The sequence below is a fragment of the Zingiber officinale genome, chromosome 4B (genome assembly GCF_018446385.1).
Source record: "Zingiber officinale cultivar Zhangliang chromosome 4B, Zo_v1.1, whole genome shotgun sequence".
In the NCBI taxonomy this organism is placed as follows: domain Eukaryota; kingdom Viridiplantae; phylum Streptophyta; class Magnoliopsida; order Zingiberales; family Zingiberaceae; genus Zingiber; species Zingiber officinale.
Window position 1 is genome coordinate 124,533,773 of NC_055993.1, and position 72,089 is coordinate 124,605,861.

A 72,089-nucleotide genomic window follows, 5' to 3' on the forward strand; every position below is an offset into this window, starting at 1 on the left:
CCAGCTACAACGTATTTGCAGTAATTTTCCTCCAAATGGGGAGTGCAATCAAAGGATGTTGGGCATCTGGGTTGACTGTCGCGCGCGCTTCCCGATTTACCCCTGGTGGCCAGTGGGAACCTTCCGTGGGGCCGGGCCGGTCACCCCCAGGGATAGTCAATGAGGCTAACTGGGATTATCATTTTTTTTGTGAAAGAGCTCTTAGTCGTGGACAGGAACACAGCTTACTTCCATGCTTTAGTCAAACAAACAAATAGGAGGAGAGAAATAGTGGTGCTTGAGAAAAGAGATGGGGTACCACAACTAACTTGGATGAGATTGTAACTGAATTCTTGGAAACATATAACGGACTACTTGGCACTAGCATCCCAAGAATACATCTCCAAGACGAATGCCTTACATTTGAGAAAACTTTAAATTTTGAACAGCAAGCAGCCTTGATCTTCATGCCTACGGAAGAGGACATCAAGAAAGCCCTATTTAGCATTGGAGACCAAAAAACCCCAGGGTCGGATGGGTACAGATCCAAATTCTTCAAGCACTCATGGGACACTATCAAAGGAGATTTGGTGGCTACAATACAGGAGTTCTTTAGACATGGGAAACTCCTCAAGCAATGGAATCACACACTCATTTCATTAGTGCCGAAAGTATCCCCGGCCAGTAGACCTACGGATTTTCGACCCATATCATGCTACATGGTGTTCTACAAAATAATTTCGAAGCTATTAGCCTCTCGACTTGCCGACGTTGCTGGGCACATTCTTCATCCGACGCAGGCTGCATTTGTCAAAGGGAGAACCATCACGAATAATATACATTTGGCACAGGAACTTATGCAAAACTACACAATGAAGCGGATCTCTCCTCGAACCATCATGAAGGTAGACCTCCAGAAGGCTTTCGACACAGTATATTGGGATTTCTTATTGGAGGCACTAGCAAGACTACAGTTCCCATCCACTTATGTTGCTTGGATACGGGAGTGCATCACTACTACCAATTTCTCCTTGTCAATCAGTGGTGGCATATATGGCCACTTTCGAGGTGCCAGAGGGCTACGGCAGGGTGATCCTCTCTCCCCGTACATTTTTGAATATGCATGGAATACTTGGCCTGGATGCTCAATCAGCAGACACAGCGTGCAGACTTTCATTTTCACCATAAGTGTCATGGACTCCGCGTAGCCCACCTTGCATATGATGATGACCTTCTACTATTTTCTAGGGGTGACCGATCCTCCGCTAGTATTCTCATGGGCTGCTTGGAAAATTTTGGGATGATGGTGGCTTGCAGCCGAACCTCAGCAAATCATGTATCTACATGGCTGGACTGGCGGAGGACGTGAGGCAGGACTTACTCACTACCACGGGGTTCCAGGAGGGGCACATGCCTTACAGATACCTAGGAATTCCCTTGACCTCAGAGAAGCTGAAGATTGCATACTACAACCCCTTGATTGATGTTTTGCGTAGGAGGATCACTGTATGCCCGAAGCTCACACTTTCCTATGCAGGTAGAGCGTAGTTGATACAGTCTATTCTGTAGGGGATGGAATGCTATTATATGTTGATATTGCCCTTGCCGATTGGAGTTGTTGAGCTCATATATAGCTTATGTCGGAATTTTCTTTGAACATCCAAGCCCCCCCCCCCCCCCCTCAAAAAAAAAAAAAGTTTGGCTTGACATGTGCAAACCCAAAGAAAAAGGAGGGTTGGGGTTTAGAGAGTTAAAGGCATGAAACACTGCTTTATTATCGAAGGTGCTATGGCGCATACATGATAAGCAGGATGTCCTCTAGATTCAATGGGTTCACCACATACTTACAAGACACATATATATGGAGATGGAGGGTCAAGCACACTGATTCCCCACTTCTCAAGTGGATAGCCCAGATACGAGATGAGATGATCAGTTCAGTTGGTTCCATAGCGACGGCACAGCAGACCTTGGCAAGCTGGTTTAGCCAACATAGTCTGAGCCGATGTGGTATCAAGCAGGCATATGATTTCTTCCGAAATACTGGAGCCCGTGCACCGTGGGCAGGGACAATATGGAAGAAGCATATTCAGCCCAGTCACAGATTCACTCTATGGTTACTCGCGCACCGTAGGTTGCCCACTCGGGGTCGATTGGAGTACCTTGGAGATACTGAGCAAGTCTGCGTCTTTTGCGGCATCATGGAGGAGACATAGGAACATCTCTTCTTTGGATGTCTACACACCCTCTAGCTTTGAGACCGCATCAGAGATTGGTTGTGCATGACTACGGAGGATGGTACCGTAAGTCTACATGACATTGATTGTGTGGGAGAATGGTGCGATGAGCGCATATGGCATTAGTTGTATTTTGGTTATACCCTACGGATGGTACAGTGAGAGTTCACTACATGTATATGGGCTTGCTTAGGGTTCATACCTTTGATATCTAGCTGGATCTGATACTTCATCAGAAACAGTTGGTTATCCTTGGATATGTATAATTGTACACCTTTTCTTGATGATATATAATTTACCTTTCATCAAAAAAAAAGTGAAAGAGTTCTTAGTACTATTTTCGTGAAAGAGCTCTTAGTAAAAGAGTTCTCAGGAGTGTGAGGGTCAGGAGGTTAGTGAGAGAAGCTCCAACTGTTAGGACCAAAAGTAGCTAGAGGGGGGGGGGGGTGAATAGCTCATCGCGTGCGCTCGGTGCGCTTCGTTGCTTGGCGTTGCTTGTTTCTTCTTGGATGTGCAGCGGAAAATACAGAAACAAATACAACCACGCTAACACTAGGATTTTACTTGGTATCCACCTCCAAAGGAGGTGACTAATCCAAGGATCCACACCACGCACACACCCTCCACTAAATAAACTCTCCTTTATGGTAACTACCAAAGGCGGAGAAGCCCTACAAGACTCAATACAAGAAGAGAGGGAAAGAGTACAAGAAATAGAAGCTTACAAGCTTACAATGAGTGCAAACCCTAACCCTAGTTTCTTCCTCTTGCAATGGATCCGCCTCTTGACTTGGACAACCTCCAAGATCCTTCAAGAACTGGCGATCACGTGCTTGTAGAGAGCTGTGGAGAAGCTGGCGAAGAGCTGAAGTGAATCGGAGAAGTGATCCCGAAGGAATCGAGCGCCTGCGGCCTTTATCGACGCCAACGGTCGGATCCCGATCGATTCAAATGTTCTGAATCGATCGGGGAGGCTTTGGATCGATCCACGGATCGATCCAGCGCCTGTCGCGGAATAGTCGGATCGATCCACGGATCGATCCGGCGCCGGGGACTCGCCCGATCGATCGGCCGATCGATCGGGACCGGATCGATCCACGGATCGATCCGCAGGCTTCTGTTGAAAGAATCGGATCGATCCACCGATCGATCCACCTGGATCGATCCACGGATCGATCCGACTTGGTTTTGCCCAAAACCAAGTCCTAAACCTCTAACCAACATCCGGTCAACCTTGACTGTTGGTACATCATGCCTCGCATCTGGTCACTCCCTTGACCTGCCAGGACTCCCCACCAAGTGTCCGGTCAATCCCTTTGACCCACTTGGACTTTTACTCGTCGTGCCAAGTATCCGGTCACTCCATTGACCTACTTGGACTTCCCCCAGATGTCTGGTCAACCTTGACCCATCTGGACTTCCTTCCTTGCCAAGTATCCAGTCAATCCCTTTGACCTACTTGGACTTCCCAACACCAGATGTCCGATCATCCTTGATCCATCTGGATTTCCTTCCTTGCCTGGCTTCACTCACCAGGACTTTCACCTAGCTTCACTCACTAGGGTTTTCCATCTGCCTAGCTTCACTCACTAGGACTTTCACCTGGCTTCACTCACCAGGATTTTCTTCTGCCTAGCTTCACTCACTAGGACTTTCACCTAGCTTCACTCACTAGGGTTTTCTTCTGCCTAGCTTCACTCACTAGGACTTCCTTCTGCCTAATTTGCCAGTTAGGACTTCCCAGTCAAGTATCCGGTCAACCTTGACCTACATGACTCTTCTTCGATCAATATCTTATTGTCAAACATCTAAACCCTAACCAAGACTCAGCTTGGTTAACCAGGTCACCCTTGACCTGAGGGATATTGCACCAACAATCTCCCCCTTTTTGATGTTTGACAATACCACAATAACACTTACAATCCCACATGTAAGTTAGGCTAATCCTATAGCCTCCTTCTTCATGCCACTAGGTAATGAACCCATAAATTAAGCTTTCCATTCTCCCCCTAAGAGGTAATGAAAACCTAACTTACTTCCTTTCATTCTCCCCCTATTGGCACACATCAACCCCCTACAAAAACATCAACCCGTCTTTGGACACACATCAACCTATGCTCCAATTTTGGGCACACTTCAACAACTCCATTTGTTGAAGACTCTCCCCCTGAAGAGTTGCTCATCGTGATCACAATTTTACTCATTGTGATCAACTCAATATTGAAGGTCTCATACCCTTCATTATCCTTAACTTCTCCCTCAATGTTGACAAATACCCAACCTTGAGCATTTTCAACCACTTGAGTTGTCACTTGAAATGATGAGGATATCCACTCCCCATTTATCCCCATTTCAAGTTTAAATGCTCAACCTTGAGCAAGTTCACAACAGAAGGTTAACCACCTTCCAAGGTTCATGAAAAATAATTTTCATGCCTTTAAAGAGTCCCTCCCCCTAAAGACATGGTGGTAACTTCTGTCATTGCACCAACAATGACTTGGAATCCCTAAACTTTTAGGAAACCCAGATTTAGAAGTTTTGAGGTTCAAATGTTCAAAATTTGAAACAAACCTCAACCTAAACTTCAACTTAGCCTTCCTTTACCATTCCATCCTTGTTTTCAACACGAAAACACCCTTTTTATGTGTACAAATGTATTTTAAGAGTTTGGAATAGTTACCTAGACTAAAATAGGTTCAAAGTGCTGAAATCAGGCTTTCCCAGCCAAAATCAGCAACTTGAATCGATTGGAGTTGGGTTCCAATCGATTGAACCTTTCTGAATCGATCCACTGATCGATTCAGACTACCTGGATCGATCGGCTGATCGATCCAGCGAGCTTCTGCTCGCGGGAGATTTTCCTTCTGAATCGATCCATGGATCGATTCAGGCACTCCAATCGATCCATGAATCGATCGGAGCTCTGATAGTTGCTGAAATTCCATTTCAGTCAACTTCAGAAACCCCTAGAAAATTCTACAAAAATCCAAAAATTATGAAATTTCGTGTAGACATTGTTTAGGGCATATATTATCAAGGAAAAATAGTTTTCTATGAAAATACATCATATTTTCAAAGATTGACACAAACTTGAAAACTTACAAAAACTTTAGTGTTTTCTTCAAGTTTGTGTCTAACTATTCAATGGTGATTACTATCAAAAGATAGCCTTCACTAAGGTTTTCCAAAAACATTTTAAAAACATTTTCAAAACCAATATCCCATCATGTTCCTTGGGCATAATGCACATGACTTGTACATTAGCTTTCCCAATGATGGGAATACACATAACTATGTGTTTTGATGAGCCTAAAACTCAAAAGAATGCACTAAATCAACATTTTGAGTTTTGTTCATCTTCCTAACATCTCACTTGTATCTAATGTGCACTAAAACACATACAAGTCATCTTATAGTCCTTGTGAGATGTAAGATTTTGGTTTTGCCCTATTCTAGGGATCATACATATCTATCTAGGCATTTCAAAGATATTAAACATCCACCTAGGATGTCACTTGTTAATAAGTGTTGTTAAATGCCATTTATCCTTAATTACAAGAAATTAAACTAATGCATGATAATGTTATGGCATACATCAAAAGGAAATAATTTTCAAAAAAAATATCCTATAACTACATGATGTATGAATGTCATGACATGGTATTTTTGTATTTTTCATAATAAGTCATGAATGCAAAAGTAGACATGATGTCATGGCATATGATGGGCAAACAATCATGGCAAGATTTAGCATAAATAAAATATACCTAGATTAGCTATCTAAGTATCCTTAAAACCTTAGCTAAACTTACAACTTAAATCTAGATTGCCCTTAAGTGCGTCAAGAAAACGCCAAAACCTAAATTGGCATTTCTAATTCCCTTGATTAATTTATGCCAATTGAAATTAAGCATATTCCTCAAGTGTTGGCATATTTCATTTTTCCACAAGAGTAACACTTTAAAGTTAAGGCCCGGATTGCCTTAAATTTCCTAAGAACATACCAAAATCCCAACTTGGTAGCTCTTATGAATTTCCCAATATGTGCCTTTTAAGATTAAAATCAAATTTTCACCACTAGGCACATTTTACTCTTTCAAGGAGTAAATAATAGTTCCATTTCATTTTCAAAGGTTAACAAAAACCTTGAAAATGCTCCTTGAGTGTCAATTTCCTCAAAGTTGGGTTAACTACCCTTCTAATTGGAGTTGACACTCTCTAACCCATTTATGGGGTAGAGAAGATGCTCCTAGGAACCCAACACCTATTGGTGCTCCTTGGATGCTCTAGGTACTCACTAGGGATAACTTCCTAGATACCTTCCTAGTGACCTTGTTGGGCTTCTTAGAAGCCTTGGTCACATTTTCTAGGTCAACCCTAGGGATAGCCTCCCTTGTGACCTTGTTAGTGACTTTCTTAGACTTCTTAGAAGTCTTAGTCACTTTGGTTGCAAAAATACTCTTAGGGATGACTTCCCTAGTATTCTTGACTTGACCACTAAACCTAGGGTTTGTTCCATAACTATATGGAACCCTATGATAACTAGGCACATCCCTCTTAGCCTTTGGTTTGTATCCCAAACCTCTATGGCTATTTGATGGCTTTGACTTTCCTAGCCCTAGGTTTTGCTCATTTTGTCCTTTTAGGATAATTTCCATCCTTTTTAGGGTCTTTTCCATTTTATCAAGTCTTGATCTCAAGACTTGATTTTCTATCATTAAATCCTTAGAATTTGGTTTTTCATTAAGTCCATGAGCATTTTGGTTTCTAGGCTTGTATCTAAAATCCTTAGAGTTATTGCCTAGACTTTTACCTACATTCCTAACCCTAGGAGTGATAGTCTTAGCATGTAAGGCCACATGCTTTTCCTTAAGGCCCTCATGCTTTCTATTCTTATGGTAAATTGCATTAAAATGATAAAAGTTAGACCTATCATGCTTTTTACCATAATGTAAAGGAGTAGGCTCAATAAATGTTACCTTCTTCTTTACCTTGGAGGCTCCCCCTTGACTAGTGCCTCCTTGAGCCTTGACCTTCTTCTTCCCCTTGGGGCATTGACTACGATAATGCCCCTTTTGATTGCAAGAGAAGCATATAATGTGCTCCTTGCTCTTCTTTGTGTTGGGGATGGCCTCCTTGGGCTTCACCTTGCCCTTTTGTGCCACTTGGCCCTTCTTCTTGGCTAATTTAGGGCACTTGCTCTTGTAGTGCCCATGTTCCCTACATTCAAAGCATATAATATGATTTTTATTATTAATTGAAATATTTATACCTTTACTTGTAGGGGTGGCATCTTTTTCTTTGGATCCGGAGGTAGAAGCTTCCTCTTGATCGGACCTTGATTCACCTCCATTTGATTTTTCTTGACTTGTGGAGGTAGAAGCTTCTTCCTCCTCTCCTTCTCTTGACCCGGATGTAGAAGCTTCTTCTTCTTCTTGATCCGGTGTCATCAAGGATTGCTCCCCCTCAATCCTAGAGGTGGAGGCTTCATCATCTTGAATATGAAACAAGGAGTATGCTCCCTCCTTGTTCCCTTCGTTGCATTCCCTTGAGGATGAAGCTTCTTGGATTTCCTCTTCTTCGGAGGTTGAGCATCTCTCAACCTCGGAATCCTCCTCTTGGTCTTGCTCCAAAGAGTCTCCCTCTCTGGATTCTTCTTGATCTCGTACAGTGGAGGGGATCTCTTCATGAAGCTTGGCCAATTTGCTCCAAAGCTCCTTGGCATCTTCGAATTCTCCAACTTGAGCCAAGATGTGGCTAGGCAATAAGTTGACCAAAAGCTTGGTCACTTTGTCATTTGCCTCGCCCCTTTGAATTTGCTCCGAGCTCCATCTGCTTTTCTTTAGAAGCTTGCCCTTGGAGTTCGTTGGAGCTTTGAAGCCTTCCATTAGAGCAAACCATTGCTCTATCTCCATCATAAGGAAGTTTTCGATTCTTGATCTCCAAGAATCAAAACTTGTGGAAGTGTATGGTGGAGCCACCCTTGTGTCAAATCCAAGTCCATCTTGGAATTGCATCTTGAAGTTGAGCTTGATGAGGTCTTGAACTTGAAGAATTTGCTCCAACTTCTTCACCCTCTAGCTTTTCTTGATATGCTTGACCCTTCCGGCGATGATTCCGGTGAAGAGCGGCCTCGCTCTAATACCACTTGTTAGGACCAAAAGTAGCTAGAGGGGGGGTGAATAGCTCGTCGCGTGCGCTTCGTTGCTTGGCGTTGCTTGTTTCTTCTTGGATGTGCAGCGGAAAATACAGAAACAAATACAACCACGCTAACACTAGGATTTTACTTGGTATCCACCTCCAAAGGAGGTGACTAATCCAAGGATCCACACCACGCACACACCCTCCACTAAATAAACTCTCCTTTATGGTAACTACCAAAGGCGGAGAAGCCCTACAAGACTCAATACAAGAAGAGAGGGAAAGAGTACAAGAAATAGAAGCTTACAAGCTTACAATGAGTGCAAACCCTAACCCTAGTTTCTTCCTCTTGCAATGGATCCGCCTCTTGACTTGGAAAGCCTCCAAGATCCTTCAAGAACTGGCGATCACGTGCTTGTAGAGAGCTGTGGAGAAGCTGGCGAAGAGCTGAAGTGAATCGGAGAAGTGATGCCGAAGGAATCGAGCGCCTGCGGCCTTTATCGACGCCAACGGTCGGATCCCGATCGATTCAAATGTTCTGAATCGATCGGGGAGGCTTTGGATCGATCCACGGATCGATCCAGAGCGCCTGTCGCTCGAAATAGCATGTCCGGATCGATCCACGGATCGATCCGGCGCCTATCGTGCGAAGATGGATCGATCGGGGACCTCGATCGATCCACGGATCGATCCGGAGGCTCTCTCATTGGAAGAATGGATCGATCCACCGATCGATCCACGGCTGATCGATCCACGGATCGATCCAGACTTGGTTTTGCCCAAAACCAAGTCCTAAACCTCCTAACCAACATCCGGTCAACCTTGACCTGTTGGTACATCATGCCTCGCATCCGGTCACCCTTGACCTGCCAGACTCCCACCAAGTGTCCGGTCAATCCCTTTGACCCACTTGGACTTTTCTCGTCGTGCCAAGTATCCGGTCACTCCATTGACCTACTTGGACTTCCCCCGATGTCTGGTCAACCTTGACCCATCTGGACTTCCTTCCTTGCCAAGTATCCAGTCAATCCCTTTGACCTACTTGGACTTCCCAACACCAGATGTCCGATCATCCTTGATCCATCTGGATTTCCTTCCTTGCCTGGCTTCACTCACCAGGACTTTCACCTAGCTTCACTCACTAGGGTTTTCCATCTGCCTAGCTTCACTCACTAGGACTTTCACCTGGCTTCACTCACCAGGATTTTCTTCTGCCTAGCTTCACTCACTAGGACTTTCACCTAGCTTCACTCACTAGGGTTTTCTTCTGCCTAGCTTCACTCACTAGGACTTCCTTCTGCCTAACTTGCCAGTTAGGACTTCCCAGTCAAGTATCCGGTCAACCTTGACCTACATGACTCTTCTTCGATCAATATCTTATTGTCAAACATCTAAACCCTAACCAAGACTCAGCTTGGTTAACCAGGTCACCCTTGACCTGAGGGATACTGCACCAACACCAACTTCTCTCTAGAATTTCTTACTTTTCTTGCATACGGATAGCCCCTAAACATGGTCGGAGGTGGTTTCCTATCACCTCACTGGTAGGAGGGGCCTTTGGTACTGCTTTGGGTGTCCTCCATACACTGTGGGGGACTTTCTCGAGGAGTTTTGAAGCCTAATCACTGAGGTAAGTGGTCATATAAGTTTCCCTTTCGACTTTTGGTGTTTCCAGCAACTTTTGGGCATCTCCGGCGAACTAGGCCGACTCCGGCCATCTTCTCCAGCCAAGGATGGCCCTCCCCACCAATACTCAAACAGAATTAATGCAAAGGCTCCTCATTGGCCAACTTGGATGGTGAGCTACTTCCAAGGTGCAGCTGGTTGCCTCTTCATGCATGGCTAAAGGGTAGGGAAAGTCCAAGAGGTACTCTGGTCAAAATGGGCCTAGATAGGTGGCATGTGAAGATGAGGTGGCAAAGGAAGCATCCTATGTGGCAAGCACAAGTGGACAAACCGGATATGGCTAATTTGGAACATCATGATGATGTGGCTAATGAACCACCTAGTGAGATGGACGCACCACAATAGGGCCTTCTCTCCAACCTCCTCACACCCAAGGAAGGCCTCCATCACCACCACTACCGGTGGTGGAGGAGGTGACATTGCCGGAGGTGGAACAGTAGCAAGTTTCGGCACCTAATGCTCAGCCAGATCTAGACAATGATGTTGGGAATGTTGGGAGGAAGGAGCAGCCACCAAAGAAGCAAGATTGGGCTGGTCTTTTCAAAAACAATCGCAAAACTAAGTTGGCTATGAACCTACACCATTATGAAGCAAAGAGTGAAAGGTTAACCTTCTGATTTGATGATATCGATAGCGTGGATGATGCAATGTAGTTTTGTTTGGTTGGATGCTTCATGGGCCATCATCCGGGCAAAGATAGGGTCCGAATCATTGGCTCTCAACGGAGGACTCCTCACATATTCTTCCTATATAAGCATGGTTGGGTAGTGTATAAGTTTGATAAAGAAGAAGATCGTCAAAGTGTACTTCAAGGAGGACCTTATTTTGCCTTCGGTATTCCGATGTTTTTGAAGATAATGCCCAAGTGTTTGTTGTTTGATAAGGATGGAAGGTTTGTGCTAGCCTGGATAAAAATTCATGGCCTTTCGTCGGACTGTTGGAGCCAATTAGTGCTAAGCAAGATTGGATCGGATGTTGGGAAGCCATTGTACACCGACAATTTGACACGGACGAGGGAACGTTTAGAATATGCATGACTCATGATGGAAGTACCGACCATTGGTGAATGTGTTCATAAAGTCTCCATCACCTTCCCTACTAGTGTTCAAGTGGATCTCAAAATTAAATATGAAATGGTTCCAGACTTTTGCCAAACATGTAACAAGTTGGGTCATCGAGAGGAGAATTGCTGGGGAAGGGTTGCACTGGTTGGATAGCAACAAAATCAGATTGGACAGAATGGACAAACTGATCTAAATGGGTAAGGATATGGAAGATCGAGATCTCAATCAGTTAGAGTCATGGGAGAATAAGAACAAGATATAGAAACCATACAAGACAACAGTGGTGACCGATGAAACAAAGACCAAATGTTGAGGTGTCGGTTGATCAACAAGAATTTGCAATTGTTTTGATGAATAGTCCATTACCAGTGGCTATTGTGCATCACAATGGTGAGAATGTAAGCCGCCAAGAAGAAGACCAAATGCCACAACAATAGCCCCTCAAGACGTGGAAACAAATGATAGAGTCCTTGGAGAAACTGAGCAAGCACAACCTCCAAAAGTAGTCTGGTTGGTACTTTCAAGTGAAGGGAGCTCATCCTCCTCCTTTTCTTCATCCTCCATGGCATCTCAAGGAAATGGGGCAACAAGTGAGATTATTCACACGGTATCGGAGACATCATCTTTCTCTTTGCCCACCACAACATCAAGTGCAAGTGGGGATACGGAAAGTAGCACACTAGCTCCTACGATTGGCACAGGACTACGGGCACAAGCAACCCAAGGAGGTGGTAAATGAAGTTAGCCTCTTAGAACATTAGGAACTTCCATTAGCCCCTAAAACATGGTGGAGTGCAGCACCTCCTCCAACAAAAAGATATATAAGTTATGGCTTTAATGGAGACAAAGCAATGAAGATTCTTTAAGTCCAATATTACAAAGAAGATTTGCAGGTATGGGCTATGCGCATAACTTTGATTTCTCTAACCATAATCGTATACTTCTTCTTTGGGACTTACAAAAGGTAGATATGGATATTATCTTGACCATCGAACAAAATATACATTATCATGTTTGTTGTCGTATTTCTAGCAAAGGATTCTTGGTGACCTATGTTTATGGGCTGCACTCTATTATCTCAAGAAGACCTTTATGGGAAGCGCTTACAGATTTAGGAGACACTATTTCAGATGTTTGGATGATCATGGATGATCATGGATGAATTCAACTCATTCCTATCTATACATGAAAAGTAAGATGGCTCTCTGGTCACAAATCATGAAATGAGAGACATGTAGATTTTTGCACAACCTTGTGGCTTAGTGGATCTCCAGTCTATTGGATGTCGTCTTACATGGTCAAATGGTAATGTTTCTTGTAAGTTGGATAGATCTTTCATAAACTCTTTTTGTCTAATAACATATTTTGATACATATGCGGAATTTATTGCCCCCGGATGTCTCTCGGATCATTCATGCACTATTGTTCATACACTAGCCAAGGACCAGCCTCCAAATAGAGCATTCAAATTCTTCAACATATGGACATTACACAAGAACTTCTTGAAGATTGTGGGGGATTCATGGGCATCCCCAGTGATGGGCAATGTGCAATTCATCCTAAAGACAAAATTGTTCCAATTAAAGAAGTGTTTGAGGGAGTTAAACAAAAATCATTTTGGTCATATTTCGGAGAAAGCAAAAAGAGCAAAAGCTGAGCTTGAGGAGAAGCAAAGGGGTATTCTTAATGGTGGTCAAACCTTTAGAGTATAGTCATGTGAGGAAGAAAGCTACCCTACTTACAGAGGTGGAAAGATAATTTTATCAACAAAGGGCAAAGAACGTTTACTTTAGGAGTTCGGACAAGTGCACAAAATTCTTCCATGATATGGTAAAGAGAAACAACAAGAGAAATGTTGTCATTATGCTCAATAAAAGAGACGGGGAACAAACCACAAGCATAAGTGAAGTTGCTAAGGAGTTTGTTGATTATTTTCATGGGTTACTTGGTCAAAAGGAGATGTGTGATGAATGAGACAGTAACTCACTCATGGGGTAGAAACTTACAAGAGGTCAATTTGAGAATCTGTGTAAGTTGGTTGAGGAAGAAAAGATTAAAGTCGCCCTAAATGATATTAGATGTTGAAAGGCTTTGGGTCCGGATGGGTATAGCTCAAAATTCTTCACTTCTTCATGAGATATTATTGGTAAGGATTTTGTGGAAGCAGTACAAGAATTCTTTCAGCATGGTATATTACTTAAGAAATGGAATCATTCCTTAATATCACTAGTGTCAAAGGGAGATCATGCTATTAGGATTTCGGACTATAGATCGATATCTTGTTGTAATATCCTCTATAAGGTAATATCGAAGGTGCTTGCTGACCGGTTATCAAATGTACTGGATTTCTTATTGGGCCCGGCTTAAGTGGTGTTATTCAAGGGCATTCTATAGAAGATAATATATACTTAACTCAGGAATTGCTTCGGAAGCATGCATGCAAAAAAATTCCCCCTAGATGCATGGTAAAGGTGGATTTGAAGAAGGCCTTTGATATGGTTGATTGGGATTTTCTCATGGTCGGTCTCGTTGGTTTTGGATTTCCCCAATGATTTTGTGATTGGATCAAGTTATGCATATCCACGGTATCATATTCTATATCATTGAATGGTGGTGTATATGGATTTTTTAGTGGGAAAAGAGGGCTAAGGCAAGGAGATCCACTCTCTCCCCTTCTATTCAAACTTTGCATAGAAGTTCTTTCAAGAAAGCTAAAGGCAACCTCCATGATGCCTTCATTTCATTTTCATCCTATGTGTAAGGAGGTGGGTATCACATATCTTATATATGTCGATGACCTAATGCTATTTTGTAGAGTAGATGAGACATCTACCCAACATCTAGTGGATTGCATGAATCATTTTGGAGGGATCTCGGGCCTTAGGGAAAATCCACAAAATACATAAGTACACATGGCAAGTATGGACACCAGCTTGAAGAATCAGTTATTACAACTTATGGGTTTTCAAGAAGGGGAATTTCCTTTTAGAAACTTGGGCATCCCTTTGGCTCGGAGAAGCTAAGGATTGTGAACTATGAGCTACTTCTTAAAGCTATTACAAGGAAAGTCAACTCATGGCCGAAACACACTTTATCCTATGTCGGGCGCTTAGAGCTAGTGGGGGCGGTCCTTCAAGGTATGGAATGTTTTTAGTTTTTATGCTCCCTACTCTAGTGGTGTGATTGACAAGATAAAAGATATTTGTCGAACATTTGTGTGGTCCTCAAAGCACCCGCCCATTGCATGGTCTAAGCTTTGTTTATCTAAACACGATGGAGGCTATGGGCTCCGGGACCTTCTTGCATGGAATGAAACATTATTGAGCAAATTATAATGGAATATTCGAGCAAAAATTAATTCGCTTTGGGTTAAGTGGGTACACAAACATTATATGTGTTGTGATCCTGTCCGAACGCTGAGTCGACGGACGCTGGGGACGTGGCGCTCTCCTCTATCTTCGACCGGCTGCGCAAATCTCCGGCGAACCTGCAAAGAAGTCGGGTCGGGAGGGGTTTCCAGGCGACGACCCTCCGACGCTCAAGTCAGGCAAGAGGAAAACGATGAAATGGCTTCCAGAATCAGAGATCGCATACCTCCGGTGAAGTTTGTGGGCTCTTATATAGAGCTCTAGTGAGGCTTGTGCACACCTGTCGAGGCGTACACGTGTCATTTACCATACCTTAGTATGAGCTTACCAGAGGAGCATGCCTGACACCATACTGCTATAGTCTGAGCACCTCTCTGATGGGACAGCGGAACCTTCCGTCGTAGGATTCTGCGTATGGCCTGGTCGTCGAACATGCCTGTTGTCAGAAGATGTTCCTCAATGTCCCCTTGTCCTTGTCTCCTTTTTCCCCGAGCCAAGCGTCCATCCGCTCGGCAAGCATTGGTCCGACTGGGCGTAGGTATCGGTCCGACCGGGAAGATTCCACTCCCTCGCGTGCTCAACTGAGACTGTTCCTTCACAGCATTGCTGCTTTACGGCTAGGCCGAGCGGGCTACCCGCTCGGCCAGGCGACCTTGTTCACCATGAACTTCGGAAACCCGACTCCCCGTCGGGCTGTCTTTGATTCCGCTCGGTCCCGTTCGGCCGATCGACCCACCTCGTTTCCAATCGGCCGGAACTCATGCTGACCCTTTTGACTTTTGACCTCCACGTGGCGTTGACTCGCCTCCAGAGGGGGTCCCCCGACCTTACTGCCGGATCATGTTGGGATTGCAAGGTTGCAAACATAGTTCCGCATTGAAAACACATGGGAAAGATCATGGATTTATAAGAGAAAAGATATCTTCATTGGAGTAAGGCCTTTTGGGTAGAGCCCAAGAGCAAAACCACGAGTGTTTAGGCCCAAAGTGGACAATATCATACCATTATGGAGATATCTAAATGCTTTTCGATCCTACAATTGGTATCAGAGCCCGGACTGTCAGAAGGTTTAACCGCTGACTATGCACAAGAGCTATGATCTGATTGAACCATGTGAGTATAATATTGACCTCGAACAAAGAAAGTGGGGGATCCTATATTTGGATCAAGAGGACCAAACATCAGGCAAGAAGTCCTAGTTGTGCCTAGGCAAGGAAGTCCTAGTAGGTCGGGTGGACCAAGGGGTAGGAAGACCTAGTGGGTCGAGGATCGGACGTGGGAAGCCTATGGTCCTTTGTTTGAGGGGGGAATTGTTAGGGTTGCGAGGTTGCAAACATAGTCCCACATTGAAAACACATGAAAAAGATAATGGTTTATAAGAGAAAAGATATCTCCATTGGAATAAACCCTTTTGGGTAGAGATCAAGAGCAAAACTATGAGGTCTTAGGATCAAAGTGGACAATATCATACTATTGTGGAGATATCTAAATTCTTTTCGATCTTACAATATGAAGGGTGCAGATTTTTGTCATGGCAAAAGAAGAAGTCGGGCTCTCCTTTAATCAAGAGGCTATTAGAAATCCGAAGCAAAATACTAGTGGCATCAAGTGGTGTGGGAGAGACAAATATGAGAATGATGGATTGGTTTGTTGGAATAGGAAATGGAGTTACAAATTGATACAATTTCTTCATGCCAAGGAGACCAGAAGTTCCATGGAAGTCTATGCTGTGGAGGCCGAAAATTATGTCAAAGCATCGCTCCACACTATGGATGCTAGCTCATAGGAGGTTGAGGACCAAGGATAGAATGGAGTATGAACCAAGCAAGGAGTGTGTCATGTGCCGACAACAAATGGAATCGAATCATCATGTTTTCTTTGAATGCTCGGTGGCTTGCGAGCTTTGGTGTAAAGTGAAGCGATGATTGGACATCAAACAAAACTTCGAAGGACTTTAAGGAGTTACATCAGATTTTTAGAAGACATTACAAGGGTGGTGGCTGGAAGATGAAGGCATCGCATCTAGGCATCTCTAGCTTAATCTACTATATGTGGAAAGCAAGGAATAGGTGTCAGTACCAAGACATTACGTTGGATGTGGATTGGTTATTTCGGAAGGTCCAGATACGTGTCCACAAATTTGTGGACCTAAAACTTCCATAGTCTTCAGCACTTCCAAATTGAAGGATCGGTCGAGACATGAATGACTGACCGGGCATGTATGGCTGATCGAGATATGACTGTGTGTGCAGTGTAACAAATTGGACAGCTAATACCCGACCGGGACATGAATAACCGACTGGGACATATAGCCAACCGAGACATGAATGGATGGTCGGGACATAGATGCAGACTGGGGCATGAATAGCCGACCGGGATATGACTATGTGCATGCAGCGAAACAAATCGAGCTACTAATACCCAGCCGGAAAATACAGCTAAAGGAGATGGTCAAGCAATGGAGGATAGATAGAGGAGGTTGATCGGCTAGATGGTTTGTATGACTAGACAGGGTAAATGATGGACCGGTTCAAATGGCTGACCAGATTCTCCATGCATGGTCAGTCGATCTGATGGTTGATCATGATGATGAAGAGGCAATAAAACTGACTGAGACATAGATGGCAGACTTGGGCTTGAATGGCTAGCCGGGATATGACAGTGTGCGTGCAGCAAAACAAACTAGGCTGCTAATACCAGGTCGAGAAATACAGCTGAAGGAGCTGGCTGGGCGATGGAGGTTTAGGTCTTCCGTAATATTTTTATGAGATGCTTTGTAAACATCACAATGGACGGATTGTGCCATGTGATGCATGATGGTGTGATAGTTTGCATGAGTTTGTAAGAGTATCGAATGGTGATCAAGGAATTTACCTTAATTGTAGAGGATAAACTCCTAGCTGCCTTGTATGGTTTGACTTGCAACTTGGGAGACTTTACCTCAAAAATCAGATTTTATACATATATACCTATTTCTGTGAAAGAGCTCTCAGTGGGTCAAAACTCGATGTGTCCGAGCATGCCTCCCCCCGTACCTTGCCACCTGCACTAATGGTTAGTAGTCACCCGTAATTTACCTCCTATGTGTTAGCCTAAGGACGGGTTTGCGGGCTGCTGAGGTGAGTGAATCGCCTTTTGCCACATGAAAGAGCTCTCAGCCCGTTTAATACATCAGTGTAGCATGCGTGCGACCTAGAACATGGGTGTCCATTTTCTAGAGAGAGAAGGTCTAACTTCTCTCTAGGATTTTTGGTCATCTTCCACACGATGAGGTGAGTGACTTCTAGGCTTTTTCTTCAACGACTTTGGAAGACTCTTCCCCGGTTTACTCTTCCTCTTGGTGGCGGTTGTCCACTCATGGTGGACGATCTTTTCTCCGGTGTTTCTTGGGTGGAGTTGGATGGTGCCAAGGGGAATCCCACTAGCTATATCAGAGTGATCTTCTTCGGTATCAGGGTTATCTTCTCACTAGATATATCGATCATCTATTCGATAAATTTGTCCCTCTCTTCCCCTTCTTCTTCATATTTTCCTTGGCTTTCTTCTCCTTGGTTTTTTTTGGGTTCCCTTTCTTTCGCCCCTGTTCAGGTGCTAAAAAAACGAAGGCTCTTGGCTGGTCAAATTTCCATTGCAACATCCGTTGTGGCAAATTTCATTGCAAGACACGTCCTTGGAGTTTTTTTCCCAGCGAAAAGCTTCTCTCCGACCACCACGTTGCATGAAAGGGTTTCTACTTGGAAATGATTGTGCATTAATGGTCATTAATTGTAAATATTAATTGAAGTATTGTAATTTTGGAAGCTACTGTGGCATATTTGAATTGATTTCGGCTTGGGACATGCTCCTCACGTTGACGTTACTACTGATGAGGTGGCTCTAAGCCACTACCATCCTCATCAAATCTTGAAGCTATAATGCCCCAAGCAATATCGGTTGGATAGTTCTCTTCTCAAGTCATGATGCCACATCAATCAATCTTAAGATGTTGAGGTGGTAAATGAGTTGGCAAGTGACCCTCCAAGTCACCTTCCTCTTCTCCCAAAGAATTAAACCTCCTTCCCTCAAACAACCCGCTTACCTAACCTCATCGGAGAAGCTCACTCCATCACTGCTGGAGATGGTGAAGCTGATGTTCAATATGAAGCCGATCAAGTTCCACCTACTGATGAGAGGATTACTCAAGTAGAAGTTCTTTAAGGACAAAAGAAGTATGGTTCATGGGTCAACCTCTTCAAGGATAATCGACAGACTAACATGGCGACCCGATTATAACAATCTCAACCAACCAGGTAGCGTTTGAGTTTTGAGTATGAAGACATTGAGACTGTGGAAGATTCAGTTGGATTTTGTCTTGTTGGTTGTTTCATGGGGAGGCATCTAGGAAGGAATGAAGTCTCTTTCATTGCATCTAGATGGAGAGTGTCATATAAATTTTTTGTGCACAAAAGTGGTTGGGTTGTATATCGTTTTGATACATTGCAAGATCATGACGAAGTTCTACTTGGGGGACCATATTTTGCATATGGGATTCCTTTGTTTCTAAAGATTATGCCACATTATTTTTTGTTTGATGGGGATGGAAGGTATATCCCCGCTTGCGTACAAATTCATGCATTGTCATAGGATTATTGGTCCCCTAAAGTTCTTGAACTCATTAGCTCAGAGATAGGAAGATCGATGTATATTGACCCGTATAAGAGAAAGATTGACATATGCTAGGCTCTTGGTGGAGATCTCGGTTCATGATGAGAAAATAAGAGATGTTTCAATTACATTACCTACCAGTGCTCAACTTGACCTAAGGATCATTTATGAAGCAATGCTCGATTTTTGTGATGACTGTCGAAGACTTGGATATTGTAAAGAGGATTGCAAGAATTCCGACTGGAAATCGATACAAAATGACTGTTGTCCCAATCGCTCACAATCTACAAGAGTAAGGCAACAATTTCGGTATAGAAAAAGGCTATCAATTCCTACTCAAGGGCCTCCAGAAGCCATTGATAGCTCTCAACAACAAATGGATTGTGTTCTGAAACAAGACCTTGCATTAGCTACAACAGTTGTTGAAGAATTGGTTCCAAACGAGATAGAATCATCACTGCCCCATGTAGTGTTTGTTAGTCCAAATGTATCCGATCCTCTTTCACAACCAGCTATGGTATCACCCCTTCTATCCGAGAATAGAGTGACCTCATCATCAAATTCAATCGATACTCAAGCTGATATTAGGGAGGTTGCTGTGTATCAAGAGCAAATTGATTCAAATGAGACTACTTCTGTCACTTTAGGCATGGAGGACACGAACACTGTCATTTCGGATGGTACCTTCATCCCTCATTTGATTCCGGGACCTATTGTAGAAGAACATGAAGCAGAACTGCCATCTTCACCAACTTCAACTTTGGCACATGTGGAGACTCGACAAAATAGGAGGCAATTACGGGTTAGAGCGACCGCTCATCTCGTGGACGATGAAGATTACATCTTGGAACATTAGGGGCTTCCATAAAACCCTAAAACAAGGCAATTCAAGTTATAGCACTTATTGAAACCAAGCTTAATGAAGACTCCTTATATGTCATTATGCGAAGAAAACTCTCAGGTATGGGATGGAAAATAACTTCATTTATTATAATAGAGGTCGTATTTTGCTTCTATGGGATATGCATAGGGTCACTTTGGATGTTCTCAATACAACGGATCAATATATACATTGTCGTGTTCGTTGCTCAATTATGGCTCAGTCTTTTTTGGTGACATTTGTATATGGTCTTCATTCTATCATAACAAGGAGACCCTTATAGACTTCTCTTACCCTCTTTAGAGAAATGATTGCGGAACCTGGGCTCATTATGGGGGATTATAATTCACCTTTGACAATCCAAGACAAAGAAGGTGGGGAACCGGTTTCTAACTATGTAATACATGATTTGGAGTAATTTGTTGACACTTGTGGTTTAGTTGATCTTCGCTCTATCGGGTGTCGTTTGACATGGACTTGCAAGCTAGATTGTGCTATGATGAATTCACAATGGCTTGTTGCGGATTATGAAAGTTATGTGGAATTTACGTTGCCCCCACCCCCCCACCCCGCGTTGTCTATTGGACCACTCTTGTAGCATAGTTTCAACTTTTACAAGAGAGAGAGGATCCAATAGGCCCTTCAAATTTTATAATATGTGGACATTACACGATGGCTTTAAAGACTTGGTGGCAAATATATGGGAGGTACCCGTCTGTAGGATCGAAAAGAACGCTACAGGGGGGGTGAATAGCGATCGTCGAGAATTCGATTTTAAAAACAGAAATGCAATGAAAGAATAAAAGGCAATGCTAACACGACCAAGTTTTTTACTTGGTTTGGAGCCTTCAGTGACTCCTACTCCAAGGCCTGCACTCGCCGAGTGCTTTGATTGGCCAATCCACTAATAATTCAAAATTGGTTACAAATTACAAGTACAAGAACTAAAAAAATTTACAGACAATAAAAAAACTAATTAGAGCTGAAGTTCAATTGTCGGTGGAGCGTAGCAGCGTTGCGGGAGCCTTTTTAGAGCACCGAGCAGCAAAGAAGATCGTTGCAGTTGTTGTTGCAAAGCTCCGGGTCGAAGGCCTTTAAATAGGTCCGTTTGGGTGCCTGGAACCCCTCTAGGCGCTTGGACCACGTGTCATAGCCAATCGACGCGCTCCACGTCAACTTGTGGATGAAGTTTCGAGTCCAGGTGCCCATACCGCCTAGTTGCCTGTGGCTCGCCCAGGTAAACTGGATCCAAGCCCTCGGACTCCTTCCGGGTGCCCGGACTCCTTTTCTTCAGCAGCTTTCTCCCCTGCAGAAAAGGTTAGTCCTGGACAACCTAAAAATAGATTTTTCCTTGCAAAACAGAGTTAGCACATAATAGAATATGAGTAGTAATTAGATCCTGTCTCCCAAACATCAGGATCTAGTCAACGTCTCAGCTTAGATTTTCTAAATGGACCTAAGCTAGACCGACGCTTACAGTTCCCTCAATAGGAAACGCGTCTCCACTGGATCTCTCCTCCAGTTGCTTACTTTTACTTACCACTTGCTGTCACTCGACTTGCCTCTGACCCACCAGGTCTTCCCGCCAGTTGTCAGGTTCACAGACACAATTGGACTTTGGCCGGTTGTCAGGTCCCGCGAACCCAACCGGACTCCCCGGTAGATATCAGGCCCCGCGGACCTATCTAGACTTCACACCAACTATCGAGCCCCACAGACCTAGCTGGATTTCAGCCTGGTGGCATGTCCTTCAGAGCAGTCAACTCCTGCACACTTGGTAGAAGTGTTTAGACAAACAACTCATCTAACTTTAACTTATTTATCATACATCAAAACCAGACTGTTACTGTAACTTGCATCAACAATCTCCCCCTTTTTGATATAGTGACAATCCGGGTTAAAGCTAGAAAAAAAATACAATAAGCATAAAGTGTTTTAAAAGTGAGTTCAATTTTTCTAACTTAACCCACTATCCTTCCCCTTGGCATACATTAAAAAAAATGAAAGACATAGCAAGTTTCAAAGAATTATGGTCATGTAAGAAACTTTGAATACTAATTACTGTAAACAAACTTTACAAGTGATGTTAAATAAAAGCTCAGGTTCATTTGAGGGAGGAGCAAATATTTTAAGTAAATTTTCAAATACTTCAAAAGTAATAACTAAAATTTTACAAGTGAGTTTTCAAAATATTTCAAAAGTAATAACTTTTTAAGATATGGTAAATCTCAAAATGATTTTCAAATATTCAAATTTTTCTAAGTAAGACTTTCAAAAAAAAAATGTCTAAGTGATATTTTTAAAGGAAGTTTAACGCAAAACTTCTAAGGAATCATGCTTAAGAGCTTTGTTGAAATAAAGCATTGTAAAAAACTTCTTTAAGTTTCAAAAAAAAATTCAAAGTAAATTTCTCGAAATAATTTTAAACAAAATTTACTAAGTAAGAATTAGAAAAGGTGTTCATCAAATATATTGTTTTAATGTTTTAATACTTTTGTAGGAAACTATTTACAAAGTTAATGTAAAAAAAACTTTCTAATAAAGATTTTTAAGGTAAAAGATAGTCAAAAAAAATTCTTGAAAGTAATTTTCCTAACATCTTGAAAGTAATTTTTATACAGAATAAATTTTTAAAATATTCTAAAAATATTTTTCAAAGAGATTTTCAAAATATTTGCAAGGAACCTTTCAAAAAACTTTCTAAGGCAAATAAAAATAAATAAATTTCGAAATATGATTTTGAAAATAGATTTTTTTTCAAATGATGTATTTTCAAAATATTTTTCAAGGTGATTTTTTTAAAAAAAGTTTTGAGTAGTCTATTTCCAAAATATCTGAGTGATCTTTTTCAAAACTTTCTAAGTAATTATTTCAAAACTTTCAAAAATAAGTTTGAAAAAAAGTTTTTCTTAGAAAGATTGTTAAAATAATTTTACAAAAAAAAAATTAAAAAATAATGTTTTCGAAAAGTATTAAAAATATGTTTGAATCCATAATTTAATAAAAGGTTTTCAACAGATAAATTAAAGCAGTTTTCAAAAATACTTTCTAAGTCATCCATTTTTAAAGTAATTTTATAAATTTTAAAGTTTAATCACTTCAAATTTTCAAACATATAATTTTGAAACTTTGCAACAAATTTTAAAAATATTTTCAAAGAGTTTAAGCAAATTAGTTTTGAAATTAATTATTTTCAAAATAGTTGAACTCTTTCTCTCCCTTAAGTTAACACTCCCCCTTAATTTGTACTAGGGTTTGGGCATATTAAATTGTGCAATACATTTTCATGCCCCTTGCTCTCCCTTAACCTAGCATCATCTAGTTATCTTTATTAGCTATAAGAAGTTCTACTTTAGTGTCTAGGGAATTTACTATTCATAATATAGATGTTCATCAAATAGATTGTTTACAACTTATTATGATGGTTCACTTAAGTTTGATTAATCATAAATCAAAAATAACCTTAGATTTAGGTGTATTAAGTTAAAATTAAATTTTAGGTTAAATGAAATAATTTATTATTAATTCAATGATAGTTAATCATTATCAATGATTTATTGATTAACTTTTACTTGACTCAATCCAATAATTTACTACTTATTTGATTAAAACAACTTACATTTCATATTAACTGATTGAGTTAATAAATGAAAGTATTAGTTTTAATTTTAAGTTTTGATTATGTTTAACTTAAACAAATTTGGTGATTAAAGTTAAGTTAGGATTAACAAAATTGTAAGTTGAAATTTGTTAAAGTTAGTAAACAAGTTAAGATTCAATTTGAGTCCATCTTTAATTAATATAAATTAAGATTTAATTAAAGTAAAGTTAAAAAATTTTATTCATTGAAATTAAAGTTGATTAAGTTAAATAAAGATTAAGCATTAATTAACTTGTAAATTCAAGTTTGATCTAAAGTGCATTAGAGTAAAGTTAATATTTTAATTTATTAAATTAGGGTACTAATCAAGCTAAGCTAAATCTTAAATAATGTTAGACTAAATAATTAAATTTTAATTATGTACTTATTAATTGCTTAATAGAGTTTAAAATTTAAGTTAATTGAATTTTGATTGTTTGTTAATAAAGATTTAAGTTTTAAGTTAAGTTATTTTTTTAAAAAAAATTAAAATAATTTTTTTAATGGTATTTTTAAAAAAAATTAAATAATTTTTGAAAGATTCTTAAAATAATTTTTTAAAGAGTTTTAAAAAAACTTTTTTAAAAGATTTTTAAAATAACATTTTAAAGTATTTTTAAAAGAATTTTCACAAGAATTATTTTTTAAAATAATTTTTAAAACAATTTTGCAATAATAATTTTTTTAATAATTTATATATATGATACATTAATTAAAATATGTTTAATTATATTTTAATTTTAGTGTTTAATTAAATTAATATTGGTATTTAATTAAATTTAATTTAATTTGTTTTTATTTTTATTTTAATTAAAATTTTCTTTTATTCTATTTTATTTAGTTTTAATTTAATTTTAATTTTATTTTATTTTAGTTTATTTTATTTTATTTTTATTTATTTTTATTTATTTTAATTTTAATTTAACTTAATTTTAATTTAATCTTAAATCCTTAATCATCTCACCCGATCTATGTTTTTAATCAGGGAATCCTATAATTTTATGATATGAGTTAAGTTTAATTTTAGGGTTGGATTTAACTTTATGTTAAATTCAAGTTTAACTTTGGGTTCAACAAGTAGACATTATTTAAATAAACTTCTGGGCTAGGTGAGTCACCTGGACATCATTAGAGTAATCATGCCTTCTAGATTTTTCAAATAGTCTTATCCACTGAACCTAGTACAAAACTTTGGTCTAACTAGTTAGGATTCGTAAGGGGTAGCTTCAGTTAGTTCCACTAAGCCAAATGTACCAGATCGAGGTCATATCATCCTAGACATGCATAGATAGAGTTTCCCTAACCTACTATCATCCAAAATTTCACCAGTACAGTTGATCAAGTTAAACTTTTATCTCTTGTTAACTAATCATAATTACCCAACCGGGTAAACTATTATTGTGGAGGTACCAGTTAATTTGGAGTTTCTCCTTGAATTATTGAACTTTTAGTTTTATGTGAATTTGGTTTGATTCTTCTTGCTTGGTTAGACAAACTTTAGAAACTCTCTCTTTAAGTTTAATTTAATTAAGTTTTAGTTAAGGTGTAATTTGTAGTTTAGGTTGAATTTATGTTTTTAATTTTGAATTAATTAAATTGATTAAATTAATATTTTTAAAAAGAGTATACTTAATATTTAAATTTTCTTTTAATTTTAATTTTATTAAGTTACATAATAGAACATGAGTAGTAATTAGATCCTATCTCCCCGAGAGCAGGATCTAGTTAAGATCTCAGCTTAGATTTCCCAAATTGACTTAAGTTGGACCGACGCCTACAGTTCCCTCAACGGGGCACGCGTCCTCGCTAGATCTCTCCTCCAGTTGTTTACATTTTCTTACCACTTGCAGTCACTCGACTTACCTCTGCCCCACCAGGTCTTTCCGCCAGTTGTCAAGTCCGCAGACCCAACTGGATTTCGACCGGTTGTCAGGTCCTGCGGACCCAATCAGACTCCCCGCCAGATATCGAGCCCCACGAACCTATCTGGACTTTGTACCAGCTATCGAGCCCCACGAACCTAGCTGAATTTCCCACCAGCTCTAGAGCCCAGCGGACCTAGCTAGATTTCAACCTGGTGTCAGGTCCTTCAGACCAGTCAACTCCTACACACTTGGTAGAAGTGTTTAAACAAACAACTCATCTAACTTTAATCTATTTGTCATACATCAAAATCAGACTGTTAGTGCAACCTACCACTACAAGGAAAAAGTCTAACAACAACAATTTTTTGTCGTTGTCGTAGCTCCTTTAGAACAATTGTTAAAGGTCATGTTGTTAAAGGGGGTACTCAATGACAACAGTTTAAAACCGTTATCTTGAAGGCAAAGATAACAGTTTTACAACGATAAAAAATCGTTGTCTTTTTTCAGATAAAAAACAAAAAAAATAATATAAATTTTTTTTAGTATTATAAATCATTTAAAATACAAATTTGATAATAAAATTTAATATATAATTTTTTAACATTCAAAAATAATATTTACAACATTCTAAAGAAATTTTATAAACAACTAACATAATGGCAAGTACCGACACTAATAAAACAAAGGTAGACCAATACAACAATATGAGATTTTTCTACTTAGATGTCGATGAAGAGGCAGCACTATAGCTCCCATTACTCCTTAATCTGCTAAAGTCTCCATTTTTTGACTTTCTGGCATTCTTCCCAGTATCATTGAGAACTCCTACTCAAACAAATATATATATTACAAATTAGAAACCATAATTGTATGCCTAACAGATTGATATAAAGTTATGCTGGTGTAACCTCTTAAGTTTTTGTAAATTCATTTCAACCCCTCTTTGGCTTCAACACATGGCATGAAAAGTGTTAAACCATGAATAAGATTCTAAATTTAATAACTATAAACATCAATAAAGGGCTACTAGTTTAGAAAATCTATAACTTATCATAGCTTGCTAGTCGTTGCCGATTCTTGCTAACTCCAATACCAATATGTCTAGAAAATTAGTCAAAGGACTACATAACATTATGATCAAAATACTTTAATATAAAGAGTACGAGAGAACATGGTCCCATCGTGTATTATCGAGGAAATGAAAAAAAAAAAAAAAAGAGAGAAACCTTCTCATGAACAGATAAACTAGTATGACCATGGCCCCATCTTGTGCTACGTACATTACCAACCTGAACATCAAAACCACTATCTGCAAGGATGAAATCTAGTGACTACTTAAATGAATTCATGAACTATATGTCTCCACCCTATTCACATGAGAAGACAAAAGAACAATAATCTGGAAATAACATGAACAAATGTTCAAATTTGGGAGACATCTACATCAAAAGGATTTGAGTTAATACCTGAAAAGACCATGTTGGAGGAAAACCGAAGGGCCATGCCTTTCTCCCAAAGTAGTTTTCCCATGATAAACATGTTGAATGGACAAAAGATAACCATCTTTAGTCTCAACCTGCAATTTTCACTAGTTCATCAGCAGTTGGAGTTGTGTTTCGAGAAACTGAAGAAAAGTTTTTTTTTTTGCTAAACCATCAAGCTAGATAGTATCATCAAAAGAATCACTTAATTTTGCGCTAACTAATCATATTCATATAAGTATAATGGAAAAACTAATAACATAGCAATACTTTTCTCATCTTGATAAATCTGAAAAAAGATCAACAAAGTAAATAAATGAGAGAGAGATAGCATCCTGATTCACCATCTCGCTAAGCTTGATATTATCTTGAGGTATCAATCAAAAGGGAATCATCTAGTAAAATTGAGTTACTTGTATTATGACCATGCAACCATTAAGAAAAATCAAGATAAGAGAGTAAAACAAGATAAGATAAAATACATCTAACACAGTAGTTATCTAATGCACACAAAGAAGACAAGAATCACATTTTTAATCAAAATATTGATAAATTGTATAAAAGCAATCAAAGTCCTTAAAAGGGAACTTGAGGCATAGGATTACTAGAAAGTCACCTTTTCCCAATCTTGACATTGAAAACAACCAGGGTACTATCAAGAACAGTAACTCCAAGATGCTATGATTACTAGAGAATAAATTAAACCTTGTTTAAGACAGTCAATTTTTTTTGTACAAGTCCATAATCACAGTAGATTTCAACATTTTTTGGTTAACCTGTAGCAAAAAAATAATAGGGGCTAAGTTACTACTTATGAAAATTGTTTGGACTATAATAAAAAATGAAGTTACTATCGGAAGAAAGGTTTATATGCCCTACAATTAGAATAATAAAGTCTACAACAAGAAGCTATGTATAAGGTAATAAGCGGATTAAGTTGCAATGACAAATAACAAATTGTCATTATTTTCATATATTGCTTTATTGAAGCGGTTATTTCTTAATTGGATGATGCATATTTTAATCTTGTTAGATGTGTTTCATGTATTATTTCTAACACATGCATAGTGCCAAGACTAATGGTCATGGCTAAAGAGTTTTCCATAAATTATATGCCTATGTAATCATAAAAAATTAGAGCACATTATCATTATTGCTAAAAAAATAGAGAAAAGTATCATTATTATTATTTTTTTCTTCTGTCATTGAATAGTGAAAGGAAGGCCTACCTGTCTAATAAACATCATCAAAGCGAAGTAATTAATTACATGGAGGAACTTTGCTAAAGGTTAAAGCTAGTGCCAATAATTTCCCCACCAGAAACAAAATAATAGAACAAAGCAACTTAAAAGTGTAAGTACGTACAATAGAAGTACAATAGAAGCAGCATTCACTAGTTACTACAATAACAATAAAACACACAAAATAGAGAAAAAAATCCAAACATTTGTAACTTCTGCTATGCTCTGTTTTTTTTTCTGTCTTTTGGACTTTAAAAGTTAATTGTGTTATACAGGTTCTTGATCATTAAGCTCAATCTACTGCTTACCATCCACATTGATCGAACAAGGTAATAAAGCAGAGCTATTGCGGAGAAGATGGAAGCTCTTGACGAGAACAGAGTAGATGTATTCGCAAAGGCGGAGGACGATGTAGGTGGCAATGCTACCGATGAGGTCTTACATAATTAAGTAGGTGAGGGGCATCAAAATGATGGTGACTAAGGCGGGGATGGCTTCCCTCATGTTCTCCCATTCCACCTCCACTACCGTCTTCATCATCAGCACGCCCCCCAGCACCAGCGGCGGCCCCACCGCCCAAGCCGGAATCAATGCCAGGAGTGGCGTCAAGAAGAACAACAGCACGAAGTTGCCCGCCACCGTCAGGGCCGTCATCCATGTCCTTCCCCCTTCCTTTATCCTTGTCGATGAGTGATTTCAGTGCTCCCAACTACGAGCCTGCAATAAACTACGACGGAAGGACCCATGCTGGATTGGAAGGTCACCATGGCCGGGATACGCTTCTCTTCCTCCCCTATCGCTACTCCAGGTTGAGCAGCGAACGGCCGCTGCAAGAAGCCCGCCTCGCGAGCAGCCCGCCTCGCGAGCGATCTAGGCTTCTGTGAAGACGAAGGCAGTGAATGTTTTGGCGATAAAGAGAGGAAGAGGGGAAGAGAAATGGTTTGGCAATGGAGACGAAGGTGCTCGGTAAAGTTTGGGCTTGAACAGGTTTTAGGTTTTAGGTCTAAGGAATAAAACTTAAGGAAAATAAATATAGGAAAAGAAATAAAATAAATATAAAAACCTTTCATAGACAAAAACCAAAACCATTGTCGTAAGTCTGTATGATTTAAAAATTCATAAATTTTTAATAATATTAAATTTATTAAGTTTAAGTTTGCATGGTGTTAAAAGAATATGCATGCAAAAAAACATAATAATTTTTTAAAGAGAACGTCATTGTCTTAGATCTCAAATATGCACATAAATAATAGTTTAATAAAATTATTATTATTACTATGTAAGTAACGCTAATAGACAACGGTTGTCGTAGGCCAAAAAAAATTAGCTGACAATAGTTTAAAAAAATTATTATTTTTGACATACATAAGACAACGATTTTTTAAAAATCGTTATCATTTAAAAAAAAACTACCAACAATAACGATTTTCAATAAAACTATTGTTAAATGGAAAATAACAACAGTTTTTTAAAAAATCATTGTCTATTGAGTGTTGTTGAATCCCAAATTTCTTATAGTGTGCACCAACATCGTCTATGGCAATGCACAATTTACTCTCAAGACAAAACTTACACGGTTGGAAGGTAAACTAAGCGAACTTGATAAGTTTCATTCTCAACATATCAAAGAGCAAGCATCAAGAGCAAGATCAGAGTTAGAAGATGTTCAAAGAACCCTTCTTAATGGAAAAGAGCCCCTAAGTGACTATAGCACAATAAGAAAGAAAGCAATAATACTAGTGGAGGCGGAAATGCTCTTCTACCAACAACATGCCAAGAGTATCTACCTCAAGTGATGCACCAAATTTTATCATGACTTGGTGAAGCGAAATAACAAAAGAAATACTATTATTACACTCATCAAACAATCCGAGGAACAAACAACTAGTTTGGATGAAGTCGTCGAAGAATTTTTGGAATATTTTCAAGGCCTCTTGGGTGAGGCCGGCCAAAGTTCTCCTCCCGTGATGTTTCTTCCTTGCATGGGGATAGATTATCTCAAGCCCAAGTATCAGCCCTAGAAGCCACAATCATGGAGGAAGAAATCAAGAAGGATCTATTTGATATAGGCGCTAATAAAGCCCCAAGTCCGGATGGTTACAATGCAAAATTCTTCACGACGGCTTGGGACAATATAGGGGTTGATTTCATCAAGGCGATAAAGGAATTCTTCATTAATGGTTAGCTCCTCAAGCAATGGAATCACACCTTAATAGCCCTCATCCCTAAATCTGATCATTCTCCAAGAGTTTCGGATTTTAGGCCTATCTCATGTTGTACGATTTTCTACAAGGTCATCTCCAAAGTATTGGCTGCAAGATTAACAAAAGTTATATAGATATATTGTTGGATCTGGCTCAAGTGGCTTTCATCAAAGGTCGGTCCATAGATGATAACATTTATTTAGCCCAAGAATTATTGAGAAAGTATGCTCATAAGTGGATTTCTCCAAGGTGTATAATCAAAGTTGATTTGCGCAAGGCTTTTGACACGATTGATTGGAGTTTTCTTATGTTCGCACTTGTTGGTTTTGGATTTCCCCAATAATTTTGTGGATGGATAAGGGAATGCATAACCACGGTTTCTTACTCCGTTAGTTTAAATGGTGTATTACATGGTTTCTTTAATGGAAGAAGGGGCTTGAGACAAGGTGATCCTCTCTCCCCTTTGTTGTTTGACCTATGTTTAAAAGTTTTCTCACGTTCTATGAAAGTTATCTCTAGGTTATGTGCTTTTCATTATCATCCAAAATGTCAAGAAGTGGAACTCACACATATAGCACATGTCGATGACCTCTTGTTGTTTGCAAGGGCTGATGTTTCTACTTTTAACCTCATTATGGATTGTCTAATGGTTTTTGGTGATAAAGTAGGCCTTCGAGCAAATCCGATGAAATTCAACTTATATATGGCCGGAGTTAGTTACCAACTAAGGGAGGAGCTACTACACATAACCAATTTCAACAAGGCATGTTTCCCTTCCGATATCTTGGTATTCCATTAGCAATGGAGAAAATGAGGATTGCAAATTGTGATGCACTTCTTGACTCCATAAGAAAGAAGGTTGTATCTTGGACGAAGCACACACTTTCCCATGTTGGAACATTATAACTTGTAAGATCGGTACTTCAAGGTGTGGAATGTTTTTCGTTGTCTATCCTTCCAATTCCAAGTGAAGTTATTGACAAGATATATGACATCTCTCATTCCTTTGTATAATCAACAAAACATCCACCAATCTCTTGGGCTTCTATATGTCTACTCAAAGAAAGAGGACATGGTTTACGTGATTTGCAAATATGGAATATGGCTCTCTTATGTCAGATTCTATGGAATATTCAAAATCGAAGGGAGACCCTTTGAGTACGATGTGTTCATCATCACTATCTCCGGAATATGGATTTTTAACAATGAAGGAGTAAGCCTTCGAACTCCCCTCTTATTAAACGTTTACTTTATATTCGTGATGAACTTGTACAGTGAACTACCTCTATTGGCGTGGCAAATATGAAAATGATAGAGTGGTTTGCGAGGGAAAATAATGGGTCAGTTTTAGTATATGAGTTTTTCTGTCCAAGAGCTGCTAAAGTATTTTGGTTTTCGGTGATATGGAAGTCATATATTATGCCCAAGCATAAGTTTACATCTTGGTTACTTGCTTATGGAAGACTAAGAACGACGGACACTATTTTCATATGAGTCAAACAAAATACACGCGTTGTGTCACCAACAAGATGAATCCAATAACCATATTTTCTTTGATTGTGACATTGTCAAGCCCCTACTTGATAAAGTCAAGACATGGATGGGTATCACTTTTGAGATCACCAATATGACCTCCTTTCTTGATACATTTCAGCAACACTACAAAGGTGACGACGGCAAATGAAAGCAAGACATCTTGCTCTATCTTCCATGATTTATCTCATATGAAATGCACTAACATGAGCTGATTTGAGAATGTTATACCTTGCTTTGAGAAGATATTTCACAAAGTCCAAGTTCATGTTTGGCGCTTTGTAGATATCAAATAATCCTTTTATAATGTGTGGTAATATTTTGTGATATGCACGGATGTCATACAAAGTCCAAATCATGTTTGGTACTTTGTAGACATTAGTGAGACCTTGATGTGTGATGTTATGCATGAAGTTTAGTTAATGGTGTCTTATAAAGTCATAAAACTATTATGCACTTTGTAAACATCATATGATTGTATTTTATTCTTTTGGAGAGTATAATATATTTACCATCCACAGAAAAAATACAAAAAAAGGAAGAGAGAAGCAGAAAAATAAGTGAAAAGTTGTATGCATAGGAGAGAGGAAAGAAAAAAGAGAAAAAAAAAATAGTAGAGAAAAAATGATTGAAAAAATTAGATTTGTCCGGAGGGTAAAACAAGAAATACACTTAGAAAATATATGATAAATACCAAAATAGCATGTTACTTTTTGGTTAATTCAGAAACTTAGATGCCTTATTTGATAAATTACTATTTTTTTATCCAAAGGCTTCCCATCTATTTTATAATTTTTTATTTTATAATATAAAAATATAAATATTATTAAGTGTTATTGTTAAAATGATAATTAATTTAAATTTTTACAAATAATAATATTAGTTATACAAATATACAAATTATTAATCTATTATACATTTATAATTTTAACTCTCAACCCTAAACCTACCTCCCAAATTGATCCGGCATAATTCCGAACTATGGTGAACTCTTTATACGATGACGTCATGCATTACATCACCTAAACTTTCTCGCCTCCCATCACGTGCGACGCGTGTGGTCTCAAAGTACTCGGCACGTAAACGCTGGAGAAAACGCGACGTCGTTACCGTTCTCCAGCTCGCATGACGCACTCAAGCCGCCCCCACTCCATTTCGCGAATCGCTCGCTTCCACGTCATCGATGAGACCCTACTACGCGCACCGCGTTGCTCGTGAAGCCCTCCTTCCTCTCTTGCGCCAGTTAGACACAGACCAAGCTGTAGCGCTCTTCGTAGGATTTCTTATAAAAGTCCCTTTACAGTCGTTCGATTCGACCTGATTGAATCCCCATCGTCCGTAACTACGTCTCAGGAGAGCCTTCAACGGTCTAGATATGATGTATACGGATCGAACTACTGTAACGTTATGGAGGCTACGGATTCGCGCTCAGACGACGCTTCGCATACTCGTCCCATACGAGGCAAGTCAGCTGTATCGCACCTTTCCATCCGTAAATTCAGGGCCGTTCGATTACGGTATAAATAGTAAGCGATCACATCTTCGATCTCCATCCCGATTTCGATCAAAATAGAATAGATGTGGGCGGTGTTCTTCGCGTTCGCGACGCTCTTCCTCGTCTGCTTCGGGATTGGGATGATGTTCACGGTCTACGTCTGTTTGATGTGGTCGGCGATGCTCGGAGACCAACCAGAGGCGGCGGCGATGGCAGCGGAAGGGAAGGCGGGTGCGGGGCTGTCGACGGCGGAGCTGGATCAGCTCGCGGCCGTCGTCGTCGGAGCGGGGGTGGGACCGCGTGGGCAGGAGTGCGCAGTCTGCCTGGAAGAGATCGAGGAGGGGCAGGCGGCGCGGGTGCTTCCCGGTTGCCTCCACGCGTTCCACCAGGAGTGCGCGGATCGGTGGCTGGCGGAACATCGGGAATGCCCCCTTTGCCGTACCGTCCTTTGTCCTCCGCCGCCGACGCCGCCTCCTGCTGCCGCGCAAGTGCAGGTGGTTGTGGCGTAGCAACTGAACTGCGCGAATTTTGGCAATTTCCCCCATTTTTAAAAATTATTTTACCGTTTTTTACCTATTTAAATTAGAAAGGTTTGAATATTTATTGAATTAAAAAAAACTATTATTGGTATTCACAATTAGTTGTCCATTTTTTATTATATAATAGATTTAATATGAATATACTAAATGAAAAAAGAAAAATCTTAAAGTTTTTTTTTTTTTTGAATATGATAGATTTTTTTTCTCCAAATTTTATCAAACTCTAAAAACATATATTCAAACCTAAATTTAAAGATAATATATACAAATTAAAAATGGATCATTTTGGAATTTTGGATCATCAACAAAACTCATAGTTAGACAAGTAGAATCACATAACAAGATTACCATAACACTATACAGTAGAGCTGTTCAAAAAAAAAAAAAAAAAAAACTTGAAACCTGCTCAACAAATTCCATGATATACTACAAAATCGTAATTGTATCTGATAAAAGATTTATAATAATACAATCGGTAGTTCTTGATAAATTTTAGAGAAAAGGTACCAAAATAACAGCTAATATTACGCAAATTAATGTTCGGTCTGTATCGACAATAAACTTCCAGCTTAAAACTTCTCTTTTGATTCCGGTTCCTTAGTGAGCCTCTGCTGAATATGACGATGCAATATCTCTGAATATTCCTGACAACACAATTTACCAACAGATTTCAGACCCATTGTCAAATAATGATTTATTAGATGATTGTGAAGATGCCCAATGAAATCAAATCAATAGTTTGATGCAAACAATTTTTCTTGAATCTATCAATTAATGATTGAGCAGTTAGCTTAGCGCATTAAGCTTTAAAGTTAATGAAAAATAGACTGCATACATTACTGAGCTCTACATCATCTCCGAGTTCTTGAAGAAGGCCCTCATGGTTATCTTCACCATAAAGACCACCTGCACTTTCCAGCATGGCACGGAAAATACTTCCAGGAGAGTCGTTCTGTTCAATCTTTTGTTGTGCTTCATGAAGATCAATCTGAGGAGACTGAGAATATTATCAGCAAATACATAAACGGCTGAAGAACAATAGGAAGTAGAACAGAGTATAGAATCTAAGACCATTGATTCTAGAAAAAGACCTATCTGTATGTAACATTAGCATTATGAAACTAGAAAAATTGTTGGGATGATTCAATCAGCAAATTCAACAAACAAGCATGTACCTGCAATTCACTTTTGTGTATCCTCTCGTCTGGTCTGATTGTATTATAACTTTGAGACTCTGGTTCAGATTCATTAACACTAACTGATGGAACTCCACCAAAATTCGTCAAAAAATTATTAAAAGCAGGGCTACCAAGGACCTGGCTCATCAAGTCACCAGCATTTACTCGTTCCCTTGAATCTTGCCCAACAAAATTTATGCTACGTGCAAACTGATTAAAGGCAGCAGAAGGAAATGGACCAGAGGACATATTCATACTGTCTCGGTTACCATCGGAGACATGGGAAACAATTGATCTCAGTAACTCTTGGCCCCTAGAAATAGATTCTTGATTTTGACTAACGGATGATGAATCATGGGATTTTCCATCCTTAACTATAGGCTTTGCTACGTTTCTCCGCTTCTGAACAAGATTTCAATAAGAATATAAATCATAAGCAAAACTTATCACAGGGAAAAAGGCGAAAATCATGCATGAAAGTTGTGAACTCTGGTATGCATGTAACCCAGGTTTTCTCACCTTGGGTTGCAGACCGCCCAATCCAAGCCCCAAAGGGGTAGTCCTATCAGTCCCACCAGACTTGCTACTTTGTGCAATGTCCTTCATCTTGTCCTCAGAGGACTTTTCCTTAGTAGTCAAAGTGTTTACAGGTTTCGAGGATGCAGACCCGCCCATCCCACCAGTAATCAAAGAATGCTGCAAGATAATACTGAAAATGAAGGTCCAAATACATAGGAGGAAAAAATCCACTATAGTTGTAAACCCAATACTATCAAACCTCCAAATGAGATGTCATCTGATAGAAGATATCATAGCCATACCTGCTTTCCAGCTGCTGTGGAAATCCCAGGAACGTGCGTCTCAATATTCTTGTTTGCAGAATCAAGGCTATTATCAGTCCAATCACTTACAATATTCTCACAACTATTTCTTGATGCAGAACCTACAATAGCAGGGGATAGAAGAACCAGCAAATGTTGATAAGCATAGACACTTGAGTGGAAGAGAAACAATATTGTTTGTATGCTAACACAAATGATGATAAGCATAGACACAATGAATGTAAGAGAAACAATATTATTCATATACTTTACCTTCAGTAACTAACTGCTGCCCGACCGTGTCTGATATGCTTTTGGCAGGGGCACATCCATTTGTTTGATCTGGTGCAGTGCCAGAATGATCAGTCTGTGTGTGTTCTTGTGCCACTACTTGAGGAACAATAGCAGATTCTGAAGAAGAATGTTGAACAGTCTGTGCTGTAGCAGGTTGTGTTCCACTAATTATAGAAGGATGGGAATTTTGAGATGAAGTGGAAGGTGTGGGGTTCGATGGTTGTGACCCCACATGTACAGGAAAGAGAACACTAAGGACAGGACCAGAACCAGAATGTTCACTGGGAGAACGTCCTGGAATAGCTGCAACAACTGTTCTAGCTGTCATTCCTCGCATTGGAGCAGCATTCCCCAAAGGTCCTGAAGCATTGCTAGTTTGATTTGCTTGTTCCATATTTTGGCGTCCAGTATAGTTAAGATCCCTTGTACTTTCCCTTGCACCAGAAGATGACACACTGGGTGCTAATGAAGTCCCTGGTTGGTTAAAATTTAGCATAAACCAAAGAGGAGAGAGAAGGTGAGCAAAAATAAAAATCTCTTACCAGAGAGTACATGTACATTTATATTTCTCAATAAGTCCCCAGCATTTAATATATTAGAAGGTCCACTAATCAAAGGTGAAGCACCAGTGAAAAAAGAGCTCAATTGAGGAGGAGAAGGCTGCAACAAAAATATGACAAACCTGCTTACTTAAAATTAACAATTCATCTGCAATAAAAAGAATGTATAATAACCTGAACCATTATTGGATTTGGTCCTGTGGAAGATATATAAACTGCTGGGCCAGAGTTCACGAAAGAACCATCCTGCATCGAATACAAGGTTGTGATACTACTGAATACTGATTCTATTTCTAGAATGTTAAAAGGTAGCATACAGAAGATGATCCTGTCCGCAGCATCATAGTTGTACGACCAAGCTCCAAAAGCATTGCACCTAAATGTTGCATGACTAAACCCAAATGCATGGCTTCAGTCTGTATCTGACTTCGAACCAATGGATCAGAAGTAGCTTCTCTTCTCAAGCGCTCGGCCATATGCTATAGAGAAACAACGGCAATTCTATGTCATATTATGACAACAACTTATGAAAGAAATAGAAAGTAAACATTCTGATAAATATCTCTTCAATTCTCTTCAGCATAATACCGCTAAAACTAAACTTTTTTTATTAAAAAAAATCTTTTCATTAGATGCTTACAGTTGTTGAGGCTTTTCCATTTCAGTTACCCTACTATTGAACAGCTCATATTCTTGATGTTGCAGAATGCAAATTTGAAAATTTCAAGGTAATATTTTTCTTTAAAAAATTAAGGTTTTCATAAACAAATGAAATTACACATGTTACTAAAAATTGAAACCCTGGGAAGCAATGTCTGAATTTGATTGCACCAGATAGTGAACAAAAATAAAGATCCATCATCTAAGCAAATATACCGTGGCAAAAAGTACTCCAATAAAGGAACACATAGATAAATAAACAAAAATCGCACTCAAATATTCTAAAAATAAAACTAAGAACATACAGAAAAGGCAGTTGCTGTATTTCCGCTAAGAAGCACTCTTGCTTGGTCAATTACTGAACCCAACACGTCAGGAGTAGGTACTCTGTTCCCATTCAAGGATGTGGTATCTGACCTTGGAATATTCTGTGTATTGCTTGGTGCAGATGACTGAGAACCTTCAAATATTATATTCATGGAGAAGATTTCTTAATTGTTTGTAAGATAATATTTCATTGAATAAAAATTTTTAATGGGAGAAGAAATCACCACTGTTTTGTAGTATTAGCTCCATGCGGTTGATATAATCTGATAAGGTCCTCAAAGAATCAGGAATGACCTAAAGCACAGAAAAATGGGTCAATAAGAAGGCATAAGAGAACTAAGCTTAGAAAAGATTAAACAGAATGAAAATTCAACCATATTTGGTTGTAGTGCTGCTGGTGAAGCGAGTTGCACTTGAAAGGGTTGATTGACCAACGTAACAGGTGGCTGTGTTTGATTGTTTTGTTGAGCTCTGCCACTAGCATCTTGTGAATGTCCTGTGCTATTACTAGGAGCTGCCTGATTCTTTCAATAAAAACCGCTATTTTACTTTTTATTTAGTCAGAATAAGAAATATATAAAGAAAGGCTCACTACTGCAACAGATGGGGTGTTGTTAGCACCAGCAGGAGATAAAATCCCAGCTCCTATAGATTGCAGTACTGCACCAACAACCTTTAAAAAGGATAAAACATATTGTAGATAAACCCACAAGAGATCAAAAGACAGAAATTCATAACTTCAAGTAAAGGTGAAGTCATACAACTTCCGAAGTAAGGAAAATACCCGACCAATATCAGGTAACAAGCCCATTCCTTCTCTTTGGTCAGAAATATTAACAGTTCCTAGAACAACACTATGTGAAACTTGTCCAATCCTATTGGGAGGTGAATTGGTTGAAGAATCAGTTCCTGCAAATTTATGAGAATTATATCATACAACTACTTAGACAACAGAGTTGTATAACAATGTATATTTAGCATATAGACAAGTCTTTAGTGACTTTTCAAAAAAGAGAAAACGTCAAATGGATAAGTGAAATAAAATATCGATGATAGTGAAAGAATCAGAACATATGTGCATTGAAGATTTCATCTCTTTGTAGTCATAGTGAAAGGATAATAACAGAATTGTATCCAAATGTTATATTTGCTATTTGATTAATTAGAAATCTGATGATGCTATGGGATCAGCCTAACAGTAAATACATTGGCAAACTACAAAATACTAAATCCAGTAGAAACAGATCAATGGCTAACTGGAGGCATCCAAACTGTCCACACAAACATGAGGTTCTAACTTCTAAGACAACATTCAAAAACCTGGTTGGGCGTGTTCATGCTTGGAACAGACTGTAATTACATAGTGCATACACATACTATAACAAAGCAATCTAGTACAAAGGCCTATGGTCAGTCTAGATTCTTGACTTGTGTCAGAGGTGATAATACTAAGATGACTATGTGAGGTCACTAAAAAGGTAGAATAAAAATACTACTAGCCAAGAGGAATTAGGTGGATCCCAATAGATAAAATGAGATATATTAAATTAGGATGGTATGGAAATGTTCAAAGACACAATATGATGAATCCTTATTTCTATATAAGTTCACACCGCCACAAAACTGTATTGTATCAATGCAACTCATATTGACACGTGAAACATTTATCTTTTGACCATTCAATCAATCATACTGCCACGTTCCAACTCTTGAAAAGAAATAATTTTTGTCTATAATTTGCTTCATATTGAATCATGATGTCATAATATTGTTTACCATAATAAATTGCCATCATAATCTGGCAGTTTATGATGTTTGCCAAACCATCCAATTCCCATAGGAACACCTTTATCTCAATAATTCAATATTGATATTGTTGAAGTTGTATATCTGCCATCGAGGTTGTCTTTAAAATGAAAGCGCTCAGCGTTGCTAGAATGAAAAAAAAAACAATATTTTTTTATTGTTGGAGTCGAGGACCAATGACCTTTACTATGTGTTTGACAATTTTCTATGATATACAACCCTGTCAAGGAACATCCAAGTTGTATTGCTAGCACATGCAAGATGGAAATAAACTACTGGAATTAGATGGCATGTGCCACTTAACTAAACTGATACGTACCACTTATACTGAGTGACGCAGACACAAACCACAGTTTTAACAGTACATTTATCATCAGCACAAAATGCAGTTAAGTTGTCCAAAAGAAATGGCAAATTGCTAGACATCAGCAAAAATAGATATCACATTGATAGATAAGTTTAAGGATGACAATTGGTACCAAATTACTAGAAATGTTCCAATCAATTAAATAATTTTTTGTTACATGAACTTGTGTCATTGGATTCCCTCCCTAGCTTTCACTCTAATTGCATTATCCTTTCTAATTATAAGATCTATTGGTTGCCTTCAAACACGTTCATACCATCTCAATCTATTTTCTCTCAATTTATCATCTACAACACCTATTTGAGACTTCACTTCCACAACCGCTGACAACCTTGACTATGAAAAATCTTATCATAGACTCATTAATGTCAACAAAAGTCTGAAGCTCACATAATCAGATAACCTAATCTAGTTTAAATATTCATCAAATTGGGGAAATTTTAACTTTGCATTAAGGTAAATGTGTAAACAGTAAGAAAAAAAGAAGCAGCAAGATTGCAATAGTCCATTCTTACAAGTAATAGCTAATCCAGTAAAATCAAGACAACTAGGTCAGTGCTGAATGATTAAATTTAACACCGTGTTATAAAATTATAGAGCTACAAATACGAGAACTAGCAAGAAATCATAATCAAGTAGGAACAGCTATCATTGGAATTTAAACGTTTTAAATGCAAAGAAGAAAACATTACTTGATATCTATCCTTAGTAAGGCATTGACAAATTGATAATAAAAGCTTAGTAGCATACTAAAGAGAATGAGTATCTGAAGACCACAATAGAAATAAATAATCTAGACTTACCTTGGTCATTATTGTGAGATTGACCTCCAGAAACAGTCCCAGATTGAGTTTGAGCCTCAACTGGTCTAGCAACCAAATGTAGTGTGTGTCCATCTTCCAGATCTGTATGATTGTGAAGGTACAAGTTTGCATGTCCTTTGTGAACAAATATAGTAAATCCAGCGTTTTGAAAATGCACCACTTCACACAGTGCTTGGTGCCACAACCAAGGTATCTTCAGTAGCAATTATGGTGAACCACCTTTCAGGAAAGGTGCTAAGACCCATGCTTAAGCCCTAGGTATGGGGCACAAAAGACGGCCCTTGCAGTAACATATTATATCTCTTGTTAACTTATATAACTTTTGGCTGGCCTTCTATATTCATGTATTTTGTAGTAAGTTCTACCTTGGTTGTTCTTCCATTCTCCAGGTTTCATAGCAAGGCAAAAATAAATAAATAAATAAATAAAGAAGGAAATTGGACATCTAAGTCTTTATGAAGCTATTATCTGGTCCTTTAAATTTAAACTTCCAGTGTCCTATTACTAACTGTGCTTCCGTTATAACATCATATTAAATTTTATGGACAAAAACATTTGATTATGTGATGGAACTTTTTAAGATTGATTCACACTATTATTTTTCTTTGATGACACATTATTGTAACTATATATGTTTGAATTTCTTTTTTATTGACTGACTAATGAAAATTTTATGTCATTGAACTTTTTTAGATTGATTTACAGTATTATTTTTTAATTTCACATTGCTGTAACTTTATAAGATTGAATTTCTTTTAGATTGATTGAATGATGAAAATTTTATGTTACACCAGTGTAACCATGTTATATGACTTGTATTTGTGTATACAAATCATATAACTTAAGAGTTAATAGTTAAAGAAAAGGCAAGAAACTTCAACTTCTACTTGACCTGAGATCTAATACAATAATCAGATTACAAGAAACGTAGCTTTAAAATCAAATCAAGATTGCATAAAGATTCCATAAAGATTCCATTTACATACAAAATTTTCTCTAGATATATAAGTTACTTCACATATTGCGTCTCACAATACTGATCTTTACTCCATAGATCCCAATAGATACGGTTACATACTGCAGAAAAATCAAATTTCAATTACGTCCATTTAATTTAGGTTCATAAACTACAGAAGGTGTTGTCAGATTTAACTGAAAAGAAGCGAAAAAACTAAATTGTAAAAGGGCAATATTTAAATATGAATACTACTTCATTTCTATTTGCAAAAAAATCTTACACATTATGTACCATTCTACGTAATTTTAATTTCAGTAATAGGTTAGTAATGACAAGGATGAAATCAGAAAGAGGAATAAACAATCTATCATATCCTTGTGGATATCATGATTTCAAACTAAAATTTAAACATATTGTTCATGAAATTTAATTATTGCTAGCTAACAAAGCATACCTAACTAGAAACAAGAAATAAAGGATACGGTAATCAGAAAGAAGGTGATCATCCTTTAAGACCTTCCCCCTAAATATCAACCGTTGCTGCTCTACTGGAATACCTGAAGCACTTGCTACCTTTTCCTTTAGTGAAGGAATAGGTGTCTAGAAAAATTTTTGAAGATAAAGAAAGCTAAATTAGTGCCATTGATAATATGTTTGTCCAGCATATAAATATAAGATATTCAAAATGGATGAATAGTCTTTTTTTTTTTGTATTCAATGAGAACAAAATAATCATATTGCAATAATTTATATGATAATCATATACCATAAATAGTAATAGCTTATCTTCAATTAATAAAATCAATACATAATATGAAGTAGTAAATGTTTAGTATGAAGCAATTATTAAACACTACAATGAGGCTTAGGCATTATTAATGTAATCAGATGTTTTATTTAAGTAGGAGTGGTTTTGTCCTATAATGTTATTGCAACCCTAGCAAGAGGGATATATTCCAAATTACCAACTAGTCTACAATAGACCAGATTCCCATGAGTTAGCTAAGAAAAACATAACAAAAAATGGAATCACAACTTCAACTTGCAAAATTAGAATATCCTACTACAAGATTACCTAGCACCCAACACCACCATACGCATAGAGAAACAACACCCATAAATTATAAAAGATTTTGTTATACAAAAACCAAGTTACACCACCAAAATAAGGAAAAAACAGATTGCTAACGTCTTATAGTAAACTAGTTGCACCTCCATAAGCACATCAGAAGGCTAAGCAAACTCATAAGAAATTACTTGAAACATCTATAGTAGCCTTACATCTCTGTTTAAAGAAAATGTATAGATCTGGGAATCCAGTGACTTGACATTAATCTGTATAGTTGAATCTGAAGATTCACCAATTCCTGAGGTCGAACACTTGCTTTGATCAGTAGCCATCCTGTTGAATATAAACATGCATAAAAATCATAACCATGTGATGGAGTGTGAAATTAGTTAAAGTAAAATGTTAATTCAAGTCCATTAATGACTTTCTTGTGACTACTTGAGGGGGAAAATGACAGTATATACATGTATTACAGCAAGAACACATGGAGCTATAGTACACCTACTGCAATCTTAAAAAAAACTAAATAATGATTTCCAAGCAAGAATATCATTCATACTAAACAACAATAAATATCACAAGCGGTGGGCAAACCATCATAGTGGAGTTATGCGCATGGATGCACATAATCAACTTGCAATAACCCATAACTTACGTTTTTGAACTTCCAAATTTCATAATACCAAAACTCCATTTTCATACACAAATAATACCTTATATAATACTTGTTAAAGTAAATACGAGATTAAATACCAATGCAATTTCTTTTTTTTTCAAAACTGCTACTTGAGAAAAGGACTGTTCCCATTCGCTCGAATCAAGGGGGAAAGAAGAAAATTTGATTATTATTATTTTTTATCTTGTATGACATAGACGAGAAAAGAAAACGGCGCAGAATTTCATGTATAAATCTCCATTCAATAAATCCAAACAAAAATTTGGGAAAGCTGAGACGCAAACGGGTAGGTATAATAAATTAAACAACGTTTAGATAAACAACACAAACTTAAAAGTTCGAGCTTTCTTAGAGGAATGTGTGAGAACAGACAATGACATCAAGTTCTCGGAATAGTTTTTCCATTTCAGATCCAAACAGGACTGGAAAAAAACGTAGGAACAAACGAGGAGAATAGCAGGCTCTAACATCTCGCAAAAGCTCACTTTTTCTAGGAGAAACAACAAAATTAGAGAAATGATTGAAAAACGCGAACAGAATCCGATGCAAAAATATTATCATTTCTAATAGCAACGATTGAAAACAAAGAAAAATATATCCATGTCTACAAAAAAAAAAAAATCGAGAACTGAAATAGGGTGATCTGATCGAACCTTATCTCGAAGCCGGCAAACGGGTCGATGTCTTCTTCCTTCCCCTGTTCTTCTTGAAATGGGGCAGAAAATAAACGGATCGACCACGCCTCCCTTTTCTGGATCCTTTCCTTCCTGGCTCCTGCGGTCTCAAAGCCACCGCCGATTCTGGAAAGGACTCGAAAGGGCTTTTCGCTAGCAGAGGAGACTCTATGCGGGAAATCCCAGAGCGCCGATCGGGTGACAGTATACGGCCCGGCCCGTTATGATTTCCATATCAACGACCCAACTTTGGACGTATTTGTTTGTAGTTTTGTTATTATTATGTTGTATGTTGTCAATGTCTTGATGTATCCTCTATTATTAATTAGATTGTCCGTGTAAATACAAAAATTAATGAATAATATTTAAACGTAAATAATAATAGTAAATTATAAGAGATACCTTCAGAAATTTATGAAAAATATAAACTGTAAAATAATGATGATGGAATTAAAGAGGTTATTTAAAAAAATAATTAAAATATGAGAGTAAAATAATAATAATGAAAAGTATTTTGGATAAGATTTTAATGAAAATTTAACATTTGGATCAGGCTTAATCTTATGCACTATTAATGTCATGTTTTTAACAATAGAAAGTCAAAACAAATAACAACGATTATATTTAAAATAAAAATATATATATTACAGTAGATATATATTTAAAAAATTAAACGATATGAAATAAAATATAGAAAACAATCAACTTTTTTAAATCTGATAAAATTTAGAAAAATCGTTAGTTAATTTTTCAAATTTAGGGGAATTATCCAAACACCTCGACAATAAGATTTGATATGTTTTTATCATCCCCCAAGGCATTACAAGATTCATGATGTACGAGTGTCGTCTCCTCGGGGTGGTACGATGATTAAGACATAGGGTGTTATCATATGAAGTCTTGGGGTCGAAACTCTACGTGACCGAGCATAACCTCCCCTATGTCTTGACCATTTGCACTAATAAATAATAGTCATCCGTGATTGACAGGGGTAGAAACAGATTAACAGGGACGCTGGGATGAGCGCATCGCCTTTTATCACATGATGTACGAGTATCACGGCACGAGGACAGAGCTGTCGTAACTTTTTTTTTAAACTTTTCCCAAAACTATTTTAACAAACTGAGAACTGCTGCGCAAAAGGCTGCATCATTGTGTTTGTTACTTTATTATATGGGCTGATACAATGGCAAGCAAAATCAAGCAGTTAAAAAAAAAAAGCAATAAAAAGAGAGAGCGCGCGGAAACTTAAATCCTCAAAACCAACCCGAGGAAAAAGAAAAAACCTTTAGCATGTGATGAAGTGGATCTTGCACGAACTTAACACTATCCTGCTTAAATATGAATCTGAAACTATAGGCGTATTTGTTACCATCTACAAGCTATATATATATATATATATATATATGTCTTGAATGCATATTAACTTGCACTAGTACAACTAGTTACTACTACAACTAATTAACTTGCCACAATTGAATGCATATTAACTTGAGTTACTAGTACAACTAGATAATATGCATCGCAAGTACAGTTAATTACATTTTAGCCTAGTGAACATACTTTGTTCTTGTGGACTTGTAACGTTTTCATTGCAGAGATCCCAAAAGAACAAGCTAGTGCTCCTCTTTGCTTCTTCTGGAGTAAACACCTTCGACAAACGACACCAAACTTTGCTTGCCAAGATAAGCCCGATGCACCCTATGATCTCACGTGATCGGAAGATTGATCTGACTACGTTGCTTCAATTCAGCTTTTTTTTCCTGAACAGTGAATTCCTGTGGATTAGGAAACCAAGCAAGACATTTTCGGGTCAAATTTAATTAAGATGTTTAGCTGCAAGTCTTTGATTTAGCCATGGACATGCTCATTTGGCTAAGCAAGATGGAGTTGAGTGATAAATGGCAATAGAGGGTGATCGTGCCTGGGTCTGTTGACTCATGACTTCTGCATGAGGGTGAGAGCAGCGGCGAAGGAAGAAGCCTTTTACTCCTGTCCTTGCTGTTCTGCTAGTGTGACCTTAATGCATGCAAAACTGAAGTTGTCTAGGTCGATAATGGGTCAGGACTGGGACCAGTAACACTAGACATACTAGGCAAGTTACAGGCAGGGCATGCTTAACATGGATAGTTCACTTGTGCGGTTGTGCCAACCAGGTTTTGGTTTCAGCTCACAAGAGAGTGCTAAGTTTCACTTGTGTCAATGCATACCTACTGAATGCCAATATCTATAAAGTTTCTTGGAGCAGTAGCTCGAACAGATGATAAAATGAGGACAATAAGTTAAGATGGCCTGAGCATGTTCAAAGTCGATGATAATTATCTAGCTATATTAATTAATTTGAATACTAGTATAAGTTTTTTCATAGTTCTATTAATTGTTTAATAAAAATCATCTTATGGAAGCATAAGATATATGTAGCTGACCTAAAATAGTTGGAACAAATATGACTTGATATGATCATGAGGATGATGACAACAATAATAACGTCATGAACCTTCAACCCGATATCATATAGAAAGTAACATGAATAATTTTGGACAAGCATAGGAGTAATAAGTCTGATTGTTCACATGTGAACTAGAAGTAATCCAATAATAAGAATTTATTGAGTTGCAGAGAAACTCATAAAAGGCTGTGCATAACACAAAAAAGAAACCATATGTATAAGTGATACAGCCAAAACAGAAGTAAGATATATTGGTTAAATTTTAACCAGTGGATAAGACCAGAATGTTTGATCAATTCATCTAGGAATATAAATTCAGTGGCATGATTGCGTGTTTCAATGTAACTACTAAAATGGTTCTAAAGAGGGTAAATTTATGTAATAATTAACTAGTCTACCAAGATATTTCTTCTATTGATCCAAAAGCAATTCCAAAAAGAGATTCATGCGGCATTAAATTATTAGGACACAATGGTGTTCTCTTTGAATTATCGCTCTTTGTAAATTTGATACTTAGTTCTTGACTTATTCTAACAAAGCACCAACAGCAAAGCACTCAAACAGCTCAGAGTAGAAAATTTACCATAATTTGGTCCATCAGTAGAACCAACAGCTACATGTTCAAAGTAATCTTTGCCGGCATCTGCATTTGGATAAAATATCAGAATTGTTAGGCAGGAAGCTTGGGATCAAAATTCTTGTAATCATGAAAGTTTTTCTTTTCATGTCATATTGGTACCGTGCTTCATTGTCAGAGATGGGTCCTTATCTTCAATGTACCCAATAATTTTAGCTGGATTCCCCACAGCCATGCTTCAGATAGTGAAAATAAAAAGTACGCGTATTAGAATCACATTGAACTTACAACTAGGATTCAAAAATAATTGATACACAAATAGTTGATTATATATCATGGCACTAAAAAATTATTTGGAACATAATGTTCACTAGAAGAATGCTACATACTGAAAATAAGGTTTGTCTTAATTTTTTTGATAGGCTGAGTACTATGCGCTTAAATATTTAAAAAACTAATGACTATAGATTGCTACAGCACAACACAACTGCTATAGCCTCCTCTACAAAGACATCTTTGATGTACTTGTTCAGATGATTTATCACTGCCAAACAACAATTTTATGGATACTACATCCAGCTTTAACAACTAATGAATATCATTCTTTTGAAAAGCATCATTCTATCCACCCAACTAACTGGATTATATTTGAAACCATAGCTTCCGATCAGGGTGGTCCTAAAACACCTACAATTTAGCAATCAATTACTACCTTGAAACACAGTATAGTACAACTGCCAGTGTAACAATTACATAAAATTCTATAATATAATAAGCATATCACCAAAAATGTAGGGTATAGGCTTATGGATAGCAGTAATGTTTCCGGATTTACCTCCCAAAACAGTGGCTACTATAGTCTTCAAACTCAGTCACAAAGGTAAAAAGAAGCACCTTAATATGACACCAAGACTCAGCCCTTATAGCAGTCTATTGCACAAGACACAGTATATGAGAACTTGGCAATTCCAATGTCCATAGTATTTTCTAGCAAAGAGGTCATTGGTGCCAAGTGTTTGGCAAAGCAAGTTAGATTCACCTTTATCTACAATGTCTACATAAAGTGTGCTAGGATTTGTCATAATACACATGGAGGTCTGATGCGAGGTGGACTCTAGGGTGGCCTAGAATGAAGTGAACTCAAAGTGAAGAGAATAAAAACACATTGAACAAGTTTGGGAAACTTGGCGCATCCAATTAATCACAAGGTGAACTCTAGGGCAAGGAGCATTTGACAAGGTTGAAGTTCTAGAGAAATGAAAGCATGAGAGATTACGTAAGTGAAATGTGATCTTGGGGTTTGTGCATTTGAACAACATCCTAGGAATGGCATTTAGCTAGGTGAGGTATGGCTACCTATCCAGTGGTTTGGTTTGAATCTTTGACAGGAGGAAAGTTGGCGCTGACTCATGGTCTGACTTAGATTGTCCTAGGACTTTTCTAGGCATATAAGGAGGTAAGTTGAGTGAAGGAGGATCATCAACAAGATTCAGTTGATTGGCATGTTAATTCCAATGAATTGGAGCACTGTAGTCGTTGATCAAAGAGTTGACTGAGCGTTTAGTGAACAAAAGCTTCCTATTCAAGCTCTCAGTTGATTGGAAAGTCTTTCAGTTGACAGGCTATATAGTCGTTGATTGTTCAACAACAACTAGTGTCCAATTAATTAACTGGAGGTGAACAAAATGTATATGTTGAAATCTTGCTTAAAATCTCTTTGAAGTTTTGGGCTTGTAAGGTCCGGCAAAAACATTTATGAAACTCCTTTGAACAAGCACCTACAATGCACAAAGATCTCCAAGACCTTGGACAAGGTTGAAGGTTTAAGCAGTAATCTCTCTTAACTTAGGTTTACATATACATTGTCTTCAGAGGAGTTATTTATTATATCCATCCCATAGTTGGAATTGTAAGAGTCTTAACCCAAATGAAGAGTCATTATAGTGAAACATTTTGAAGGCGACTCACCTAACGAGTCATAGGTCAGGATTAAGAGTGGGTCTTAGAATAATATTAAATCTACTTGTTAGCAAGTGTTTTTTTTACGGATTAAGACTAGGTCTCAGAATAATGTTAAATCTACTTGTTAGCCAGTGTTTTTTTATATATTTTATTTCCATTATGCATTAACACTCTTGGCGTGCACACCATCCAAAAACTATCAATTTTATTGACTTGTTTTGCGAAAATTGTGTATTAGAATTCTGTCTATTCACTGGCTCCCCCTCTAGCCAATGTGTTAGATCCATTTCATTCAATCGTATAGATATAACCATATAGAAGGCAACTTTATAAGTATCAACATTCATTTCAACTTTCTGTATACAATTATAAAGGAAACAAAATTATATAAGCACATGGATTGTGTTATGTTGGAGCTATATTGCAGTATAAGCTCTCCTTATGCATGAACATAATCACAATTTACTTAAATTGCTTTAAAAGAAATTGATGATACTCTCAACAAGGGAAAGAAAAATGATGTATATAGTTTAACATTTTCTAATCAAATCAAAGATGGACTAACCAACCTGTGTGGAGGTACGTTCTTCAAGACAAGGGAACCCGCAGCGATCATAGCACCTTCACCAACCACAATATTACCAAGAATTGTTGCACTAGCTCCAATTAGAGCACCTTGAGCAATTTTGGGATGACGATCTCCAACTTCTTTACCAGTTCCTCCTAATGTAACACCCTGTAGAAAACAAGAAACAATAAAACTTGCCATCCTTCAATACACATAGAGCTTGTCTTCTGGGAAGAAGAAAAAAAAGGAGTTGTGCATGCTACTTGAAAGCAAGAACAGAATATTAAAAAAAAAAAAAGGCAGCCCGGTGCACAAGCTCCCGCTGTGCAGGGTCTCGGGGAAGGATCCATTGTACGCAATCTTACCTACTTTTTGCAAGAGGTTGTTTCCAGGATTCGAACCCATGACCTTTTGGTCACAAAACAACAACTTTATCGTTGCGCCAAGACTCCCCTTCAAGAACAAAATATTAATTGATAAAAAATATTAGAATAAACCATAAGTTTAAAAAACACTCAATTCAGCTTACTTTAAGAACTCCGTCATTTACTAGATCAACAACAAATTATGAATTATGTACCAAACACACAATTCATCTTACTTTAAGAACTCTATCATTTACTAAATGCATTGATGCTGGCTAATGATCACCCTATGCAACATCAATTGTTATTGTAATACTTTTTCCAAATTAATGTATTTCATCCACCTTTGCTAATAAGTTTCATGCCATTAACAAGCATTTGTGAAGTCCCTCTCATCCACCTAAATCATATTCACATATTTGAGCCATATGGAAGGAAGAAAGCATCTTGATAAAGGTCCTAACCAGTGACTCACACGACAAGTGCAATTTCCAGTAATTCTTTTTATCTTTTGCATGTTAGAGGACCTTTAGTAACCTAATTATCCTGAAGAATATCCCTTTGCTCCACAAGTTCACAATCAACTAATTATGTAATCTCATTTCCATGTTCTACTTTTCCTTGCTCAATTGCAATCTCATGGCATTATAAACACCATATACTTTTGCTCCTAATCAAATATAACTTGATGCCACTCAAAGACTTAAGCTACCTAAAGATTGAAGGCAGAACCATGTCCAAACCACTTAGGCACAAAAAAATTTGAATAAGTCTTGGCTCATTCAAACAATCAAAAGTAATTCAAATAAGCCAGATCACTGTAATGTTTCCAATATGGAAAAAGTTAGTGTACCAACAGGATCAGAACTAGATGTTCAAACAAGAAAATTACAAATAAAGAGCATGCTAACAAGAAGAAATGTCTGACTATTGCCACAATGAAGTTGAATGAACACAATGACTAGAATGAACAAGATAAGAAAAACTTTTCACTTTTGTCACCAAAGATTAGTTGAAAAGAATATCTTCCCTAAATTTTTCTCCTGAATACAACTTAGATGTTCAAACCAGAAAATTACAAATAAAGAGCATGCTAACAAGAAGAAAAGTCTGACTATTAGCACAATGAACACAATGACTAGAATGAACAAGATAAGAAAGACTTTTCACTTCTGTCACCAAAGACAATTTAGAGTTGCAAAGAATATCTTCCCTAAATTTTTCTCCTGAATACAACTTTTGCATGGTGATAAGACAATCCAAATATATGCCAGTTTATCTAGAATGAGCAATACAAGTAGAAAAGATATCATTCACATCTATATCTAAAGTAGATGGTCCGTGGGTGGATTGTTATATGCTAATGGAAAAGCAGAGTTGAATGCTTGCCTGCATCAGAGAAACCCAGTTTCCAACAACTGCAGTTTCCCCAATGACTAGACCTGTTCCGTGATCCAATAGTATTCCTTCGCCAATCCTTGCAGCTGAAAAAAAGAAACACAGATTGATGAAGGGTTAGCATGTTAACAAAAAATAGGAAATGAACTTCAACTATATGGCCAATTCTTTGTATGTAAATGAAGTAAAAAGAAGGGATGGCAACAGTTGACTGTTATGCAGCCTATGCCAATTAGTGCCAGGCACAGATCATCAAACATGTTGACAGAATAGTATTTCATATGATATTAAGCTCCACCATAGCACTTAACAAGAAAATGAAAAAAAATTCTGTTATCATCTGCCATTAACCAATGTCTTACAATAACCTTAATGTGAGCCTCTATTTATTTTATTAGTTCATTCAAATTACACGGTCATTACATTACCCAGTTCAATTACCTAATTTTTAGATTAATTAGTCATTGTATAAGCTATAAATAGAGGGTCATATTTCTATTTGTTGATAGAATAAGATATCCAAGTTCTCTACTACAACATCAAAATTAGTAAGCAGGAGCACACTTACACGAAATGGTACTAATGCATACAAACAGTAGAGAATATTTAATCACTAGGCTAAGTTTCACTTTGATACCAAATGGTTCTAGTGTAAACAACAATAACAAAAAAAGGCTTCTGTGGTATAACTTTAAAATTAACAAGTACCTGGATGTATATCCACAGCAAAAACCTAGAGAAAGATCACAATACATGAAAATAAACTTAGAAAGGCAAACTATATTTCTTGGCTATCATTAATGCACATAAGAGGGCATAGCTAATAGAATCACATCAACTCACCTCACTAATTCGACTTTGTAATGCCAAGGCCAAGATTTTACGCCCTTGATTCCATAGAGCATGTGCTATTCGATATGATTGCAAAGAATGGTAACCCTGAAAAAGAAACACCCCACACCAAACTAACATAACTACAAAAGCTCATGAAAATTATGATAAATTAGATCAACAACCTTAGATATTTCTATGTTTGCCTATCCACTCCAAACAAATGCAAAAACATCATAGCAAAGTCACACTTAAGGTAGCTATGTTTCTTATATTTTCAGCTATCAACTATAATAAAATTGCACCTTAAGGTACAATATTGCCCAACTATATGATGCACAAGCAGGATCTCTGTCCTTGAATGCCTGCATGAGAAAATAGTGCAACTTACTAATGGAAAAACAATTCCAAGGCAACCGGCAAACCAAATGACAAAGTCAGTCACCTGAGCATCTAGGCGAATTGAGCGTTGAATAACTCGATCATTCTTCATAACATCATAAAAGATATCCATTAATTGTGTAGCCAAAAGTGTTGCATTCTGAAGTCTATTTGATAGAACAAACCCCAATGCACGCTCTAAGCAATCATGAGATAAGACACTAGCGTATAAGAAGCTGCTCAAAATTTGCTCCTTATCCGCCTGCAAAAAAAAAAAATTTGAGAGTACAGCAACTAAAAAGAAAACACTCACGTTATGCGTACAAATGGGTATAAATAGAAGTACAAATATGTTTACATAGACGCACACAAAAATAGTGTGAGGTATCAACCAGAAGCTAGAGGAATCATAAAAATATTACGAGGAACGAACAGAGCAAGGAAACACAAATTTACGAAACTTCACCACCCCAAAACCAATTCTTTCCAACAAAGCGCAAAAACGAGTGATAGTACTGGTACACTAAAACACTGTTAACTTCGAATCACTGCTTTCTAGTACAGAACACGACTAGGGGAAGTACTGGACTACAACCTCGAATCGGGCATCGGATCTAATAGAGTCCCAGATGGGGTCGCCAGCGACATCGAGAATCGTCCGGGAGATAGAATTCGCCTTGGATTTTCCCACTGCGTACATGGGGAAAATAGTCTCCCGGTGGCATCCTCCCAGCGAAACCCTACCATTTGCCTTCGCCTCCTCCCCTCCCTCGTCCACCTGCTGGATGACGACGCATCGGCAAGCCATTCAAGAACAGAACCAAGCACCGAACGAAACCACCGAGAACAGAAGCAACTCGAGAGTAGGGGAGGAGGGAGAGAGGAGTGGCGCAGCCCGGCGCAATTTATAGAAGGAGAGCAGCCGTCTGCGGGGAAATGAAAACGCCCCAGAGCGAGGAAGGTACTCCTCTCCTCCACGAGTTGGCCCGGTTCATTCATTTTATCAGATCGACGCACGGCGAGCCCCTCCTGGACCGGACCGGACCGGAAAATGGTTGACCACGAGTTCAGAATCGTGATAAGGTAAGGTCTCTCCCTCCTGGCTCATGCCTACCTTTCGTGCAAGTAAACACAGCCTGCACGGGAAACGCAAGTGAGTGGTCGGAAAATAATAAAGCAATGAATTAATATTTTTCTTCATTAAAGAATCCTAACTGTGCGAGAATTAATATATCGAATTAAATTTCTAAATCATAGAGAAATTTTTTCGATAATTTATCATGGTGCAGTTGTAAAAAATTTAAAAGACATATTTAATTTTTAATTTTTTTTAAACGATGGCCTATGGACCAGCCATTAGGAACCTAATCCGGTTCGGGTAAGAAATTGAACCGGATTAGTATCTGCCTAATCAATTTCGTGGTCGTTTTCTCTAATGTGATGGACGAGTCAAACAGATTGGTTGGTGGTCCAAGTGAAGTGACCCGGTCCAATTATTAGATCGAGAATCGGAAATTCGCTGCGGGTCCCGGCGGCGACAAAAGCAGAGGAGGGTAGACAACAACATGATTGTGCAGAGAAGAGAAGAGAAGAGAAAGGAAAGGAAAGGAAAGGAAAGGTGGCTGTGAGCCTGTGACCCGCACGCTTTGGCTAATAGTGCAATTTGTTTGTCTGCGTCTACACGATTAAAGTGGATGAGAAAGAAAGAAACGGCGGTGAAAAAGAATACAAAAAACCGCAGTGCGATTGATGTGAACCGCAACAAATATGGTTGTTTCATTTAAACGGCTGCCATGACATACTTTTTCAGTTTCTTACTTTTAGAGTATTGCCGCACTGAAGTATTGTTATGCGTCTGATCTGGACTGAACCTTCCCACTGGTCTTATATTCCACATGTTGGATGCTTTGTTTCCTAATTTGTACGCCAATCTAATAGTTTATTTTTTTTATTTTTCTTTTGACGATTAAGCTAAAGAGGCTAATAACAATGAAAGAATGCTTCTTTTCAATTTACAAGTCACTATTTATTTAAGGTGGGATTCAAGTTATATACCTAAAATTTTTTATCGTATAATTTTTGTCAGAAATGTGAATAGCAAATGAGCATGGAAATGAGGAAGATAACAGGAGTTTAGTCATTCATTGAAAGTTTCATGGTATTATGATTATTTATAATATATTAAGTTTTGAACATATATATATATGGGGAGAGATTTTATCTTACGTACACGTGTGGGGTGCAAGTCCAGGATTAAAGTTATACTAAATCAAAGATGACTTGTATATGAACATAATCTATGCATGTCAAATATCGGATCGGTCGGAGTCAAATTTGTCTAAACGAATCAACCAACATTTTGTCACCCGAAATATTATTTTGCTTATTGCTCAAGTGTAATGGATGCATTAACATGTGATTAATGAAGAAGTTGTAACCACCGATTTTGAAATAGTCGACTGATCCCGTCCGGAAGCTGAGTCGGATGAGGGCGGGCCTTGCTGTACCGAATGTTAACGAAAAGTCGTTGAGAGGCTGAGTCAGTAGGTTACCCCCTGGACAAGTGCGCACGAGCGGTGGTACAAAGGGAAGAAAGGTTCAGGATGATGGCGCTATCACTCTGCACACACTCAGACAAGTCACACGGTCGTTAGAGACCAGAAACCAGGGAAAAAGTCCCCGGGTCAGGCCCTCCGACGCTCAAGTCAGATACTTTTTCCCCAGAAATCAAATCACAGATAGCTAGAAAAAGTAAAAGACTGGTAAAAAATGACGAGTGAGCGTACCTGCGTAAGGGACAAAGCATCCCTTTTTATACTGCAACTGGGGCTTCTAGAACCTAGCGAATGTCAGGGAATGTCGGGTGCCAGACTCTGTCTGGCGGTGATCGACACGTGGCTTTCTCTCATAGGCCGGCGGAGAAACCCAGAGGAGTAGGAGCCTCCCACTGTTAGAATATTCCCTGACATGTGATGATTATTTTCTAACAGGTGGTTACGATTCCTTGCAGGCCTATTTGTCATGTAGCGTCTGGCCCCCCTGACCCCCCCTTCGTTTGTGTCGTCCAAAGTATGTACATCTCGACGATCTATTGATTCCCGACCTACACCCTGGGTCGGCTTCCCGACCTGCACGCTGAGTTCGCTCCTTGATCTGATTTCGTTTATTGTTATCCATGGTATGACCATCCCGACCTGCACGTATGATCCTCCCGACCTGCATGTTGGGTCAGATCTCTGACCTGTGTCCGCCGACCTACATGTTGGGTCGGATCTCTGACCTGTGTCCATCTGTTGTTATCCATGGTATGATCGTCCCGACCTGCACGTATGATCCTCCCGACCTGCATGTTGGGTCAGATCTCTGACCTGTGTCCGCCGACCTGCATGTTGGGTCGGATCTCTGACATGTGTCCATCTGTTGTTATCCATGGTATGATCGTCTCGACCTGCACGTATGATCCTCCCGACCTGCATGTTGGGTCAGATCTCTGACCTGTGTCCGCCGACCTGCATGTTGGGTCGGATCTCTGACCTGTGTCCATCTGTTCAAAGTAAATCGTATTCGTTATATCCATCCGATCCATAAGCTGGTCTTGAGACGCCCTCAATCTCTGGTTGCACCTGACCCTTGTGAGCGGTCCTCCAATGAATTTTGTCCTGGGAGGGTCGGGTCCTTTTCCAATTCCCTTTAGAGACCGGATCCATCCCCGGACCCGGTCCAACTTGTGATTTAGTCGTTTGACCAGTACCTCACTTGAAGTTTTGACTTTGGCCACGTGTACCGGAATCTTGACCTCCTTGTAATTCTGACTTTTGACCCCCATGGTGACATTGTCATAGAGGCAAGACTTTTGACCTCCAGGCTGACTTAACTTTTGACTAGCCACGAGGGCTAGACCTCTGAACGCCAAGCTGGCATAACTCTTGACTCTTTTATGTCTTTGACTCCGTGTCATATCATCTCACAGACCCCACATCGATGCACCGTATCACAAACCTCCCCCTCAAGTCTAGTCGAAGGAGGACGCAAGTCTGACTGACTAGACCCATACATCCCTCTGTGCTCTCTGCCTCCTGCCTTACCTACCGTACCCATCTTTATGTCCTGTCACCTGGGGTACTGCGCCTACATAATTGCTTTAGTGGTTGCTTGTGGTACGGCGCCTGCGCAATTGCTTTAGTGGATGCTTAGAGTACCATGCCTAAGTAATTGCTTTGCCTTGAGTACTCAATCTCCTCTTTAAAAAGGCCTCAATACGCTCCCTTCTCATATCCTTCCTTTCCTTTGCTTTCTTCCTACTTTTCGTCCCTCTGCCTGCTCCCGGTTCCTACTTGACACAATGCATTCGTCCTCCTCCGACGAGGTTGATCAGCCAACCCCACAAATGCGGATACATCAACTCACCCAACAGCTTGCAGAGAAAGAGCGCGAACTGAAAAACCTGACCGTGGAGCTAGACAGTCACCTTGCTTCCTGGCGGGACGCAGACACCTTGTATCGCCTTGCTAAATCTTGCGTTCACACTGAAAAGGCGAGGAAAGAAAAATACCAGTCTGACCTGCAACACCAACTTAACCTCCGGGATCATCTGCAGCGAGAACATAAAGCCGAGTTATCCCTCCTACACGCATGCCTTGATGATAAACAAGATACCATCGCTCGGCAACAAACCGTCATTCAATCCCTTCAAGCAGAGTTGGCTCAAACTTACAACGTCCCAGCGGCTTTTGACCCCCAGGATATTCCTTCCCAAGGCAGTGTCCACAGACCTTAACTAACTCTTGTGGCTCTTGTCTGGGCTTTGATTGTCTCGGTGACTCCTGCACGGGCTTTAGTCATTTTAGTGGCTCTTGTCCGGGCTTTAGTTGTCTCAATGACTCCTTTCTGGACTTTAGTTGTCTCAGTGACTCCTTTCCGGACTTTAGTTGTCTCAGTGACTCCTTTCCGGACTTTAGTTGTCTCAGTGGCTCTTTTCCGGGTTCCAATTGTCTCAATGATTCTCTTCCGGGCTTTAGTTGTCTCAGTAACTTCTAACTTGTAGGACGTTCCTTTCTGTAATAGTGTTTGTGTCCCTTCTCTTATGTAACTCATAAATAATAACTCAACTATTGAGTTTATGTAACGAGTGCTGGGTTTGTAATGAATATTTTGTACGTTCATTGGACTATGCTGTTGTACTAACCTGTGGCCTTGATGTTTATTAATTGGAGAGGCTCGTTCCTCTGAATGGTCCATTCTTCTTGATTCCCTTTGCCCATTTGGTCTGTTGTGAGAATCACCTGGCTGCTTGACGTGATCATTTAAAGATGCTTCAGTCAGCGCGAGACATGCCCGTCTAACTGTGAGACAACCGAGCGCCCCTCTGTTGAAGTGTATACTGAAATCCTAAGCTTTGTAAACATTCATTATGAATAAAGAATCACATTTGGTCAAATTGTCTACATTTAGTTGTAGTTGTTCAATTAATTTATATTGTAGATAACATAGTATGTGGTGTCACATGCAGAAGATAATGTTATCAGTACCTTATAAATTATAAACAGTAGCTCACGACCAAAATGGAAAGGAACAAACCATTAGAAGGTCGTAGTGTAATTAGGTATTAGTTTATCTTGACTATATAATTACACTAGTACACTCAGAGTGTATTGAGTAGGACCATTTGAGGTCGTTTCTTTTATACTGATTTTATAAAGGAACAAAGACCTCAGTTATTATGGAAGTGTGTGCTCTTAATCCTAATATAATAACAAGCACATATATTTGATATTTATTTCTTTAATTTATCAATGGGTGAGATTTAGTTCGATGAATCAATAAACCCGATAAGTTGGGAAATGATATCACTTATAGTGTGTGTTGTTGATTATAGAAGGAAACTGTGTCCTAGAGATACTAGGTTGATAATGTCCTCAAGAGGAGCTCATAAGGATTGTCATGTTAAACCCTGCAGGTGGACTTAGTCCGACATGATGATAAGGTTGAGTGGTACTACTCTTGGACTAAGATATTAATTAAATGAGTTGTCAGTAACTCACTTAATTAGTGGACATTCGATATCTTAAACACAGGGAGACTAACACACTCATAATAAGAAGGAGCCCAAAAATGTAATTTGGGATTGGCGCGGTAGTTCAATAATAGTTCTCTAGTGGAATGAATTATTATTGATAAAATTAAGTTGTGTGTTCGGGGCGAACACGGGATGCTTAATTTTATCAGGAGACCAAAATCAATTCCTCCTCTCGGTCCCTATCGTAGCCTCTTATTTATAGAGTACTATACCCACCTATACCCACCTTCTATACCCATCAATAGGGGGACGACCAAGCTAGCTTGGGAACCAAGCTAGGGCCGGCCTAGGTATAAATTGGGGTGGCCGGCCCTAGCTTGAACCCAAGCTAGTGGGGGTCGGCCAAATTAAATTAAAAAAGAATTTTAATTTTAATTTTATTATGTGGAAGAAATAATTTATTAAAGAGAATTAAATTAAAATATCTCTCTTGTAAAAGATCTATAAAAGATTAAAGAAAAAGATTAGATCTCTTTCCTTATTTGTAGATTGGTGAGATGTTTTATTTTCTCTTTAAAATTATTCACATGTTGATAAAATTTAAATTATGAAAATTTCTTTTTATCAACCATGAAGAGATTTTAAAAGGAAATTTTATTTTTTAAAAAATTTCCAAAGACAAATAAGGAAGTTTTAATTGTTGATTAAAATTATCCTATTTGCTCTACATGAGGTGGCCGACCATTAGAGATTAATTGGGGAAATTTTATTTTATTTTTCTCAATTAAATCATGTCAAGGGAATTAAGGAAATTTTATTGTAATTAAATTTCCTAATTTGCCTAGGCCAAGGAATATAAAAGAAGGGGTGAGGGTGCCTTCACAAGACACAACCTCTATTATTTTCTCTCCCTCTTTTCCTTGGTGTTGTGGCCGGCCATCATCCTCTCCCTCTCTTCCTCTTGTGGTGGCCGAATACTTCATCCCTCTTGAAGTTCTTGTGGTGGCCGGATACTACTTGGAGAAGAAGAAGAAGAAGGAGAGAAAGCTAGCATCTCTTGGAGCTTGGTTGGTGTTTTGATCTTCTTCCTTGGTGAAGCTTCCTTATTATTGGTCGTGTTAGAGTGTATACTAAAATCCTAGCTTTTGGTATAAACATTTATCTAGAAATAAGAATCACATTGGTCAAATGTCTACATTTATGATAGATGTAATTGCTCAATTAATTTATATTGTAAATAACATGGTGTGTGGTGTCACACACAAAAGATCATGTTATCGGTTCCTTATAAATTATAAACAGTAGCTCACGACCAAGATGGAAAGGAACAAACCATTGGAAGGTCGTAGTGTAATTAGGTATTAGTTTATCTTAACTATATAATTACACTAGTACACTTAGAGTGTATTGAGTAGACCATTTGAGGTCGTTCCTTTTATACTGATTTTATGAAGGAACAAAGACCTCAGTTATTATGGAAGTGTGTGCTCTTAATCCTAATATAATAACAAGCACATATATTTGATATTTATTTCTTTAATTTATCAATGGGTGGAATTTAGTTCGATAAATCAATAAGCCCGATAAGTTGGGAAATGATATCACTTATAGTATGTGTTGTTGATTATAGAAGGAAACTGTGTCCTAGTGATCTAGGTTGAGAATGTCCCCAAGAGGAGCTCATAAGGATTGTCATGTTAAACCCTGCAGGTGGACTTAGTCCGACATGATGATGAAGTTGAGTGGTACTACTCTTGGAGCTAGATATTAATTAAGCGAGTTGTCAGTAACTTACTTAATTAGTGGACATTTGTTATCTTAAACACAGGGAGACTAACACACTCATAATAAGAAGGAGCCCAAAATGTAATTTGGGATTGGTGCGGTAGTTCAATAATAGTTCTTTAGTGGAATGAATTATTATTGATGAAATTAAGTTGTGTGTTCGGGGCGAACACGGGATGCTTAATTTCATCGGGAGACCAAAACCAATTCCTCCTCTCGGTCCCTATCGTAGCCTCTAGTATATAGAGATTTATACCCACCGCATACCCACCTTCTTACCCATCCAATGGGGCCGGCCAAGCTAGCTTGGAACCCAAGCTAGGGCCGGCCAAGACCAAGTGGATGAGCCATGTAGGTGGCCGGCCAAAGCTTGGGTCCCAAGTTTAGGTGGCCGGCCACTAGAATATTAAAAAGGATTTTTATTAAAATTATTTCTTATGTGGATATCATGATTTTAAAAGAGAGTTTAAAAATTAAAAATTTCCTTTTATAGCTTTCTACAAAAGATTAAGAGAAGAGATTAATCTCTTTCCTTATTTGTAGTTTAAAATGATGGTTTTAATTTTTGGTAAAAACTTTCCTAATTTGTAAATCATCTACATGTTTAAAAGAGAGTTTAAAATATTTCCTTATTTGTTGATTAAAGGAGGATTTTAAATTTTAAGAAAACTTTCCTTTTTAACCATGTTCATGATTTAAAAGAGAGTTTAAAAATTAAATATTCTCTTTTATAAGTTTCTACAAGAGATTAATAAAAGATTTGATATCTTTCCTTATTTGTAGATTAAAAGAGATTTTAATTTTTAGAGATAACTTTCTTTTTATCCACATGTTTAAAAGAAATATTTTAATTTTATAAAATTTCCTTTTTATTAACCAATCATGAAGGGATGAAAATTATTGGAGAAATTTTTTATAGAGACAAATTAGGAAGTTTTAATTAATTAAAACTCTCCTTGTTTGTAGCTTTAATATGGCCGGGCATATGAATTGATGAGAAGAAAATTATTTTTAATTAAATAATTTTTCTTTTTCAATGGCAAAAGAATTAAGGAAGTTTTTATTAAATTTTCCTTATTTGCCAATACCAAGGATTATAAAAGAGGGGGTAGAGGAGGCTTCAGAGGGAATAACTCTATTTTATTTTTACTCTCTTTTCTCCTTGGGTGTGGCCGGCCCTTTCTTTCCTCTCCTCTCCTTTGTGTGGCCGAAACCTTCTCATGGTGGAGATAGCTTTGGTGGCCGGATCTAAGAAGGAGAAGAAGGAGAGAAAAGAAGCCTCTTTTCTAGCATCCCTTGGAGCATGGTGGTGGTGGTCGAACCTCTTCATCTTAGGAGAAGTTTTGATGGCCGAAACTTGTAAGGAAGAAGAAGGTGCTTGGTGGTTCTCATCTCGGAAGATCGTTGCCCACACAACGCCCGAGGTTAGAAGAGGAATACGGTAGAAGATCAAGAGGTTTTTCTAAAAGGTATAACTAGTAATTTTTCTTTCCGCATCATACTAGTTATTTTTGGAAATAATACTAAATACAAGAGGCATACGATTCTAGAGTTTCGAATTTGTTTTCGATATAGTGTTCTTTTGTTTTTTCTTTTCCTTGTGATTTGATTGTTTTTTTTGGTTAACCTAAAGTTATTTTAGGAAATTAAATATTAGCTTTCCATAAAAGGTTTGTCTAGTCGGTGGTGGTTGCTCCCATATCCAAGAAGGTCATGTGCCTCGCCACGTCAGTACTGGGAACCAATTATGGAAATTAATATTTAATGGAATTAATAACTTAAGGTGACTTGGGTCGAACGTGTTAAGTTCCGCAGGAGATCCAAGTCAAAACCTAAAAGAACAAATAGATTAAGTTTTGGATCAAACGTGTTAAGTTCCGCAGGCAATCCAAAATTTAATTTAAAAGAACACATGGTAGCTAGGAAAAGGTTCAGACCTTTGTACAAAATTTTTGTACAGTGGAACCTCTAGGTTTTCCGAGTATCAACCAACAGGCCGAACCTAGCTAGGAGGAGAAGAAGGTGGTTGGTGATTTCTCATCTCGGAAGATCGTTGCCCACACAACGTCCGAGGTTAGAAGAGGAATACGGTAGAAGATCAAGAGGTCTTTCTAAAAGGTATAACTAGTAATTTTTCTTTCCGCATCATACTAGTAATTTATGGAAATAATACCAAATACAAGAGGCTTACGATTCTAGAATTTCGAATATGTTTTTCGATGTTGTGTTCTTTTGTTTTTTCTTTTCCTTGTGATTTGATTGTTCTTTTCGGTTGACCTAAAGTTATTTTAGGAAATTAAATATTAGCTTTCCATAAGAGGTTTTGTCTAGTCGGTGGTGGTTGCTCCCATATCCAAGAAGGTCATGTGGCTCGCCACGTCAGTACTGGGAACCAATTATGGAAATTAATATTTAATGGAATTAATAACTTAAGGTGACTTGGGTCGAACGTGTTAAGTTCCGCAGGAGATCCAAGTCAAAACCTAAAAGAACAAATAGATTAAGTTTTGGATCAAACGTGTTAATTTCCGTAGGCGATTCAAAATTTAATTTAAAAGAACACATGGTAGCTAGGAAAAGGTTCAGACCTTTGTACAAAATTTTTGTACAGTGGAACCTCTAGGTTTTCCGAGTAGCAACCAACAATTGGTATCAGAGCTAAGGTTTTGTCACTGTGTATTTGGTATTAGTTTAATTATGCACATGTCATACATAATTTAGGCAGGTTAATAGTAGGATGTGCTAACTTTGTGGATGCAGGATCCAACTATTATGGCTTTTAGTTATTATGTGTGTGATTGGACCCTTGGACATGTCAAGGGCATTTATCTGTGTGTGCATGATTGTATTAAAATACAGCAGGAGCTGTGTTTTGTTTTATTAGGATTTTATTTTTGATCTAGATACATGTACATTCCTTTTATGGAATATATGATCAAAAATGTAAAATTTTATTTATGTCGCGGATCGAATCTTGCAAAGCGTGGAACCTTCTAAGGACCAGAGGCGCAGCGGAACTAGGAGCAAGATGGATGCGACAGCTGGACCCGGTGGCGTTGGCCAAATATGGCAACAGCTTGGGATGACAACACACGGAGGACAACTAGAGATAAAAGCCATAATAGTTGAAAATTAGATTTTCTATTTATTGCTTTTATATTGTGCTGTGTGTGCATGTTAGTTTACAAGTTTAGTAGGCTAGCATAGTTAAAATTCCTCATTTATAAATAACTAAGTGAGAGAGGGATTTTTAAGTAAATCCCGTGGTCTCCATTACTGGTTTGTAAGTGATACAAACAAGCTTGCGCGTTGGCTCTGAGTGCCTTCCTCTATAACGGATGAGCTTGTTTGCGGATCACTAGAACAGACTTCCATTTTTGGATGACTATAGGAAGTTAATTAAGAGCGTGTGATCTTCTCCAACGGAAGGGGCATAATCTTATTAATGGACTTAGTGTCAAGTAGTGATATACACTTAGACACATCTAATAGTATCCTCCCCATCGGAGTCACTGCTATTATTTGTGTGACCAAATGATACCAACTATTAATTTTATTTATCAAAAAGTTAAGTTGACAAGATAATAAAATTAATGGGTTAAAACCCTCCTTTTACAAATGTTGAATTAGTATACGTCCACACTAACGTGGCATACAAAATTCACGGTGTTATGAGGTGTTGGTTAATTTAAAATAGTATTGTTTGAGGAATCAATATTATTCTAAATTTAGAGTTCTGACCAAAAGTTATTTGTGATTCTTAGGATGACTTTCAACCCACTGTCCATCATACTAAAGAATAGACTTACCGGACCTAATTACATAGATTGGAAAAGGAACCGGGACATTGTCCTTCTGCTGAAAGCTATAAATTTGTATTGACCGAGCCTGAAGCACCCATTGGTGAATCTACCCAAGAGGAGATTAATATCATAGGAAATGGGTAAAAGCGGATGAGATGGCGCGGTGTTACATTTGGCTTCAATGTCAAATGTATTGCAACATCAAGATTTCATCAGCCTATGATATTATGAACAATCTCAAGGAACTCTTCGTCACTGGATAGGACTTCTAGGCAAGAAGCCATGAGAAAGATAATGACCGCCACCATGCAAGAGGGTACTCCTGTGAGGATAATATCCTAAAGATGATGGCTTATCCGAACGAGATACGGATCCTTGGAGGAGAAATTGATGGGGAAACCCAGATCGATATGATCCTCCAACGCTACCTAGAAGTTTTGAGCTGCCGAACTATAATATGAATAAGAGGATTTATTCATTAGCGGAACTACTATTAAGCAGCAGAAGGATTATTTCGTCACAATGCTCAAATTCACTATGTTGAAAATGGTTCTACTTCTAAACCGAGAGGAAAGAAGAAGAAGAAACAAGTCGGTTCAAGAAAGAAAGTGAATAAATCTCGGAGTACGGGATTTAAAGTCGGAGTGAAGAAGTCAAGGGCAAGTGCTTCATCCGCAAGTAGTCATGGAAGGCGGACTGTCCTCGTAGGAACCAAAACAAAGGTATATCTCATGCTCTAGTTGTTGAAACATGTTTAGCGGTATTATCTACCAGCACCTGGTGTGTAAATACGGGAGCCACTGATCATGTCTGCAATTCCTTGCAGGGGTTCTAGGAAACCCGACGACTATCTGAAGGAGAAATTACCGTCTACATGGGCAATGCTACTAAGGTGGCAGCTGTTGCAGTGGGAGACGTCTACTTATCTTTTAGTAGAAATAGAAATTTGGTTTTAAGAAATTTAATTTCAGTTTCTAAACTGTTTTTAGATGGATATTCTGTTTCTTTCAGTAACGATGTAGTTATTAAAAGAAATAATGTGATTATCTATTCTGGTGCATTGGTTGGCATTTGTATACTTTAAATCCAATTTCTTCCACAAAGCAAAACATGGAAATTTATAACTCATCTTCTAATTCTAATAAGAGAAAAGAACCTTCGGAAATGAACCAAGCATATCTTTGGCATCTAAGGCTTGGTCATATTAACTTAAGTAGGATTCAGAGGCTTATAGCCGATGGACTTTTGGGTTCATTAGAGTTGGAAAATTTTCCAACTTGTGAATCCTGCTTGGAAGGTAAAATGAACAAGAGACTGTTCAAGGCCAAGGGGTATAGAGCCAAAGAAGTGTTAGAGTTGGTTCACTCTGATTTGTGTGGTCCTATGTCTATCCAGGCAAGAGGAGGTTTTGAATATTTTGTCTCTTTCATAGACGATTATTCAAGATATAGATACATTTACCTAATGCGCCGCAAGTCCGAGTGCTTTGATAAGTTCAAAGAGTACAAGGCTGATGTGGAGAAACGACTAGGTAAAAGTATCAAGACACTGCGATCTGATCGTGGTGGCGAATACCTCTTAGGAGAGTTTAGGAATTACTTATCAGAGGTTGGGATTCAATCCAAATTGTCTGCACCTGGAACACCCCAACAGAATGGTATGGCAGAACGAAGGAATAGGACTCTTATGGAAATGGTTAGATCGATGATGAGTTATTCAGAATTACGAAATTCATTTTGGGGATATGCTCTGGAAACAGCAGTGTATGTTCTGAACTTAGTACCTTCTAAATCAGTTTCTTCTACTCCCATAGAATTGTGGAATGGGCGAAAACCCAGTCTAAGACATATTCGGATTTGGAATAGTCCAGCACATGTGCTGAAACCAGATGCTGATAAGTTAGAATCTCGTACAGAAGTTCGAGTGTTTGTGGGATATCCCAAAGGAACGAAAGGAAGTTTATTTTATAGTCCTAAAGACCAGAAGGTCATTGTTAGCACCAATGCCCAGTTTTTAGAAGAAGACTATATAATGGATCACAAGCCCAGATGTGATTCCTGGTTTGCCCAAAATCATCACAATTTATTGTGATAATAGCGGTGCAGTTGCAAACTCGAAGGAACCACGAGCTCATAAGGCAAGTAAACATATAGAGCGCAAGTACCACCTGATACGAGATATCATGAAGCGAGGAGAAGTTGTCATCGCCAAGATTGCATCAGCGGATAACCTGGCAGATCCTTTCACTAAGGCCCTTCCGGCGAAAGCTTTTGATCGGCATGTGGAGGGAATGAGAATAAGATGTATGGTAGAAGATATGACAGCTTAGTCATTAGTATAAGTGGGAGATTGTTGGAGTGTATACTGAAAGCCTAAGCTTTGTAAACATTCATTATGAATAAAGAATCACATTTGGTCAAATTGTCTACATTTAGTTGTAGTTGTTCAATTAATTTATATTGTAGATAACATAGTATGTGGTGTCACATGCAGAAGATAATGTTATCAGTACCTTATAAATTATAAACAGTAGCTCACGACCAAAATGGAAAGGAACAAACCATTAGAAGGTCGTAGTGTAATTAGGTATTAGTTTATCTTGACTATATAATTACACTAGTACACTCAGAGTGTATTGAGTAGGACCATTTGAGGTCGTTTCTTTTATACTGATTTTATAAAGGAACAAAGACCTCAGTTATTATGGAAGTGTGTGCTCTTAATCCTAATATAATAACAAGCACATATATTTGATATTTATTTCTTTAATTTATCAATGGGTGAGATTTAGTTCGATGAATCAATAAACCCGATAAGTTGGGAAATGATATCACTTATAGTGTGTGTTGTTGATTATAGAAGGAAATTGTGTCCTAGAGATACTATGTTGATAATGTCCTCAAGAGGAGCTCATAAGGATTGTCATGTTAAACCCTGCAGGTGGACTTAGTTCGACATGATGATAAGGTTGAGTGGTACTACTCTTGGACTAAGATATTAATTAAATGAGTTGTCAGTAACTCACTTAATTAGTGGACATTCGATATCTTAAACACAGGGAGACTAACACACTCATAATAAGAAGGAGCCCAAAAATGTAATTTGGGATTGGTGCGGTAGTTCAATAATAGTTCTCTAGTGGAATAAATTATTATTGATAAAATTAAGTTGTGTGTTCGGGGCGAACACGGGATGCTTAATTTTATCAGGAGACCAAAACCAATTCTTCCTCTCGGTCCCTATCGTTGCCTCTTATTTATAGAGTACTATACCCACCTATACCCACTTTCTATACCCACCAATAGGGGGCCGACCAAGCTAGCTTGGGAACCAAGCTAGGGCAGGCCTAGGTATAAATTAGGGCAAGCTAGTAGGGCCGGCCAAATTAAATTAAAAAAGAATTTTAATTTTAATTTTTATTATGTGGAAGAAATAATTTATTAAAGATAATTAAATTAAAATATCTCTCTTGTAAAAGATCTATAAAAGATTAAAGAAAGAGATTAGATCTCTTTCCTTATTTGTAGATTGGTGAGATGTTTTATTTTCTCTTTAAAATTATTCACATGTTGATAAAATTAAAATTATGAAAATTTCTTTTTATCAACCATGAAGAGATTTTAAAAAGAAATTTTATTTTTTAAAAAATTTCCAAAGACAAATAAGGAAGTTTTAATTGTTGATTAAAATTATCCTATTTGCTCTACATGAGGTGGCCGGCCATTAGAGATTAATTGGAGAAATTTTATTTTATTTTTCTCAATTAAATCATGTCAAGGGAATTAAGGAAATTTTATTGTAATTAAATTTCCTAATTTGCCTAGGCCAAGGAATATAAAAGAAGGGGTGAGGGTGCCTTCACAAGACACAACCTCTATTATTTTCTCTCCCTCTTTTCCTTGGTGTTGTGGCCGGTCATCATCCTCTCCCTCTCTTCCTCTTGTGGTGGCCGAATACTTCATCCCTCTTGGAGTTCTTGTGGTGGCCGGATACTACTTGGAGAAGAAGAAGAAGAAGGAGAGAAAGCTAGCATCTCTTGGAGCTTGGTTGGTGTTTTGATCTTCTTCCTTGGTGAAGCTTCCTTATTGTTGGCCGAACCTAGCTAGGAGGAGAAGAAGGTGGTTGGTGATTTCTCATCTCGGAAGATCGTTGCCCACACAACGTCCGAGGTTAGAAGAGGAATACGGTAGAAGATCAAGAGGTCTTTCTAAAAGGTATAACTAGTAATTTTTCTTTCCGCATCATACTAGTAATTTATGGAAATAATACCAAATACAATAGGCTTACGATTCTAGAATTTCGAATATGTTTTTCGATGTTGTGTTCTTTTATTTTTTCTTTTCCTTGTGATTTGATTGCTCTTTTCGGTTAACCTAAAGTTATTTTAGGAAATTAAATATTAGCTTTCCATAAAAGGTTTGTCTAGTCGGTGGTGGTTGCTCCCATATCCAAGAAGGTCATGTGCCTCGCCACGTCAGTACTGGGAACCAATTATGGAAATTAATATTTAATGGAATTAATAACTTAAGGTGACTTGGGTCGAACGTGTTAAGTTCCGCAGGAGATCCAAGTCAAAACCTAAAAGAACAAATAGATTAAGTTTTGGATCAAACGTGTTAAGTTCTGCAGGCGATCCAAAATTTAATTTAAAAGAACACATGGTAGCTAGGAAAAGGTTCAGACCTTTGTACAAAATTTTTGTACAGTGGAACCTCTAGGTTTTCCGAGTAGCAACCAACACCCTCATGATCTCATTAACCCTTCGACTTCCGAGTTGAATCCGCCTTTATTATGACACCAGTTCCCAAGCGCCTTTTCCAGCTTCGAGAGAGTCCTTTCCCCTTCCTCATCCGTATAAAAGATTTTGGGGTATTTCACCCTTTCTATCCACATATTCCCTTTATCCCTGCGAACGTGTTCATGGAATCCCCCGAATTGTCTGCTTTGCGTCGGCGGCTGGCTCTTACCGAGAAGACTTTTCATGATATGACCCTGAGCCGGAACCTACAGACCTCTCTTTGCAGGGAACTTGAAGAGTTATGGCGTGTGGCCAAATGTAGAACTCGGGCAGCAATGGCTCTGAAGATGAAAGCGCAAGCAGACTTTCATGCTCAACTCCATCATATCCTCTATTTGAAGTTGAAGCATGAGGATGAGGTGACATCTTTAAAAGAGGAAAATCGACTGCAAAACGACACCATTAATCAATTGCGAACCACTCTTGATCATGCCCAGGTAGAACTAGCTCGAGCTAGAGCTTGCTTAGAGGAAGGACCTCAAGTGTCTGGATCAGACAGCGATTGAGAGCACTATTAAATGTTTCTTTCTGAGAATTCCTCTTTATGAAATGAAGTCAATTTTCTACTTTATGACTGTGTTCCTTTTTCCTGTCTGTGCCTCTGTGCCTGCATCTCTATCTATAAAGCATCTAAATTCTTTTAGTCTTACTAGAAAATATAACAAAGGCATTTCGCATACCTCACTTTCTTCTTTCCCCAGGTCAAAAGTAGTAGTGAACCGTAGTACCTGTAAGGCATGTGGTACTTTGCTTTATATGTAAGAGATAAAGATACTGACCGAGAAAATGATTGAACCAACCAGAAAGGTTGTTAGACGTGAGAGCAGAGCTCACTTATAACTTGCACTGAGGTAAGAGTCTGGAACAGCCGACCGAGCAGCTCGGTCGTTGGGCGTGAGAGCAGAGCTCACTTATAACTTGCACTGAGACAAGAGTCTGGGGCAGCCGACCGAGCAGCTCGGTCGTTGGGCGTGAGAGCAGAGCTCACTTATAACTTGCACGAGAGCAAGAGTCCGGGCCAACCGAGAGGTCGTTGGGCGTGAGAGCAGCCTCACTTATAACTTGTACCGAGGCAAGAGTCAGGGAGCCGACCGAGAGGTCATTGGGCGTGAGAGCATGCTCACTTATAACTCATACTGAGGCAAGTGTCTGGGACCCGACCGAGAGACCGTTGTGTGTGAAAGCATGTTCACTTATAACTCGCACCGAGGCGAGAGTCTGGGATCTGACCAAGAGGTCATTGGGTGTGAGAGCAAGCACCCTTATAACTCGCACTGGAGCGAGAGTCTGGGACACGACCGAGAGGTCGTTGGGCGGAGAACATGCTCAATTATAACTCACATTGAGGCGAGAGTTTGGAACCCGACTGAGAGGTCGTTGGGCATGAGAGCAAGCTCAATTATAACTCGCACTGAGGCGAGAGTCTGGGACCCGACCAAGAGGGCTCACTTATAACTTGCACTGAGACAAGAGTCTGGAACAGCCGACCGAGCAGCTCGGTCGTTGGGCGTGAGAGCAGAGCTCACTTATAACTTGCACTGAGGCAAGAGTCTGGGGCAGCCGACCGAGCAGCTCGGTCGTTGGGCGTGAGAGCAGAGCTCACTTATAACTTGCACTGAGGCAAGAGTCTGGGGCAGCCGACCGAGCAGCTCGGTCGTTGGGCGTGAGAGCAGAGCTCACTTATAACTTGCACTGAGGTAAGAGTCTGGAACAGCCGACCGAGCAGCTCGGTCGTTGGGCGTGAGAGCAGAGCTCACTTATAACTTGCACTGAGGCAAGAGTCTGGGGCAGCCGACCGAGCAGCTCGGTCGTTAGGCGTGAGAGAAGAGCTCACTTATAACTTGCACTGAGACAAGAGTCTGGGGCAGCCGACCGAGCAGCTCGGTCATTGGGCGTGAGAGCAGAGCTCACTTATAACTTGCACTGAGACAAGAGTCTGGGGCAGCCGACCGAGCAGTTGCTTTACTGGTCCTGATAAATGTTGCCAACTCGTGGATCAATCCACCAACCAGGACACACACAACCGACCTGGGGGTCAAACTCCCTATCTGGGTCCCACTCTCGATCCGGATTCATTGGAGGAGCAACCCCTTCGCCTGTCGTCAAGAAACATGTTATTAGTGGTATTGAGGAAATAATCATATTAACGCTCTACTTAGCTTTGGCCTTGCTGTGTTTGAATTCTTTTCCCGCTATTTTACTTTCATGATTCCCCATAAAAAGTGTGCGGTAAGCGTTTCCGTACGCCTGCTTCATATCATGATTTCTTTGTTATGTCCATCATTAATACAGCTCCTCGGAGGTCGACACCTGTCCTCTGCCCTTACTGCCTATGCAGAGTGACGCCGCCCCCTTCACTCCTTTTTGTACACACTTTCCTATAAGAGCATGTTCCTTGACGATCGGACGATTTTGAGCGCTTCACCCAAAAAGATACTCTTCTTTTCGATATTCCCTAGGAGAACTCCCTTTATAAACCCTAAAGGTCGTCCGCAGTCACTACCTTGCACGTTTTGACTGCTCGCTTCTTGTCGCTTCGACTTCACCGGCGTCCGCACTTTCCCTCTTCTGAGCCCCTCCGTCTAGCGTTCTTCTCTTCTTCGACTAATCTCATTCTCAACCCTCTTTACCTTGACAATGGCTGATGGTAAGACCACTCTTTGGCATTCTTGCTTCATTTCCGATATGGATGACCACGACCTATTAGCAATTCGTTCAGACCTGCATCTTAATGATGCCTATGAACTCCGGGTTCCCACACCTCGAGAGCATCCTGCTAGCCCTCCAGAAGGTTTCATGACCATTTTCAGAGATCAGATTCTGGGAGGACTCCGCTTTCCCATTCATCCTTTCATTTCTGCTCTGAGCGAATATTTTGGCGTTTGCATTTCTCAGCTTGCTCCTAACTTCTTTAGGGCAGTTTGCGGCACCATCATTCTCTATCG

At 38.6% G+C, this 72,089-nt stretch overlaps 3 protein-coding genes and 1 long non-coding RNA gene across 4 annotated transcripts; 1 reads left to right on the forward strand and 3 right to left on the reverse strand.

Moving 5' to 3' along the window:
- Positions 1-26,059: 26,059 nt before the first annotated feature.
- LOC121977921 lies at positions 26,060-29,214 on the reverse strand. Its single transcript, XR_006111091.1, has 3 exons — positions 28,535-29,214; positions 26,971-27,080; positions 26,060-26,329 (listed from the first exon to the last, which is right to left on the reverse strand). It is a non-coding gene; the product is annotated as an uncharacterized LOC121977921 (long non-coding RNA).
- Positions 29,215-33,514: 4,300 nt separating this feature from the next.
- Positions 33,515-34,095, forward strand: LOC121976442 (E3 ubiquitin-protein ligase ATL23-like). Its single transcript, XM_042528603.1, has one exon. It carries the CDS (start codon positions 33,542-33,544, stop codon positions 33,965-33,967), a length of 426 nt encoding a protein of 141 aa, XP_042384537.1. The 5' UTR covers positions 33,515-33,541; the 3' UTR covers positions 33,968-34,095.
- A 305-nt stretch (positions 34,096-34,400) lies between these two features.
- Positions 34,401-44,420, reverse strand: LOC121976441 (ubiquitin-like domain-containing protein CIP73). The gene is made up of 18 exons (XM_042528602.1): positions 44,191-44,420; positions 43,074-43,194; positions 42,275-42,392; positions 40,814-40,915; positions 38,622-38,746; positions 38,430-38,510; positions 38,212-38,361; positions 38,062-38,131; positions 37,816-37,970; positions 37,168-37,329; positions 37,025-37,096; positions 36,833-36,950; positions 36,270-36,764; positions 35,997-36,118; positions 35,695-35,871; positions 35,173-35,577; positions 34,833-34,994; positions 34,401-34,641 (listed from the first exon to the last, which is right to left on the reverse strand). The coding sequence occupies exons 2-18, from the start codon at positions 43,191-43,193 to the stop codon at positions 34,567-34,569; spliced, it is 2,709 nt and encodes a 902-aa protein (XP_042384536.1). The 5' UTR covers position 43,194; positions 44,191-44,420; the 3' UTR covers positions 34,401-34,566.
- A 1,202-nt stretch (positions 44,421-45,622) lies between these two features.
- Positions 45,623-53,726, reverse strand: LOC121976443 (probable serine acetyltransferase 2). The gene is made up of 10 exons (XM_042528604.1): positions 53,338-53,726; positions 52,807-53,004; positions 52,667-52,726; positions 52,374-52,469; positions 52,239-52,263; positions 51,522-51,616; positions 49,769-49,935; positions 47,400-47,473; positions 47,244-47,303; positions 45,623-45,974 (listed from the first exon to the last, which is right to left on the reverse strand). The coding sequence occupies exons 1-10, from the start codon at positions 53,548-53,550 to the stop codon at positions 45,961-45,963; spliced, it is 1,002 nt and encodes a 333-aa protein (XP_042384538.1). The 5' UTR covers positions 53,551-53,726; the 3' UTR covers positions 45,623-45,960.
- Between the last annotated feature and the right edge of the window lie 18,363 nt (positions 53,727-72,089).

Coding starts and splice junctions, on each gene's coding strand:
- LOC121976441 (XM_042528602.1), bottom strand. CDS start 43,193: ATGGCTACTGATCAAAGCAAGTGTTCGACCTCAGGAATTGGTGAATCT. Junction 38,511..38,621: donor TGTTACCTGATATTGGTCGG/GTATTTTCCTTA, acceptor TCCTTTTTAAAG/GTTGTTGGTGCAGTACTGCA. Junction 34,995..35,172: donor TACACAAAAGTGAATTGCAG/GTACATGCTTGT, acceptor TAATATTCTCAG/TCTCCTCAGATTGATCTTCA.
- LOC121976442 (XM_042528603.1), top strand. CDS start 33,542: ATGTGGGCGGTGTTCTTCGCGTTCGCGACGCTCTTCCTCGTCTGCTTC.
- LOC121976443 (XM_042528604.1), bottom strand. CDS start 53,550: ATGGCTTGCCGATGCGTCGTCATCCAGCAGGTGGACGAGGGAGGGGAG. Junction 52,470..52,666: donor GGGCAATATTGTACCTTAAG/GTGCAATTTTAT, acceptor TTTCTTTTTCAG/GGTTACCATTCTTTGCAATC. Junction 49,936..51,521: donor ACTGGGTTTCTCTGATGCAG/GCAAGCATTCAA, acceptor TGTTTTCTACAG/GGTGTTACATTAGGAGGAAC.